The sequence below is a fragment of the Phytophthora cinnamomi genome (assembly GCF_018691715.1).
Source record: "Phytophthora cinnamomi strain GKB4 chromosome Unknown Contig2, whole genome shotgun sequence".
Taxonomy (NCBI): Eukaryota; Oomycota; class Peronosporomycetes; order Peronosporales; family Peronosporaceae; genus Phytophthora; species Phytophthora cinnamomi.
The window spans coordinates 733,828-801,746 of NW_027150935.1; the positions used below are offsets into that span (position 1 = coordinate 733,828).

At 56.5% G+C, this 67,919-nt stretch overlaps 14 protein-coding genes across 15 annotated transcripts; 3 read left to right on the forward strand and 11 right to left on the reverse strand.

Moving 5' to 3' along the window:
- Positions 1–21,951: 21,951 nt before the first annotated feature.
- IUM83_12271 (FACT complex subunit SSRP1) lies at positions 21,952–23,562 on the forward strand (the record flags this gene model as incomplete). The annotated part of the gene is made up of 1 exon (XM_067936888.1): positions 21,952–23,562. The coding sequence occupies one exon, from the start codon at positions 21,952–21,954 to the stop codon at positions 23,560–23,562; it is 1,611 nt and encodes a 536-aa protein (XP_067800091.1).
- A 166-nt stretch (positions 23,563–23,728) lies between these two features.
- On the forward strand, positions 23,729–24,217 carry IUM83_12272 (E3 ubiquitin-protein ligase CIP8; the record flags this gene model as incomplete). The annotated part of the gene is made up of 1 exon (XM_067936889.1): positions 23,729–24,217. The coding sequence occupies one exon, from the start codon at positions 23,729–23,731 to the stop codon at positions 24,215–24,217; it is 489 nt and encodes a 162-aa protein (XP_067800089.1).
- Positions 24,218–24,344: 127 nt separating this feature from the next.
- On the reverse strand, positions 24,345–25,119 carry IUM83_12273 (putative short chain dehydrogenase; the record flags this gene model as incomplete). Its single annotated transcript, XM_067936890.1, has 2 exons — positions 24,345–24,911; positions 24,988–25,119. 2 exons carry the CDS (start codon positions 25,117–25,119, stop codon positions 24,345–24,347), a joined length of 699 nt encoding a protein of 232 aa, XP_067800090.1.
- A 296-nt stretch (positions 25,120–25,415) lies between these two features.
- Positions 25,416–26,183, reverse strand: IUM83_12274 (Short chain dehydrogenase; the record flags this gene model as incomplete). The annotated part of the gene is made up of 2 exons (XM_067936891.1): positions 25,416–25,982; positions 26,055–26,183. The coding sequence occupies 2 exons, from the start codon at positions 26,181–26,183 to the stop codon at positions 25,416–25,418; spliced, it is 696 nt and encodes a 231-aa protein (XP_067800094.1).
- A 440-nt stretch (positions 26,184–26,623) lies between these two features.
- Positions 26,624–29,172, reverse strand: IUM83_12275 (Zinc ion binding protein; the record flags this gene model as incomplete). The annotated part of the gene is made up of 2 exons (XM_067936892.1): positions 26,624–29,050; positions 29,152–29,172. The coding sequence occupies 2 exons, from the start codon at positions 29,170–29,172 to the stop codon at positions 26,624–26,626; spliced, it is 2,448 nt and encodes an 815-aa protein (XP_067800095.1).
- Positions 29,173–31,582: 2,410 nt separating this feature from the next.
- IUM83_12276 (eh domain-containing protein 3) lies at positions 31,583–33,319 on the reverse strand (the record flags this gene model as incomplete). Its single annotated transcript, XM_067936893.1, has 1 exon — positions 31,583–33,319. The coding sequence occupies one exon, from the start codon at positions 33,317–33,319 to the stop codon at positions 31,583–31,585; it is 1,737 nt and encodes a 578-aa protein (XP_067800092.1).
- Positions 33,320–33,916: 597 nt separating this feature from the next.
- Positions 33,917–35,786, reverse strand: IUM83_12277 (Sepiapterin reductase; the record flags this gene model as incomplete). The annotated part of the gene is made up of 2 exons (XM_067936894.1): positions 33,917–34,055; positions 34,135–35,786. The coding sequence occupies 2 exons, from the start codon at positions 35,784–35,786 to the stop codon at positions 33,917–33,919; spliced, it is 1,791 nt and encodes a 596-aa protein (XP_067800093.1).
- A 278-nt stretch (positions 35,787–36,064) lies between these two features.
- IUM83_12278 (OTU ovarian tumor-like cysteine protease) lies at positions 36,065–37,864 on the reverse strand (the record flags this gene model as incomplete). Its single annotated transcript, XM_067936895.1, has 1 exon — positions 36,065–37,864. The coding sequence occupies one exon, from the start codon at positions 37,862–37,864 to the stop codon at positions 36,065–36,067; it is 1,800 nt and encodes a 599-aa protein (XP_067800096.1).
- A 2,362-nt stretch (positions 37,865–40,226) lies between these two features.
- IUM83_12279 (cleavage stimulation factor 64-kda subunit) lies at positions 40,227–41,745 on the forward strand (the record flags this gene model as incomplete). 2 transcript variants are annotated; one of them, XM_067936897.1, is made up of 4 exons in its annotated part: positions 40,227–40,275; positions 40,444–40,522; positions 40,626–41,186; positions 41,523–41,745. In XM_067936897.1, 4 exons carry the CDS (start codon positions 40,227–40,229, stop codon positions 41,743–41,745), a joined length of 912 nt encoding a protein of 303 aa, XP_067800190.1. The 2 variants fall into 2 exon arrangements, with proteins under 2 accessions (XP_067800190.1, XP_067800191.1); XM_067936896.1 differs by having other exon boundaries at positions 40,626–41,109; positions 41,629–41,745.
- Positions 41,746–42,071: 326 nt separating this feature from the next.
- Positions 42,072–43,076, reverse strand: IUM83_12280 (RRNA-processing protein EBP2; the record flags this gene model as incomplete). Its single annotated transcript, XM_067936898.1, has 1 exon — positions 42,072–43,076. The coding sequence occupies one exon, from the start codon at positions 43,074–43,076 to the stop codon at positions 42,072–42,074; it is 1,005 nt and encodes a 334-aa protein (XP_067800255.1).
- A 172-nt stretch (positions 43,077–43,248) lies between these two features.
- Positions 43,249–44,494, reverse strand: IUM83_12281 (uncharacterized protein; the record flags this gene model as incomplete). The annotated part of the gene is made up of 2 exons (XM_067936899.1): positions 43,249–44,269; positions 44,337–44,494. 2 exons carry the CDS (start codon positions 44,492–44,494, stop codon positions 43,249–43,251), a joined length of 1,179 nt encoding a protein of 392 aa, XP_067800254.1.
- Positions 44,495–48,066: 3,572 nt separating this feature from the next.
- On the reverse strand, positions 48,067–49,167 carry IUM83_12282 (uncharacterized protein; the record flags this gene model as incomplete). The annotated part of the gene is made up of 1 exon (XM_067936900.1): positions 48,067–49,167. One exon carries the CDS (start codon positions 49,165–49,167, stop codon positions 48,067–48,069), a length of 1,101 nt encoding a protein of 366 aa, XP_067800174.1.
- A 183-nt stretch (positions 49,168–49,350) lies between these two features.
- On the reverse strand, positions 49,351–50,235 carry IUM83_12283 (pectate lyase; the record flags this gene model as incomplete). Its single annotated transcript, XM_067936901.1, has 1 exon — positions 49,351–50,235. The coding sequence occupies one exon, from the start codon at positions 50,233–50,235 to the stop codon at positions 49,351–49,353; it is 885 nt and encodes a 294-aa protein (XP_067800173.1).
- A 3,207-nt stretch (positions 50,236–53,442) lies between these two features.
- On the reverse strand, positions 53,443–53,805 carry IUM83_12284 (uncharacterized protein; the record flags this gene model as incomplete). Its single annotated transcript, XM_067936902.1, has 1 exon — positions 53,443–53,805. One exon carries the CDS (start codon positions 53,803–53,805, stop codon positions 53,443–53,445), a length of 363 nt encoding a protein of 120 aa, XP_067800175.1.
- Between the last annotated feature and the right edge of the window lie 14,114 nt (positions 53,806–67,919).

The window sequence follows — 67,919 nt, forward strand, 5'->3', positions numbered from 1 at the left end:
TCATCCCATCGGAATAGCTTCGGGATGTCTTGGTACACCATGGTCTTTGCAATTGGTTCTCCGGAGCCCTGCTCTCGCACACAATTCGAAGAAGCGGGTCAACATCGAGTGGCGACCGCGAGTGAGAACTCGATCCGGGTTGTCGCTCGAACGGAAGGTCACGAATTGCTCGTTCTCCAGGTGGATCGTCAGCTGTACGATGGAATGCGTCTTGCCTTGAACGGAGAAGTCGAGAAGCCGCATACATGCCTCTATCGGAGATATATACCTTGCGTTCAGGTACCGAAGAATCTCGTTGGGATCCATCCTTGCACCGTTCGACTCCCCGCCCACCGTTTCCACAGTGATTACAGCCTTGTCGGACCCCTTGTAGACGTACTTGTACAGATATTTGACCGCCGTGAGGGCCGTACAAACCTCCACGTTGATATGGCAGTTGTACTTCTGCGAAAGGTAGGATTGTACGGGACCACCCATTGGTTAATGGTGGCGTTGTCGTACTCCCTTCCCTTGAACTTGAGTACTCCGGTGGCCGGCGGCGACGTCTGCAGACAGGAAACCCGTTCACGTTTCCTTGGGTAACCTCTACCAACGGCTTCGGGTATCCCTTCGTGCACTTTCCGTCCTTCATGCAGGGGCTGGAGGGGTTCGCCGCGCCACATGGACCATGCATCATGCAAGTGAGGATGGTCTCGTACAGCTGGGGTTGATCTCGGCGTCCGGGAGCTCCGAAGAGCACAACTTGTCGATGATTTGTCTTGTACGCGGCTTGTCTTCGTCTGCGAGAATAATCAGAATGTGTGCGTGTGGGAGGCCCTCTTCTGGAACTCCACCACGTAGATCCTCGCCAGAACACGTCCCAGTACGCCTTCATCCAAGTCTTTCAGCATCGCCGCCAATTTCTGCTGCCAAACGCGGGCTACAATGTCCGGGCGGTCTTGTGCGCTTTGGTTTGGCTCCGGTATCTTTCCTGGATCTCGTCCCACGTAGGGTTGCACGTCATAGTAACGAAGACGTCCGGTTTCCCGTACTCCCGCACGATAGCCATGGAATCTTGGTAAGACTTGTACATGGCCCGCGGACTCCCGAATGCGTAGCTGGTAGAACGATGCGCTTGCCGATTTGGTCCAGGAAGTGTCCCGAGCGACGCTGCGGTTCATCGTCTGGGTGCTGGAGCGCTCCCAGTTTCGCGGTTGTACTCCGTCAATAGGGCTTCGCCCTCGCGCAGAACCGCCGTGTTTTCACTTAGAAGCGCGTCTCGAACCCCGCTGTACTGATCGGCGCGAAGTTCAGCTTGATGGGATGCCACCCAACGCAGTTGCTCTTGCTCGCACTTGGCTCCGTTGATCTACGCAGTACTGCTGGAATAATCGCCCACCTTGGTGCAGTACCGACTCGTCACCGACTTTCTGGAATAACCGGTAGGCTACATGCTCGCGGAGGGACATTTCACGCTTCTTTCTGCGCACCACGTTGTTCGCATACACGTCTGTGTAGGTCCAACCCAGTTCTCCATGCGGAAGAAGTAGTGGGTACTGCAACGGGTCATACACAGAGTGCGTCTCGAAGAGCCGAAGCAGCGAGTGATCTTTAGTACGCAGAAGGATGTCGCGCGGGCTGTCCAAGTTGCCATCCTCGATAAGAGTCGCCCCAACTTCCGAGACCGTTGTAGGTTGCGGGTTTGACCTCTTCTCGTGCAGCCGGAACACCATATCAACCACCTCCTTTCCGCCGCCTGGTCGGCGCGCAGCTTCTCCGCGAAGTTGAGATATTGTTGCGCGAACGGATTGCACTCCTCCATCATCTGCTCCATCTCCAGCAGCGTCCCGGCGTGGAGGTCAGCGAAAATACCTCGGCGACGCTCCGCTCGCTGTTGCATGTCTGGATCGACGATGTAGATCTGGGCAAACTTGGGGGCATGGGCTCGTTTGTGAACGTATCGATACGCGGAAGTAGAGAGCCCAAGTAGTGCCCCATGGCTCCCTTGAATACGATACGTGTATACACCACGTTGTCCAGCAACGCTCGTCTTGGTTCACGTCCCTGAAGTTGGACCGGTTGCTACAGGAAGCCCCAATCGACGTGAAGGCAAAACTTGGTTGTAGGCACGAATGCGGCGCCGAAACTCGGCATCCGTGTACAACTGGTGCAGTCGCGGAGGCGCAGCTCGTAGTGAAGGTAGCTGCACCGCCCCTCCAAACAACAGCCTTTTTGGACTCTGCAGGCCATTTCCACGCGTTGCAATGAGGGCAGATCGTAGTTGAGGCAGTCTGTGGCGCCCATTAACGATGTTGTCGCCGCTGAGCATGGAGACTCTGAAATCCTCCTGGTTGCGAGTGCATGACCTCTGCGAAGAGTGCTGCGCCGTATACGCTCCTGTTGTCGTCGTTCCTCTCACCTCCTCCTCTTGAGCGTCTCGAACCGTGGCTTGATACTCCGAAGAGCCACTCGCTCTGCTTCCGCTTCTTCTTGCGTCAGATTAGCCCGACGTTCTTCCTGGCGAACGCGTTCGCGTTCCTGGCGTTCTTCACGTTCATCTGGCGTTTCTTGCTGGCGTTGTTGGGCGTGTTGTAGACGATCGGTCTCCTGCATGATCTCCCGTTGTTGCTCGGTTTGGTTAGCTCTTCTAGCGGCCTGTAGTAAACGGCTTTGCTCGCGCAGGCTCCGTTCGGCCTGTTAATAGAGCCCTACGTGTCCTTTGGCGTTCTGCATCTCTACGTCTTTGACGCTCGCGTTGGGATCCCGTCATGTTCGCCCTTCTAATTCGGGCTCTCTCTGTCTCGCGCGCGGCGTCGTTCTGTTTGAGACGCCGTCATTGCAGCGCGCCTCCTACGCGCTGCCTCCGCCGGGGTCGAGCCAGGAACTTGCTCCGTTGCGGCTGACATCAGTTGCTGCAACTGTAGAATCAACAGGCGCCGCTGCCTGGACCGGAGGTTCTTCGCGGATTGGTGGAGGCCCAACAGACGTGTTTCCGGCCGCAACATGACTCTCGACAGCCGTGACAGTAGCGGCCGTCTGTCACGATAAGCGATTGAAATTCCTTGTTTAAGTTGTATCGTTTAGCCCTCCGACGCGCTTGGCGGCGCTTTTAGCGGCAGGCTCTCTGGAGCAGCCGGGTTGCGTTGATACGCTCTGTTGTCCCGCAAGGCCTGCTCGATCTCCTCGCGCGTCCATTTCCTTTTCGTTCGAGCCATTCTGGGCTGCGTACACGCAACAGAGTCACATGACGCGTTAGACATAAAGTCTAAGAACACCGTCGCCATTTCCAGGGTCCTATACACGCGCCCTGCCGCGGACACAGAAGCGCAAATAGGTGCGCCCACCTAAAGCGCCGGTCCCATACACGACCACTGGCCCGGAGATGAGGCAGGTCACCCGGCTTCGCCGAGATCTGCCCCATTTACCCCGGATTGGTAAGATTTCCACGCCGCTGGCGGGCGGACGTGGGCACCTCAGGTCGCGGCTCCCAAGAGCGGTCGCTGCGGCAAGGGCACGCGCAATTCCTACGTCGGCGGCGGGTGCCAGCTGCAGTCTTTCTTATCATCTTAAAATGGGTATTGCTACCCACTTTAGAGAAAGTAACGGTCAGTATAGTGGAGAGCTGCAGTACCCAAATGCCATTCTCCAAGGTAATTAAATTCCCGATGCAAAGCAAGAGAGCAATGTTGCAGATTCGGGACGGCCTGCCTGGCATCTGTGCGCCAACGGGGAGTCTCGACTACATGGCCGTGTCGTGGAACCCACTGCAACTCCCCGTGGCCCCACCGGAGTAGGCACCAGGCCGCCCTTAATCCCACACTATAATACCTCGACTGCCCTGAAGGTACCAGTTATCCCAACAGGCGGAACTCCCGAAACCGACACTTCTATTACAGTTAGGAAACTATGTAGCTAAGCGTACCTTAGTCCCTGTGCGGCGCTCGCGTCCTGTGGGGTTTCTACCAACCAGAGAGCTGCAGCGCCCGACGTCCGAGCGCTTCCTCGCTCCGCGCGCGCGCGGAATTCAAAAAGGAAATGTGAGCGCTGAGGCAAAATCGGCCAATCACAGCGTTATAGTATCACGCGGCTATGTTGTAATATCGGGCAAACATAAGCCAGTCCGGAAGATGGTGAGATGCCATAGGGCAGGTTACTAATGCGCTAATGCAGGGCGGTAGGACAATGCGCTACGGCAGGCTGATGCCCCAAGGGCGGAACACGACGAACTTACAGACAACTTACAGGATACTCGTTATTGTGTAGACTGTTGAGCAGCTGCCGCTTCGCGGTGCGGTGTGGACAGTGACTGGGGCGCCTAGCCGCTCCGGCGGCTGGTTGGTTTGCTTATACAGCGCTTGACGTTGTCGTTGGGTATGCTTGCCTCCGCTTCTGCCCGGCGGGCGATGGTTTCGTCAAAGGGATACATTGCTAAAGCGAAACGCACTTCCAAAAAGACATGTATTTATGTAATTATGAAGTGTGTACTGCTGAATGCCTACTCCGCCTAAGCATCTTCGAATATCTGCCTGTACACAATGTTGTCAGTGTATGCACCGTCGTCTTCCTCCAGCTCCGGATACTCGATCAAAGCCTTGAACTTGGACCTGGATGTAACTCTCGACAGCGCCACGTAGAGCTGTCCGTGGAGAAGCAGGGTGTCGCCAGATACAAACCTAGGTTCTGGACGGTTTGGCCTTGGGCTTTGTTGATGGTCATGGCGAAAGCTGGTACAACTGGAAACTGCTTGCGTCGCAAGCGGAAGGGGAACTCGCGCGCGTCCCCATCGCTGACGAAGACGATCCTTGGAATTAGAACGTTTTGGCCTATGCGCTCGCCAGTCATGATGGTAGCATGAATAACGTGGGCTTGAGCTGGACAACCCGTAGTCGCGTTCCGTTGCAGAGGCCCAAGTCGGGGTTCAGGTTTCTCATCATCATAATTGGGGCGCCTTCCTTCAATGTAAGTTTGTGTGGAGGAATACCGTTGATAGTCACCGAATGCAACACCTCCGGCTCGAAGAAGTTTCCTTCGTTGTCGTCATCCACTGAATCCACCGATAGATACTCGCGGGCCTCCCCGGAGAGTCGTTCAGAGACAGCTTGGTTGATGCGGTGCACCACGGCGTTGGTAGTCGTCAAGATGGTCCTGTTGGCGAAGTACTCGTCCGTAGCAACCTCGGGATCGTTGATGTCGGCGTACATCTTATCAATAATGTTCTTCAAACCCCGTGGAACAGCTCCAGGTGTGATTTCTTCGTCTTCAATGTCGTCTCCTTCTTCGTAGATGTTGTCGATCAGCATATCGCGCGGAATCTTCACAAAGTCCCTGCCCAGGGACCTGTTGACCTCGTGTCTACCCTCTCCCACTTGTAGGAGAAACTCCGAGAAAGCTGCGAGCTCTGCGGCGGTGCTTTCGTTACTTGCCGATTGTACACGCATGTTTTCCGTGAGATGCAGCTGCTTGAAGTGTCGCCATAGCGTAGATGACTTCAGACACGCGTCGATGGTCTCCGCTGGTGTGCCGCGCACTACCACCGGCAAAATCTGTCGGAAGTCACCCGAAAGTACAAATATTTTTCCTCCAAAAGGCTCCTGGTCGTTACCCATGATGTCGCGCAAAGACCTGTCCACCGCTTCGAAGGCGTGCCTGTGAGTCATTGAGCTTCGTCCCAGATAACCAAACTGGCTCGCTCGATCAACATCTTGAGGCGCGATTGTTTGTAAATCGCACACGTCGACTTGTCGTTCAGCTTGAGAGGTATCTTGAACGTTGAATGCGCTGTGCGCCCACCCATGAGCAACAGCGAAGCAATTCCACTCGAAGCCACAGCAATCGCGATCTTCCCGGACAGTCGCACCTTCGCCAGGATATGCCGCAGCAGAGTTGACTTTCCTGTACCTCCCGGGCCGTCAATAAAGAACAGCTTGTTGCCTTGAACTGGTGCTTCGGCCGCCTGGATGATTTCGTCGTAAATAGCTCGTTGGCCGTCGTTCAGCTGGCTTTCTTGGTCCACAATGGCTTGAAGGGTAGAGTGCTGGTACCTCCAGTTCGCGTCGAATGAGGTTGTTCCGCAGCAGCGAATCCAGCACCAGCCGCGGGTAGTCATCCAGCTGAGGGAGGTCAAAGTCCGCCACTACGTAGCCATTGATTTGGAGCAGGTCGTTAAGGTCCTTGAGTGTGTGGAACCTGATCATGTCTTCCTTCTCCTGTCCTTCCAAGCCCCGGTATGTGTGCGCGAAGTCTTCAGAAAGAACGTCGTAGAATCGATTCCACAGAACGCGAACCTCCGAAACTTGAGAATAAACAATGATCGTCGCGAAGAGCTGGCGGAGTTGGTACGGCATCTTGAAGGCAGCGGCTTCTTCCATACACGCAATCCATTCTGCGTCGTCTTCAAGGTAGCCCAGTTTGAGTGCGGCTTGGCGGTACGACGCATACGTAACACCATCCACTGTCCGAAGCTTGGCAAAGGACTGAGGTCCCTTCCGGTGACACAGCAGTACACGCATGTAGAACCGCTCCATGTCCCGAGGGGTCACATGAACCATCCGCCCAAGCGCCGCTTGGTATTGTTTGCGACGAACCCATTTCTTTGCCTTGTCATCCCATCGGAATAGCTTCGGAATGTCTTGGTACACCATGGTCTTTGCAACTTGGTTCTCCGGGGCCTCGCTCGCACACAATTCGAAGAAGCGGGTCAACATCGAGTGGCGACCGCGAGTGAGAACTCGATCCGGGTTGTCGCTCGAACGGAAGGTCACGAATTGCTCGTTCTCCAGGTGGATCGTCAGCTGTACGATGGAATGCGTCTTGCCTTGAACGGAGAAGTCGAGAAGCCGCATACATGCCTCTATCGGAGATATATACCTTGCGTTCAGGTACCGAAGAATCTCGTTGGGATCCATCCTTGCACCGTTCGACTCCCCGCCCACCGTTTCCACAGTTATTACAGCCTTGTCGGACCCCTTGTAGACGTACTTGTACAGATATTTGACCGCCGTGAGGGCCGTACAAACCTCCACGTTGATATGGCAGTTGTACTTCTGCGAAAGGTAGGGATTGTACGGGACCACCCATTGGTTAATGGTGGCGTTGTCGTACTCCCTTCCCTTGAACTTGAGTACTCCCGGTGGCCGGCGGCGACGTCTGCAGACAGGAAACCCGTTCACGTTTCCTTGGGTAACCTCTACCAACGGCTTCGGGTATCCCTTCGTGCACTTTCCGTCCTTCATGCAGGGGCTGGAGGGGTTCGCCGCGCCACATGGACCATGCATCATGCAAGTGAGGATGGTCTCGTACAGCTGGGGTTGATCTCGGCGTCCGGGAGCTCCGAAGAGCACAACTTGTCGATGATTTGTCTTGTACGCGGCTTGTCTTCGTCTGCGAGAATAATCAGAATGTGTGCGTGGGAGGCCCTCTTCTGGAACTCCACCACGTAGATCCTCGCCAGAACACGTCCCAGTACGCCTTCATCCAAGTCTTTCAGCATCGCCGCCATTTCTGCTGCCAAACGCGGGCTACAATGTCCGGGCGGTCTTGTGCGCTTTGGTTTGGCTCCGGTATCTTTCCTGGATCTCGTCCCACGTAGGGTTGCACGTCATAGTAACGAAGACGTCCGGTTTCCCGTACTCCCGCACGATAGCCATGGAATCTTGGTAAGACTTGTACATGGCCCGCGGACTCCCCGAATGCGTAGCTGGTAGAACGATGCGCTTGCCGATTTGGTCCAGGAAGTGTCCCGAGCGACGCTGCGGTTCATCGGGGTGCTGGAGCGCCCCAGTTTCGCGGTTGTACTCCGTCAATAGGGCTTCGCCCTCGCGCAGAACCGCCGTGTTTTCACTTAGAAGCGCGTCTCGAACCCCGCTGTACTGATCGGCGCGAAGTTCAGCTTGATGGGATGCCACCCAACGCAGTTGCTCTTGCTCGCACTTGGCTCGTTGATCTACGCAGTACTGCTGGAATAATCGCCCACCTTGGTGCAGTACCGACTCGTCACCGACTTTCTGGAATAACCGGTAGGCTACATGCTCTCGGAGGGACATTTCACGCTTCTTTCTGCGCACCACGTTGTTCGCATACACGTCTGTGTAGGTCCAACCCAGTTCTCCATGCGGAAGAAGTAGTGGGTACTGCAACGGGTCATACACAGAGTGCGTCTCGAAGAGCCGAAGCAGCGAGTGATCTTTAGTACGCAGAAGGATGTCGCGCGGGCTGTCCAAGTTGCCATCCTCGATAAGAGTCGCCCCAACTTCCGAGACCGTTGGTAGGTTGTGGGTTCGTGGGTTTGACCTCTTCTCGTGCAGCCGGAACACCATATCAACCACCTCCTTTCCCGCCGCCTGGTCGGCGCGCAGCTTCTCCGCGAAGTTGAGATATTGTTGCGCGAACGGATTGCACTCCTCCATCATCTGCTCCATCTCCAGCAGCGTCCCGGCGTGGAGGTCAGCGAAAATACCTCGGCGACGCTCCGCTCGCTGTTGCATGTCTGGATCGACGATGTAGATCTGGGCAAACTTGGGGGGGGGCATTGGTTCATGTGTGAACGTATCGATACGCGGAAGCAGAGAGCCCAAGTAGTTCCCCATGGCTCCTTGAACACGATACGTGTATACACCACGTTGTCCAGCAACGCTCTCGTCTTGGTTCACGTCCCTGAAGTTGGAGCGGTTGATACAGGAAGCGCCTATGGACGTGAAGGCAAACACGTGATTGTAGGCACGGGTGCGGCGCCGAAACTCGGCATCCGTGTACAACTGGTGCAGTCGCGGAGGCGCAGCTCGTAGTGAAGGTAGCTGCACCGCTCCCTCCAAACAACAGCCTTTTTGGACTCTGCAGGCCATTTCCACGCGTTGCAATGAGGGCAGATCGTAGTTGGAGGCAGTCTGTGGCGCCCATTAACGATGTTGTCGCCGCTGAGCATGGAGACTCTGAAATCCTCCTGGTTTGCGAGTGCATGACCTCTGCGAAGAGTGCTGCGCCGTATACGCTCCTGTTGTCGTCGTTCTCTCTCACCTCCTCCTCTTGAGCGTCTCGAACCGTGGCTTGATACTCCCGAAGAGCCACTCGCTCTGCTTCCGCTTCTTCTTGCGTCAGATTAGCCCGACGTTCTTCCTGGCGAACGCGTTCGCGTTCCTGGCGTTCTTCACGTTCATCTGGCGTTTCTTGCTGGCGTTGTTGGGCATGTTGTAGACGATCGGTCTCCTGCATGATCTCCCGTTGTTGCTCGGTTTGGTTAGCTCTTCTACCGGCCTGTAGTAAACGGCTTTGCTCGCGCGCTGTGCTTCGTTCGGCCTCTGTTAGTAGAGCCCTACGTGTCCGTTGGCGTTCTGCATCTCTACGTCTTTGACGCTCGCGTTGGGATCCCGTCATGTTCGCCCTTCTAATTCGGGCTCTCTCTCTGTCTCGCGCGCGGCGTCGTTCTGTTTGAGACGCCGTCATTGCTGCGCGCCTCCTACGCGCTGCCTCCGCCGGGGTCGAGCCAGGAACTTGCTCCGTTGTGCTGACATCAGTTGCTACAACTGTAGAATCAACAGGCGCCGCTGCCTGGACCGGAGGTTCTTCTCTGCGGATTGGCGGAGGCTCAACAGACGTGTTTCCGGCCGCAACGTGACTCTCGACAGCCGTGACAGTAGCGACCGTGTCGGTCACGATAAGCAATTGAAATTCCTTGTTTAAGTTGTATCGTTTAGCCCTCCGACGCGCTTGGCGGCGCTTTTTAGCGGCAGGCTCCTCCGGGCCAGCGGGAGTTGCGTTGATACGCTCGTTGTCCCACAAGGCCTGCTCGATCTCCTCGCGCGTCCATTTCCTTTTCGTTCGAGCCATTTTGGCCTGCGTACACGCAACAGAGTCACATGACGCGTTAGACATAAAGTCTAAGAACACCGTCGCCATTTCCAGGGTCCTATACACGCGCCCCGCCGCGGACACAGAAGCGCAAATAGGTGCGTCCACCTAAAGCGCCAGTCCCATACACGACCACTGGCCCGGAGATGAGGCAGGTCACCCGGCTTCGCCGAGATCTGCCCCATTTACCCCGGATTGGTATGAGATTTCCCACGCCGCTGGCGGGCGGACGTGGGCACCTCAGGGTCGCGGCTCCCAAGAGCGGTCGCTGCGGCAAGGGCACGCGAATTCCTACGTCGGCGGCGAGTGCCAGCTGCAGTCTTTCTTATCATCTTAAAATGGGTATTGCTACCCACTTTAGAGAAGGTAACGGTCAGTATAGTGGAGAGCTGCAGTACCCAAATGCCATTCTCCAAGGTAATTAAACCCGGGATGCAAGCAAGAGAGCAATGTTGCAGATTCGGGACGGCCTGCCTGGCATCTGTGCGCCAACGGGGAGTCTCGACTACATGGCCGTGTCGTGGAACCCACTGAAACTCTCCCGTGGCCCCACCGAAGTAGGCACCAGGCCGCCCTTAATCCCACACTATAATACCTCGACTGCCCTGTAGGTACCAGTTATCCCAACAGGCGGAACTCCCAAAACCGACACTTCTATTACAGTTAGGAAACTATCTAGCTAAGCGTACCTTAGTCCCTGTACGGCGCTCGCGTCCTGTGGGTCTCGCAGCGGCGCCCGACGTCGGAGCGCTTCCTCGCTCCGCCGCGCGCGGAATTCAGAAAAGGAAATGTGAGCGCTGAGGCAAAATCGGCCAATCACAGCGCGTCATAATTATCACGCATGGCTATGTTGTAATATCGGGCAAACATAAGCCAGTCCGGAAGATGGTGAGATACCATAGGGCAGGTTACTAATGCGCTAATGCAGGGCGGTAGGACGATGCTCTACGGCAGGCTGATGCCCCAAGGGCGGAATACGACGGACTTACAGACAAACTTACAGGATACTCTGTTAGTTGTGGTAGACTAGTTGATCGCCGCCGCTTCGCGGCGGTATGTGTGTGGTTAGTCGCAGGCGGTTACGCTCGCTGTTCCAAGCTCGCTCCGCTATTTGGCATAGCCCCCTCCGCATCGCTGCGGCGGATGTACAGTTCGGCGCAACCCGTTACGCTACTTGGCAAACCTTTCGCCTCAACCCGTTACGCTCGCTGTGCCAGCTCGCTCCACTACTGAACATACCGTTGCTCGCAACCCGTTCCGCTCGCTGTGCCAGCTTGCTCCACTACTGAATATACCGTTCGTCCCAACCCGCTCCACTACTGAATATACCGTTCGTCACAACCCGTTACGCTCGCTGTGCCAGCTCGCGCCACTACAACGGATAGCGCTCGGTACTTGTAGGTCCTGCGGCCTTGCAGGTCCGAAGTGCTTGAAGGTCCGGCGTACTTCATCGACAATTTATCGCAACCCGTTACACTCGCTGTGCCAGTTCGCTAGGCCACTACTTACCATACCGTTCATTGCAACCCGTTGCGCTCGCTGTCCCAGCTCGCTCCACTACTTACCATACTGTTCGTCCCAACCCGTTACGCTCGCTGTGCCAGGTCGGTGCTTGAAGGTCCCGCAGGTCGCGCTTGAAGGACCATTCATCGTAACCCGTTACGCTCGCTGTGCCAGCTCGCTTCACTACTGGATATACCGTTTGTCCCAACCCGTTACGCTCGCTGTTCCAGCTCGCTCCACTACTACGCGATCGCGTTCGGTGCACGAATGTCCAACATGCTTGAAGATCCTGCGTGCTTGAAGGTCCTGTGGAAGGTGCTTGAAGGTCCGGGATCACCCCTGTCCAGCGCACGTCTTGTATTTCGCGCGCTGTATCGCGAAATGTGTGTGGCACCCCGAATAGCAATATATTCTAACAGAGAGGATTTCGGCCAATCACAGAGCAGTAATAATATATTATGTATTTAGCTCACGCCCAGAAGGTCGTCGTCTATTAACTTTATCGACTTTAGGGCGCATATACGGGTTGCTATATCGCGCACGCAGCGCACCGTCGTCGCTGTGCGGCGCTCGCGTCCTGTGGGGCTCGCAGCGGCGCCCGCCGTCCGCGCCCTGCGTCGCTCCGCCGCGCCCGAATTCGAATTCAAAACGGAAATTTTAGCGGGTGGCAATTTCAGCCTATCACAGCACGAATAAATATAACGCAAGGCTATTTTTGTAATATCGGGCATAGATTAGCCAGTCAAAAGGATGGTGGGATGCCATAGGGTAGGCTACTAATACACTGTCGCCAGGCGGGAAGGGCGCTCCCCCGACGATGCTCTACGGCAGGCTAAGCCCCCAAGATAGAGAACGGACGGACTTACAGACAAACATACAGGATACTCTGTTAGTTGTAGTAGACTAGTTGATCGCCGCGCTTCGCGGCGGTGTGTGTGTGGTTAGTCATAGGCGGTTACGCTCGCTGTTCCAGCTCGCTCCACTATTTGTCATAACCCCTCCGCATCGCTCCGGTGGGTTTACAGTTCGGCGCAACCCGTTACGCTACTTGGCAATCCTTTCGTCTCAACCCGTTACGCTCGCTGTGCCAGCTCGCTCCACTACTGAACATACCGTTGCTCGCAACCCGTTCCGCTCGCTGTGCCAGCTTGCTCCACTACTGAATATACCGTTCGTCCCAACCCGCTCCACTACTGAATATACCGTTCGTCACAACCCGTTACGCTCGCTGTGCCAGCTCGCGCCACTACAACGGATAGCGCTCGGTACTTGTAGGTCCTGCGGCCTTGCAGGTCCGAAGTGCTTGAAGGTCCGGCGTACTTCATCGACAATTTATCGCAACCCGTTACACTCGCTGTGCCAGTTCGCTAGGCCACTACTTACCATACCGTTCATTGCAACCCGTTGCGCTCGCTGTCCCAGCTCGCTCCACTACTTACCATACTGTTCGTCCCAACCCGTTACGCTCGCTGTGCCAGGTCGGTGCTTGAAGGTCCCGCAGGTCGCGCTTGAAGGACCATTCATCGTAACCCGTTACGCTCGCTGTGCCAGCTCGCTTCACTACTGGATATACCGTTTGTCCCAACCCGTTACGCTCGCTGTTCCAGCTCGCTCTACTACTACGCGATCGCGTTCGGTGCACGAATGTCCAACATGCTTGAAGATCCTGCGTGCTTGAAGGTCCTGTGGAAGGTGCTTGAAGGTCCGGGATCACCCCTGTCCAGCGCACGTCTTGTATTTCGCGCGCTGTATCGCGAAATGTGTGTGGCACCCCGAATAGCAATATATTCTAACAGAGAGGATTTCGGCCAATCACAGAGCAGTAATAATATATTATGTATTTAGCTCACGCCCAGAAGGTCGTCGTCTATTAACTTTATCGACTTTAGGGCGCATATACGGGTTGCTATATCGCGCACGCAGCGCACCGTCGTCGCTGTGCGGCGCTCGCGTCCTGTGGGGCTCGCAGCGGCGCCCGCCGTCCGCGCCCTGCGTCGCTCCGCCGCGCCCGAATTCGAATTCAAAAACGGAAATTTTAGCGGGGTGGCAATTTCAGCCTATCACAGCACGAATAAATATAACGCAAGGCTATTTTTGTAATATCGGGCATAGATTAGCCAGTCAAAAGGATGGTGGGATGCCATAGGGTAGGCTACTAATACACTGTCGCCAGGCGGGAAGGGCGCTCCCCCGACGATGCTCTACGGCAGGCTAAGCCCCCAAGATAGAGAACGGACGGACTTACAGACAAACATACAGGATACTCTGTTAGTTGTAGTAGACTAGCCGAGCGCCGCCGCTTCGCGGCGGTGGGTGTGGGTTTGGCCACAGTAGTGTGGGCCGCCTCCGCTTCGCTCCGGCGGGCTGGTTGGTTTGCTTATACAACGCTTGACGTTGGGTATGCCCGCCTCCGCTTCGCTCCGGCGGGCGATGGTTTCGTCAAAGGGATGCATTGCTAATGTGAAACGCACTTCCAAAAAAGACATGTATTTATGTAATTATGAAGTGTGTACTGCTGAATGCCTACTCCGCCTAAGCATCTTCGAATATCTGCCTGTACACAATGTTGTCAGTGTATGCACCGTCGTCTTCCTCCAGCTCCGGATACTCGATCAAAGCCTTGAACTTGGACCTGGATGTAACTCTCGACAGCGCCACGTAGAGCTGTCCGTGGGAGAAGCAGGGTGTCGCCAGATACAAACCTAGGTTCTGGACGGTTTGGCCTTGGGCTTTGTTGATGGTCATGGCGAAAGCTGGTACAACTGGAAACTGCTTGCGTCGCAAGCGGAAGGGGAACTCGCGCGCGTCCCCATCGCTGACGAAGACGATCCTTGGAATTAGAACGTTTTGGCCTATGCGCTCGCCAGTCATGATGGTAGCATGAATAACGTGGGGCTTGAGCTGGACAACCCGTAGTCGCGTTCCGTTGCAGAGGCCCAAGTCGGGGTTCAGGTTTCTCATCATCATAATTGGGGCGCCTTCCTTCAATGTAAGTTTGTGTGGAGGAATACCGTTGATAGTCACCGAATGCAACACCTCCGGCTCGAAGAAGTTTCCTTCGTTGTCGTCATCCACTGAATCCACCGATAGATACTCGCGGGCCTCCCCGGAGAGTCGTTCAGAGACAGCTTGGTTGATGCGGTGCACCACGGCGTTGGTAGTCGTCAAGATGGTCCTGTTGGCGAAGTACTCGTCCGTAGCAACCTCGGGATCGTTGATGTCGGCGTACATCTTATCAATAATGTTCTTCAAACCCCGTGGAACAGCTCCAGGTGTGATTTCTTCGTCTTCAATGTCGTCTCCTTCTTCGTAGATGTTGTCGATCAGCATATCGCGCGGAATCTTCACAAAGTCCCTGCCCAGGGACCTGTTGACCTCGTGTCTACCCTCTCCCACTTGTAGGAGAAACTCCGAGAAAGCTGCGAGCTCTGCGGCGGTGCTTTCGTTACTTGCCGATTGTACACGCATGTTTTCCGTGAGATGCAGCTGCTTGAAGTGTCGCCATAGCGTAGATGACTTCAGACACGCGCCGATGGTCTCCGCTGGTGTGCCGCGCACTACCACCGGCAAAATCTGGCGGAAGTCACCGGAAAGTACAAATACTTTCCCTCCAAAAGGCTCCTGGTCGTTACCCATGATGTCACGCAAAGACCTGTCCACCGCTTCGAAGGCGTGCCTGTGAGTCATTGGAGCTTCGTCCCAGATAACCAAACTGGCTCGCTCGATCAACATCTTGAGGCGCGATTGTTTGTAAATCGCACACGTCGACTTGTCGTTCAGCTTGAGAGGTATCTTGAACGTCGAATGCGCTGTGCGCCCACCCATGAGCAACAGCGAAGCAATTCCACTCGAAGCCACAGCAATCGCGATCTTCCCGGACAGTCGCACCTTCGCCAGGATATGCCGCAGCAGAGTTGACTTTCCTGTACCTCCCGGGCCGTCAATAAAGAACAGCTTGTTGCCTTGAACTGGTGCTTCGGCCGCCTGGATGATTTCGTCGTAAATAGCTCGTTGGCCGTCGTTCAGCTGGCTTTCTTGGTCCACAATGGCTTGAAGGGTAGAGTGCTGGTACCCCTCCAGTTCGCGTCGAATGAGGTTGTTCCGCAGCAGCGAATCCAGCACCAGCCGCGGGTAGTCATCCAGCTGAGGGAGGTCAAAGTCCGCCACTACGTAGCCATTGATTTGGAGCAGGTCGTTAAGGTCCTTGAGTGTGTGGAACCTGATCATGTCTTCCTTCTCCTGTCCTTCCAAGCCCCGGTATGTGTGCGCGAAGTCTTCAGAAAGAACGTCGTAGAATCGATTCCACAGAACGCGAACCTCCGAAACTTGAGAATAAACAATGATCGTCGCGAAGAGCTGGCGGAGTTGGTACGGCATCTTGAAGGCAGCGGCTTCTTCCATACACGCAATCCATTCTGCGTCGTCTTCAAGGTAGCCCAGTTTGAGTGCGGCTTGGCGGTACGACGCATACGTAACACCATCCACTGTCCGAAGCTTGGCAAAGGACTGAGGTCCCTTCCGGTGACACAGCAGTACACGCATGTAGAACCGCTCCATGTCCCGAGGGGTCACATGAACCATCCGCCCAAGCGCCGCTTGGTATTGTTTGCGACGAACCCATTTCTTTGCCTTGTCATCCCATCGGAATAGCTTCGGGATGTCTTGGTACACCATGGTCTTTGCAACTTGGTTCTCCGGAGCCTCGCTCGCACACAATTCGAAGAAGCGGGTCAACATCGAGTGGCGACCGCGAGTGAGAACTCGATCCGGGTTGTCGCTCGAACGGAAGGTCACGAATTGCTCGTTCTCCAGGTGGATCGTCAGCTGTACGATGGAATGCGTCTTGCCTTGAACGGAGAAGTCGAGAAGCCGCATACATGCCTCTATCGGAGATATATACCTTGCGTTCAGGTACCGAAGAATCTCGTTGGGATCCATCCTTGCACCGTTCGACTCCCCGCCCACCGTTTCCACAGTGATTACAGCCTTGTCGGACCCCTTGTAGACGTACTTGTACAGATATTTGACCGCCGTGAGGGCCGTACAAACCTCCACGTTGATATGGCAGTTGTACTTCTGCGAAAGGTAGGGATTGTACGGGACCACCCATTGGTTAATGGTGGCGTTGTCGTACTCCCTTCCCTTGAACTTGAGTACTCCCGGTGGCCGGCGGCGACGTCTGCAGACAGGAAACCCGTTCACGTTTCCTTGGGTAACCTCTACCAACGGCTTCGGGTATCCCTTCGTGCACTTTCCGTCCTTCATGCAGGGGCTGGAGGGGTTCGCCGCGCCACATGGACCATGCATCATGCAAGTGAGGATGGTCTCGTACAGCTGGGGTTGATCTCGGCGTCCGGGAGCTCCGAAGAGCACAACTTGTCGATGATTTGTCTTGTACGCGGCTTGTCTTCGTCTGCGAGAATAATCAGAATGTGTGCGTGTGGGAGGCCCCTCTTCTGGAACTCCACCACGTAGATCCTCGCCAGAACACGTCCCAGTACGCCTTCATCCAAGTCTTTCAGCATCGCCGCCAATTTCTGCTGCCAAACGCGGGCTACAATGTCCGGGCGGTCTTGTGCGCTTTGGTTTGGCTCCGGTATCTTTTCCTGGATCTCGTCCCACGTAGGGTTGCACGTCATAGTAACGAAGACGTCCGGTTTCCCGTACTCCCGCACGATAGCCATGGAATCTTGGTAAGACTTGTACATGGCCCGCGGACTCCCCGAATGCGTAGCTGGTAGAACGATGCGCTTGCCGATTTGGTCCAGGAAGTGTCCCGAGCGACGCTGCGGTTCATCGGGGTGCTGGAGCGCCCCAGTTTCGCGGTTGTACTCCGTCAATAGGGCTTCGCCCTCGCGCAGAACCGCCGTGTTTTCACTTAGAAGCGCGTCTCGAACCCCGCTGTACTGATCGGCGCGAAGTTCAGCTTGATGGGATGCCACCCAACGCAGTTGCTCTTGCTCGCACTTGGCTCGTTGATCTACGCAGTACTGCTGGAATAATCGCCCACCTTGGTGCAGTACCGACTCGTCACCGACTTTCTGGAATAACCGGTAGGCTACATGCTCTCGGAGGGACATTTCACGCTTCTTTCTGCGCACCACGTTGTTCGCATACACGTCTGTGTAGGTCCAACCCAGTTCTCCATGCGGAAGAAGTAGTGGGTACTGCAACGGGTCATACACAGAGTGCGTCTCGAAGAGCCGAAGCAGCGAGTGATCTTTAGTACGCAGAAGGATGTCGCGCGGGCTGTCCAAGTTGCCATCCTCGATAAGAGTCGCCCCAACTTCCGAGACCGTTGGTAGGTTGTGGGTTCGTGGGTTTGACCTCTTCTCGTGCAGCCGGAACACCATATCAACCACCTCCTTTCCCGCCGCCTGGTCGGCGCGCAGCTTCTCCGCGAAGTTGAGATATTGTTGCGCGAACGGATTGCACTCCTCCATCATCTGCTCCATCTCCAGCAGCGTCCCGGCGTGGAGGTCAGCGAAAATACCTCGGCGACGCTCCGCTCGCTGTTGCATGTCTGGATCGACGATGTAGATCTGGGCAAACTTGGGGGGCATGGGCTCGTTTGTGAACGTATCGATACGCGGAAGTAGAGAGCCCAAGTAGTGCCCCATGGCTCCTTGAATACGATACGTGTATACACCACGTTGTCCAGCAACGCTCTCGTCTTGGTTCACGTCCCTGAAGTTGGACCGGTTGCTACAGGAAGCCCCAATCGACGTGAAGGCAAAACTTGGTTGTAGGCACGAATGCGGCGCCGAAACTCGGCATCCGTGTACAACTGGTGCAGTCGCGGAGGCGCAGCTCGTAGTGAAGGTAGCTGCACCGCTCCTCCAAACAACAGCCTTTTTGGACTCTGCAGGCCATTTCCACGCGTTGCAATGAGGGCAGATCGTAGTTGGAGGCAGTCTGTGGCGCCCATTAACGATGTTGTCGCCGCTGAGCATGGAGACTCTGAAATCCTCCTGGTTTGCGAGTGCATGACCTCTGCGAAGAGTGCTGCGCCGTATACGCTCCTGTTGTCGTCGTTCCTCTCTCACCTCCTCCTCTTGAGCGTCTCGAACCGTGGCTTGATACTCCCGAAGAGCCACTCGCTCTGCTTCCGCTTCTTCTTGCGTCAGATTAGCCCGACGTTCTTCCTGGCGAACGCGTTCGCGTTCCTGGCGTTCTTCACGTTCATCTGGCGTTTCTTGCTGGCGTTGTTGGGCGTGTTGTAGACGATCGGTCTCCTGCATGATCTCCCGTTGTTGCTCGGTTTGGTTAGCTCTTCTAGCGGCCTGTAGTAAACGGCTTTGCTCGCGCGCTGTGCTTCGTTCGGCCTCTGTTAATAGAGCCCTACGTGTCCTTTGGCGTTCTGCATCTCTACGTCTTTGACGCTCGCGTTGGGATCCCGTCATGTTCGCCCTTCTAATTCGGGCTCTCTCTCTGTCTCGCGCGCGGCGTCGTTCTGTTTGAGACGCCGTCATTGCAGCGCGCCTCCTACGCGCTGCCTCCGCCGGGGTCGAGCCAGGAACTTGCTCCGTTGTGCTGACATCAGTTGCTACAACTGTAGAATCAACAGGCGCCGCTGCCTGGACCGGAGGTTCTTCTCTGCGGATTGGTGGAGGCCCAACAGACGTGTTTCCGGCCGCAACATGACTCTCGACAGCCGTGACAGTAGCGGCCGTGTCTGTCACGATAAGCGATTGAAATTCCTTGTTTAAGTTGTATCGTTTAGCCCTCCGACGCGCTTGGCGGCGCCTTTTAGCGGCAGGCTCCTCTGGAGCAGCCGGGGTTGCGTTGATACGCTCGTTGTCCCGCAAGGCCTGCTCGATCTCCTCGCGCGTCCATTTCCTTTTCGTTCGAGCCATTCTGGGCTGCGTACACGCAACAGAGTCACATGACGCGTTAGACATAAAGTCTAAGAACACCGTCGCCATTTCCAGGGTCCTATACACGCGCCCCGCCGCGGACACAGAAGCGCAAATAGGTGCGTCCACCTAAAGCGCCGGTCCCATACACGACCACTGGCCCGGAGATGAGGCAGGTCACCCCGGCTTCGCCGAGATCTGCCCCATTTACCCCGGATTGGTATGAGATTTCCCACGCCGCTGGCGGGCGGACGTGGGCACCTCAGGGTCGCGGCTCCCAAGAGCGGTCGCTGCGGCAAGGGCACGCGCAATCCTACGTCGGCGGCGGGTGCCAGCTGCAGTCTTTCTTATCATCTTAAAATGGGTATTGCTACCCACTTTAGAGAAAGTAACGGTCAGTATAGTGGAGAGCTGCAGTACCCAAATGCCATTCTCCAAGGTAATTAAACCCGGGATGCAAGCAAGAGAGCAATGTTGCAGATTCGGGACGGCCTGCCTGGCATCTGTGCGCCAACGGGGAGTCTCGACTACATGGCCGTGTCGTGGAACCCACTGCAACTCCCCGTGGCCCCACCGGAGTAGGCACCAGGCCGCCCTTAATCCCACACTATAATACCTCGACTGCCCTGAAGGTACCAGTTATCCCAACAGGCGGAACTCCCGAAACCGACACTTCTATTACAGTTAGGAAACTATGTAGCTAAGCGTACCTTAGTCCCTGTGCGGCGCTCGCGTCCTGTGGGGCTCGCTGCAGCGCCCGACGTCCGAGCGCTTCCTCGCTCCGCCGCGCGCGGAATTCAAAAGGAAATGTGAGCGCTGAGGCAAAATCGGCCAATCACAGCGCGTTATAATTATCACGCATGGCTATGTTGTAATATCGGGCAAACATAAGCCAGTCCGGAAGATGGTGAGATGCCATAGGGCAGGTTACTAATGCGCTAATGCAGGGCGGTAGGACAATGCGCTACGGCAGGCTGATGCCCCAAGGGCGGAACACGACGAACTTACAGACAAACTTACAGGATACTCGGTTAGTTGTGGTAGACTAGCCGATCGCCGCCGCTTCGCGGCGGTGTGTGTGGTTAGTCATAGGCGGTTACGCTCGCGGTTCCAGCTCGCTCCACTATTTGTCATAGCCCCCTCCGCATCGCTCCGGTGGGTTTACAGTTCGGCGCAACCCGTTACGCTACTTGGCAATCCTTTCGTCTCAACCCGTTACGCTCGCTGTGCCAGCTCGCTCCACTACTGAACATACCGTTGCTCGCAACCCGTTCCGCTCGCTGTGCCAGCTTGCTCCACTACTGAATATACCGTTCGTCCCAACCCGCTCCACTACTGAATATACCGTTCGTCACAACCCGTTACGCTCGCTGTGCCAGCTCGCGCCACTACAACGGATAGCGCTCGGTACTTGTAGGTCCTGCGGCCTTGCAGGTCCGAAGTGCTTGAAGGTCCGGCGTACTTCATCGACAATTTATCGCAACCCGTTACACTCGCTGTGCCAGTTCGCTAGGCCACTACTTACCATACCGTTCATTGCAGCCCGTTGCGCTCGCTGTCCCAGCTCGCTCCACTACTTACCATACTGTTCGTCCCAACCCGTTACGCTCGCTGTGCCAGGTCGGTGCTTGAAGGTCCCGCAGGTCGCGCTTGAAGGACCATTCATCGTAACCCGTTACGCTCGCTGTGCCAGCTCGCTTCACTACTGGATATACCGTTTGTCCCAACCCGTTACGCTCGCTGTTCCAGCTCGCTCTACTACTACGCGATCGCGTTCGGTGCACGAATGTCCAACATGCTTGAAGATCCTGCGTGCTTGAAGGTCCTGTGGAAGGTGCTTGAAGGTCCGGGATCACCCCTGTCCAGCGCACGTCTTGTATTTCGCGCGCTGTATCGCGAAATGTGTGTGGCACCCCGAATAGCAATATATTCTAACAGAGAGGATTTCGGCCAATCACAGAGCAGTAATAATATATTATGTATTTAGCTCACGCCCAGAAGGTCGTCGTCTATTAACTTTATCGACTTTAGGGCGCATATACGGGTTGCTATATCGCGCACGCAGCGCACCGTCGTCGCTGTGCGGCGCTCGCGTCCTGTGGGGCTCGCAGCGGCGCCCGCCGTCCGCGCCCTGCGTCGCTCCGCCGCGCCCGAATTCGAATTCAAAAACGGAAATTTTAGCGGGGTGGCAATTTCAGCCTATCACAGCACGAATAAATATAACGCAAGGCTATTTTTGTAATATCGGGCATAGATTAGCCAGTCAAAAGGATGGTGGGATGCCATAGGGTAGGCTACTAATACACTGTCGCCAGGCGGGAAGGGCGCTCCCCCGACGATGCTCTACGGCAGGCTAAGCCCCCAAGATAGAGAACGGACGGACTTACAGACAAACATACAGGATACTCTGTTAGTTGTAGTAGATGTGCAATAGCGGATACTACGTCGTCCTTGCTCGAAAACTTGTCAGACGCAAAATCCAAAAAAAAAGCCGATATTTTTGACCAGGTAGTGTCTTCCTTCATACACTCTTGTGCACGAGGACCAAGTGCGCGCATTTGGCTCTCAGCAAGACAATTTATTTGCTTTATTGCGGTAACCTGCTGGTATTGTCCATATTTCGTTAAGTAATCCTATTAAGTGGTGTTAGCGTGTTCCTCATGTATTCTGATTGGTTGATATCTGTGTATTTTTAATAAGTAGCCCCGCGAAGTAGCTGTCTCACTAAAAACCGCGGGAACGGCAGTCCACCTATTCCTCCCTCTGCAGCATGGCGGACACGACGCTGAGCAACGTGTTCTGGGGCCACAGCGCCGGCGTGCTGGTGCTGTCGGCCTCGGGCCTGCTGTGGCGCAGCCGCACGACGGAGAGCCAGAAGAAGCTGCTGAAGGACGACATCGTGACGCTGCTCTGGACGCCCGTGGGGCCCAAGTCGCACCACCTCAAGGTCTACCAGAAGGGCGGCAAGTACGTGCGCTTCACGGGGCTCAAGGCGCAGGACGTGCAGCAGCTCAAGAGCCACGTGGAGAGCCACTTCGACCGCGAGCTGGAGCAGGAGAAGGTGGCGGCGGGCGGCGGCAACTGGGGCGACATGAAGTTCGAGGGCCCGAACCTCAACTTCCGCGCGGCCAACGCCAGCGTCATGGAGCTGCCGCTGGAGCAGATCTCGCAGTGCGCGCTGCCCGGCAAGAACGAGGTGGAGCTGCAGTTCCACGAGGACGACACGGTGGCCGGCGACGAGGAGACGCTGGTCGAGATGCGCCTGTACCTGCCGCCCGGCGACGGCGAGGACGAGCTGGTGACGGCCGAGGAGTTCCGCCAGGAGGTGCTGGAGAAGGCCAACATCCGCAGCGTCATGGGCAAGAGCATCGTGGACCTGGACGAGACCATCGGCACCTTCCTCACGCCGCGCGGCCGCTACGGCGTCGAGATCTACGGCTCCTTCCTGCGCATGCACGGCAAGACGTTCGACTACAAGATCATGTACTCCAACATCAACCGCTGCTTCCTGCTGGAGCTGCCCAACGGGCTCAACACGGCCTTCGTCATCAGCCTGGAGGAGCCCATCCGCCAGGGCAAGCAGGGCTACCCGCACCTGGTGCTGCAACTCAGCAAGAACGACGTGCACATCGACGTCAACATGTCCGCCGAGGAGATCAAGAAGTACAACGGCAACATCCACGAGCGCATGTCTGGCGCGCTGCCGCAGATCGTCGCCACACTGTTCAAGTTCATCATCGGCAAGAAGGTGTACACGTCGGGCAAGTTCAAGACGCACAGTGGCGACCGCGCCGTCAAGTGCGCCGTCAAGGCGCAGAGTGGCGTGCTGTTCCCGCTCGAGAAGTCGTTCATGTTCATCCACAAGCCCACCACCTTCATCCGCTACGAGGAGATCGACTACATCGAGTTCCAGCGCTACGCCGGCCAGAGCGGGTCCTCTGCGAGTCGCAACTTCGACCTGCTGGTGAGCTGCAAGTCCGTGGGCGGCGAGGCTGCGCGCGAGTACATCTTCTCGGCCATCGACCGGCGCGAGTTCCCGGAGCTGAGCCAGTTCTTGACGTCCAAGAAGCTTCGCATCCGCAACCTAAAGGAGTCGCACGGCGCCGGCGCCCCCGCAGGCTCGAAGAAGCGCGACTTCAACGAGTATTTAGAGGAGTTAGGCCCGGAGGAGGGCGAGATCGAGGACGACGAGGACGAAGAGGACTCGGACTTTGGCCCCGGCGAGTCCGGTAGCGAGTCGAGCGACTTCAGCGACGAGGAGCTCAGCGGCAAGGAGTCGGACGAGGAGGACGCCGAGGAGGGTGAGTCCTCGTCCAAGAAGGACAAGAAGAAGAAGAAGAAGAAATCGCACAAGAAGCGCAAGTCCAATGATGAAGAGTAAGCTGCAGCAGCAGCAGCCAAAGAGCCTCGCAATACACTTCTCTCTTGTTGCATTATGAGTGTCCTGCGAACGTCCACCTCGAATGTAGCCATGTGGTTTTGTCCGTTACGTCCCCTCTGGTCTTTTGTATCAGAGTTGAAGGGTCCACCACGAGGGCCAGTCCGGAATGGCGACGGAGCTCAGCAGGACGCGCCGACGGCCGCGCCGGCAGCTCGGCCTGGAGGCCCCGGCGAAGCAGCATCTGGCCGAGCGCATTGCGAGTGTCGTGGCGCTGTCGTTGCAGCGAAATGGGCGAGAAACGGACTACGGGGTGCTGGCAGCAGGGAAGCAGGGGCTGTTGGCGTCGGCGCTGCGCTTGGCAGAGCAGAACGTGGCCGACATGACGGCGTTTCTGCGGCGGCGAGAGGCGGAGGCTGCAGAGGTCACGGCGAGCCAAGAGCAGAGGGTGGAGGAGTCCGCGTCCTGCTGCTGCGAGGGTGAAGAGTTAAATGTGTGCGTCATTTGTCTGGACGGGAACATGTCCACAGGGGAGAACGCGCTGGGCGACGAGAGCGCGGTGTCCTTGCCTTGTGGCCATGTTTTCCACGCTCGGTGCATTGCTCAGTGGCTGCGCTATCGACGGGTGTGTCCTGTGGACCGACGGCCGGTAGACTGACGTCGACATAGCGAAAGTGATGTACCAACAGCTCCAGAAACAACAGTATTTGAAGGTAATGAACGTGCTTCCTGAGGGCGCTAGCATCAACTTAGCCATTGCCTTTCAGCTGCTGCTCTTCTTGCGGTTACCATGGCAGGGAGTTGCCAAGGAAGTCGAGGTATTTGCCGCTGTCCACTGGCTTGGCGTTGGTGATGACCTTCGTAAGCCCCGCGACACTCTCATCGGGCGTCACTTCGCCCTTGTGGCCGGTCATGCGTGTGACGACGTAGCCAGGATGCAGCGCCAACGTGGTGATCTTGTCGCTCCGGAGGTCGATAGCGAGACTCGTGTTCAGCATGTTCAGCGCCGCCTTCGAAGTGCGGTAGCCATACTTGCCGCCCGTGTCGTTCTGGGCAATGCTGCCGCGCTGCGACGAGATCTGCGCCACTGTTGCCGAACCGCGCTTTGCCACTGCCAGCTTCAGATTGGGCAGGAATGCTTTGGTCACGAGGAACGGGCCCACCGCGTTGACCTCGAAGAGTTTCATCAGATCAGCCTTGGCGACGCCGAGAAGGTCAGCGCCGTGGCTCATGCCGGCATTGTTAACGAGCAAGTCAATCGGCTCGCCCTCCAGCTGCTCCGCCGCCTTGGCGATCGAGTTCTCGTCGGCCACGTCCAGCGAGACGACTCTGGACACCGCCAGCTCCTTCAACTGTGCAATGCAAGACACGATACTAGAGTCAGGCAACCATGCACGATAACGAGCAAAACAATGTCAACTCACGTACGTCGGTGGCGCCGTCGACGTCACGAGCAGCAGCGATGACCTTCCACCCGTTGGCCACATAGTGCCGAGCGAAGGCCAGGCCGATGCCGCGGTTGCTACCAGTGATCAGGACCGTCTTCGTGTCGACAGTCATCCTTCAAAATGATCGCTCTGCTCAATGAGACCGTGCAAAATGTGAAGCGACGGGCTCTCGAAAGACAGCAAAGCAGTGGCGCAGCGGCTGCGCTGGATAGCGCACGGTTGGATTATGGACGCAAGGTTCGAAGACGCTAGTGCGAGATAATCTTGGTATTGTTGCAACCAGTCAGTCAACCAACAAACAAACCTTGTTGCTCATTTTGCCATCGAAGGCCTTACACTACATGACACGATGTCGAGCCATTCATGGCGATGGTTTTACTTACCACACCGCTCAGCGCGTTTGGAAGCTTACCACAGCAGGATGTCGCCGCGGAAGTGGAAGTACTTGCCGCTGTCCTCAGGCTTGGCGTCAGCGATGATCTTGGTGAGGCCCGCGACGCTCTCCTCCGTCGTGACTTCCCCCGTGTGGCCTGTCATGCGCGTGACGACGTAGCCCGGGTGCAGTGCCAGCGCGATGATCTTGTCGTCCTTGAGGTCGACTGACAGGCTCTTATTGAGCATGTTGAGCGCCGACTTGGAGGCTCGGTAGCTGTATCTGCCGCCGGACCCGTTGTCGGCGATGCTCCCCATGCGAGACGTGACCTGCCCCACCGTCGCCGAGCCGTTCTTGGCCACGGCCAGCTTAAGGTTGGGCAGCAACGCGCGCGTCATGAGGAAGGGGCCCACGGCGTTCACCTCGAAGAGCTTCATCATCTCGGCCTTGGTGACGTCCGGGATGCCGCCGCCGCCGCCCATGCCGGCGTTGTTGATCAGCAGGTCGATCGGTTCGCCCTTGAGCGTCTCGGCCGCCTTGGCGATGGACGCCTCGTCGCTGATGTCCAGCGGGACGATCTTGGCCACCGCCAGCTCCTTCAGCTGGTGAGTGCAACGCAGGACAGCACAGTCAATCGGAAGGTAGGGAGACCAAAACCAGCTGCATCAACGTACGTCGGTGGCACCCTCGACATCACGAGCTGCAGCGATGACCTTCCAGCCGTTGGCCACGTAGTGGCGCGTGAAGGCCAGCCCGATGCCGCGGTTGCTGCCGGTGATAAGCACGGTCTTGGCGACACTCATGGTGATTCAGGTGCCGAACTGATCGATTCAGAAGTGAGAAGATCCCCCGCGATGGGACAAGAAGGCAGGCTGATCAGCCAACACCAACACCAGCGCGCATGGAGATGTAAGTAGATATCCTGTATCGTATTGCACGCTCTTACATTAACTACAACTAATAGCTCGCCACGAGCACCAGCGGCAAAAAGGAAAAAGGAATGGCTCGTGCGAGGGAGGCGGACGCACCGCTAGTAGTATAATAGCCTCTCCTTGAGTCCTGGTAATCCATCACTGCGGCTGCTGGCCAGGAAGGAACAACACCAGGGGCCTCCGTTCATTTGATCGCGTGCAGGTGTACCTCTCCGCTCGACCAGCTCGGCCCCGCCATGGTCGACAACTTCTAAAACAGCCATGTCGCTCCTCCGCTGAAAAGGGTGCTCGTCTTGGTCGGGACCTCAACTTCACGCGGACAACTTGCTCTTTTTATCGGAAGTCAGCGGCGCGTCCTGCTGCGAGTTCTCCAACCGGCGTTTCCGCTCGTTTGCTAGATGCGAGGACTCCTCGCCAGCAACTGCGGCCAGGGCGCTCAGCTGCAGTGTCGAACCATTTGACGGAAGACCCGTAGACTCGGACGACGCCACCAGCGACAAAATGTCCTCGATTGAAGAGTTGCGCGGGAAACCCGACTTGAAGCCGCCCAGCGAGCTCAGCTTGTCATACGAGGCGCTTGTGGACAGTGAGCTCAGATTCGAGAACGACGGGAAGCTGCTAAGGTGGTCGCTGGAGCCGAAGCGAGACAGCATGTCCGAGCTCGGCACGCGTGCCATCTTGTCGGATGACGGAACCCTTGGAATTCGTTGCTCACCACCGCCCATGGTGTGGAGCTTATCCATCGATGGGATGCGCGGCAGTTTGTCGAGCGACGCAACGCGAGGAAGCTTGTCCATGGACGGCACACGGGGCATCTTGTCCATGGACGGCACGCGTGGGAAGATACCCGACGAGCTGCGCGGCATCTTGTTCAGCGGCTTGGGAATCTGAATCTGGTTGCCTGAACCAGAAGAAGCTGGAGTATTGTGACTGGGGCTGAGACGCTTGGTAACGCCAGTGCTAGTAGAGCTAGTCGTCACGTTCGTTGCAGTGGAAACGGCACTGCTGCTGTCGTTGCTGCTGCTGCTAGATTCTGTTTGGGGGTTGACGTCTGCTTCCCGCTGCTGCTCTTCCTTAATGCTAGTCTCGCCCAACCTCCTTCGCATGCTTGGTGTAGAATTGTCCTTGTTCTGCTGCTTGTTGTTGTCATTTGCATTTTCCATATCCCGAGCGTTCTGAGCTGAAGGAGCTGTTGCTCCTCCACGCGGACTGTTCGGTCCGTGGTCCTGCAACAAGTTCGAGAGCTGCTCCAGCGACTGGATGCGCGGGAAATAGGCGTTTAGACCTTCGCCAATAGACAAGGGTTTCGGCAGTCCAGCAGTCTGCGTGTCGAATCCGCTGCTCGTCATCGTGTTCTGGGTATCCGTCGACGCGTACGAACCGCTGGGGTTCATTCCGCCGAAGCCGGAAGACGTCGCATGCTGGAAGTTCTCGATGCTGGCCACGCGCGGGAACAGGCACGAGAAGCTGTCGATGGACGACACGCGCGGGAACGCGTCGCCGGAGTTGCCGTCCATGCCGGAGCTGCTAGGCGGCTTGTTGTCCTGGCCCTGGTTCGGAGGTGGGCCTTGGCCTTGGCCCTGTGTCTGCGCGCCAGCAATGCCGAGCATCGACACGTTGCTGTGGTCGCCATTAAATAGGTGGGAGGAGATGTTATTGCTCTGCTGCGGAGGGTGCAGAGGCGGCTGCACGGGCATGCCGCCCGGTCGGCCTGGGGCTCCGTAGTTGGGCTGCTGCACCTGCGGACCTGGAACAGGTCGCGGCTCCTGCTTCGTCATTGGCTGCACTGCTGCGGGCGGGTACCCTCCCTGCTGAGGCTGCGGCGGCTGCTGCTGCTGCGGGTGGGGCGGGCGCATCGCCGCCGGGTTTCCCGCTGCAGCTGCGTATCCGATGGACCTGGCAGCGGCGAAGCGGTTCTTGTCCCTCGACAACTCGGACTCGAGCCGCTTCTCGCGCCGCCGCTGGTTGTACTGCTCCCTCTCGAGGTACGTCTTCTCGAGCTCGGCCAGGTCCTTGCGGATGCTCTCCATGTCCTCCTTGGACACCTCGTCCTCTCGGCGGCGGAAGATGATCTTGCCGATGCACTGGTCGCCCGTGTACTTCTTGGAGATGCGCATGGGGTCGCAGTTCAGCAGCTTGCTCAGGAACGTGCGCAGCGTGGTGCCCTCGGCCAGCGGCAGGTTGCCCTTCTTGAACTCCTCGATGAGGCGGTCGCAGTACGCGCTCTCCTCGGCCGTCCACTTGCCCTTGCGCATGGCCGCGGGCGGGTTGCTCTGCTGGGCGGCAGCGTCTCCGTTGGCGGCGGCCGGGGGCGTGCCCGCCGCCGCGTTGCCGTCGAGCACGTGCGTCTTGCTGTCGACGGGGTATCCGCCGTTGTCCTGCTGCTGTTGCTGCTGTTGCTGTTGTTGCTGCATCTGCGCCGCGTACTGTTGCTGCTGCTGCTGCTGCGTGAGGAGCCGGCGCGGCGCCTGGATGGGCGTCCAGCACGTGGGGCAGACCTTGTCCTTGCTGAGCCAGCGCTCGATGCACGCGGCGTGAAACTGGTGGTGGCACGGCTCCAGTAGCAGGTCCACGTTGGGGCTGTAGCACACCAGGCACGAGCCGGGCGGCGGCGGCATGTAGGCGCCCGGGGGCGCGTCGGGGCGGCCGTTGTAGGGCTGCGGGGGCAGGTACGCGCCCATGGCGCTGGGGTCGGCGCGGGGGATGTGCAGCGCTTCTCCCGTTCCCATGGCGCTGCGCTGGCGGGGGGAGGCAGGGGGCGGGGGGCACAAGCGCGGAAGGATTAGTGCGGCGGCGCAGGAGCTGGAGCTGCAGGCGGCGGCTCTGCTTGGCTGCTTACCTTGACGGCCGATACTTCCAGAGAGAAAATAATGGGAAGAGACGAGCGAGAAGCGCGGTTCCCGCCGTCTGGTGGCCGCCCGCTCGAAATAGCCTCGACTGCCGCCCCGTGGACGAAACAAGGGTGCGCTTTGCAGCAATTCGGGGCGTTTAGCGGACAAATCGGCGCGGCTGATGGGACGCTTCTTTTCGGCCCGGCTATGCAGGTCCAAGTCTCGCTCGGCGCCAGCTCTCCCGCGTCACTCGGTTCTGGTGCAGCGAAACAAGCTGAAGCTGCTGACCTGCTTCAGCCCTCCCTCAGGGACAGGGCCTGCTGGCGCGACAGCAACGGCAGCAACAGCTCCGGCTCGCTCGCTCACTGGCGGCGGCAACAGCTCGCTCCTGCTGGCGGAGCGTTGGCAACGCGTCCGAGAGCTTTGCGGACCCGCTGGCCAGCGTTGGTGATCCTTTGGCCGCGGCCGTCATCCCTCGCTCCGAACAGCTCTGAAACGACGCGGCTGGCTGGATATCGGAGCCCGCACCACTACTGCTACCAGCAGGGCAATTTGCGAGCAAGCGCTGCTGCTCGCTTAATACACGTACCGGTACGCACGGCCGAGCCCGAGATCTGCTGCGGCCAGCGACGAACCCGGTTGAAGGCGTCAACGCGCTCGCCTCGTTTCGCGCCGGTTGAACTTGGGCGCCTCGGTGGCGAAGAGCGGCCACGCTGTTAACGAAGGCAAGCACAGCCCAGCTCATTCAGCATGGCAGGGCTCCCGCAGGCCCTGCCCTCCACTCAACAACTCTGGCGTGGAGGGACCTGCCCTAGCGGATCCCTTTCATTCCTGATACCGGCCATATCGGATGCATTCATCAAGTCCTTCCTTATGCATGGGTAGCTTTTCTCACAGCTTGTTTTCTTCGCGAAGTTCTGCTGGTTCGCTTGTCGTTCTTAAACGAAAGAATCGACATGAGCATGTAACGGGTGGTTGCCAACAAATTGTTCAACTTGTTGGTGCGCCATCAGAACAGGCAGGGATAAACAACGACAAACTCAGCACGCTGAATGAAAGCACAGTAATGCTGTAAGCAAGCAAACGAAATGCTGTAAGCATAAAGAGCAGGAAAAAAATAGCCTAAGAGAATCACCAAAATTCTCCACACAACAACAGGAAAATTCCAGCATCGCTGTAGAATACTTGCGCGGAAATGAGATTTACTCGATGTTGTCCCTAGCTTTTTTATTGTGCCACCAGCACATGAATTATTGTGCAGAATCCATCTTCCTCATGACATTACAGCTATCGTCAACAAAGCAAGACCGTCCCAGGATTCCGGCTTCCTTGCAATGGCTGTCATCATATCGGGTACCAAATCCTGGCGCACTCGATGTTACTAGTAAGTTGGAGCTCGTTATCGGCATCTAGCTCTATCGCCAGCTACTCCAGAATCGCCCGGGTGCGATCTGCGTGTAGAACTGATGTTACTGCTATAGCTGATACCCTCCTGGCAACCGCTATCAGCTACGACAGGGTGATCTGTGGCGCGTAGAGTGGGACCGCTTCCTAGATTCAACCAGCGAGAAAAGGGCCATTGTGCGACTTCTTTGCTGGCACTAAAACTGCGCTTTCGCGGAGCAAATCGCTGTCCACCCCAATATTTCGTAGCATAAAACCAGGCTGGGGATGCCTTGATAGGAGTGCCCCACCACCAAAAATTTTCGCGCCTCGACTGGCATTCGTCCACGGGCCGGCAATTCCAACCGCGCTATCTCGCTCGGCCCAGCGCGCTCGTCGAGGAATGGGTGGCGGTCGTGAGTCACCAGCACGCGGTAGCCAAACGGATGTGGGCGTGGGGGATCCGCAGCACGCAGTGCAGAACGCACCACCAAAAAGCTGCTGTTGCCGCCACCTCGAGTGCCTGCCCGCCGGACTCAATGAAACTCAATTCACCACGCGTCACGCGTGACAGCTTCAACTTCAGGATCCGTTTACGTACTTGCAGTTCAAATTCGATGTTCGTGGACGCAGCGTCCACCCAGTCAGGACGCACAGTTTCTGCTTGGTCGACAGCGGACACGCTGTAGCCATCTCTGCTTCAACTGGTGCAACTTCAACCCATGCAAGGCCGTGCGCGCATTGACGAGCTTGAACGCCAGTCGACGCTGAAGCGCACCGACATCGCCCATGTGCTCCTTGCTTGCATCTTGAGGCTCGTCCTGTGACGAGGCGGTCGATCATGTGTTCCCACTTGATCTTTTCTCTTGGGGCTTTGCTCTCTTGTTGGTCCGCCCAACGGGCTCTGGCCGAGGGCCGTTCACAATTCAAACGGCGGTACGGACAGTCAAGACGGACATCCAAGACGAGAATGGAAGAGGAATACATGGATTAAAAAGTTGCTGCTCATAGGATGCCGCCACCCTTCGCATCGGAGACGGCGGTGCCCCTCTACGCCTAGACAATGGTGGGCCTGCGAATGGCACTGGGCTGCGGCGAGCTGCCCATGCCGTGGGGCTGCTCCTTCCCACTCGACGGCGGCACCAGCGACGCCGGCAGCTCTGTAGGAACGGGCTCGCCCGCTTTGGCCCTGGCGCAGAGATGCATGGCCACTGCGAACTGGTCGGCGTCCAGGCTGCCGGCGTCCGACTGGTCGGCGAGGTCCCAAATGGCGCGCAGCGTCTCGTGCGAGACGGAGGCCGACGCCTGCTTCTGCAGCGGAGCCATACAGCTCGCCCCAGTAGCGCGGCCAGCGGAGTCCACCGCCAGCGTGGCGAAGACGGCGTCGTACTCGGCCTTGCAGCCCAGCAGCGCCTCCTCCCACTGAATTCGCCCGCTAGGCGCGACGCTAGCGAATGGGTTGGTGCTGGGGGCGCTGGCTGTGTCGGAGCTCTCTACGCCGGCGATCCCGACGCGCGTGTGCTTGGGCAGGGACGCCATCAGAGCGGGGATGTCCTTCGTGAGCATGTCGTCGATGTCCTGCAGCTCGCGCGACTTGAGGGACGGAAACTTGGTGAACTTGCGGTCGGCGCACTGGCGGACAAAGGCGTCGATGGACGGGAAGTCTCCTGGAGGCAGGTGATACTTGCGCTGCACCTCGCGGAAGTTCTCCGCCATGTTCTCGAGCAGCTCGCGCTGCTTTTTCTCCATCCCAAACACGGACGGCATCTTGTCTCGCAAATGGCCCAGAAGACACGCGTGCACCTTGGCGAGTCGAGCTCGCTTTACCAGTTCGTTTACTTTCCGAACGGCTGCATGCTGCGGCAGCGCACGCAGTTCATCCAACAAGTCTCGTTCTTCGGCGTCGAAAAGCGCTTCGGGCGTGCTGTTAGCGCCGTCTTCCCCGTGCTTTTGGCGCGGCTGCGACCAGAAGGAGCCCAGATATACGCGCATGACCTCGGGGGTCTTCAGCACCTTGCCCAGAGACCACATCAGGGCGCCATAGACTCGAAGCAGGCGCTGCTGGTCGACTTGATCGGCCTTGTTCAGCACACAGCGCACCTTGTCGCTATGTCCCTGCAGCACTTCGATGACGCGCTGGAACTCATCCGAGATGTCGAGCTTGTGCGCGTCAAAGAGCAGCAAGATGAGATCCGAGCGCTCAGCGAACCAGCGAGCGACCTGCGTGAAGTCGTAGCCGCGTGCAATGCGTTGCTTCTCGCCGCTCAGAATGCCAGGAGTGTCTACGATCGTTAGCTGCTCAAGCACTGGAGCAGGAAGCTGAGCCGCCTCGAATTTGTTGAGGAAAGCGGTGCCAAACATGGACAGCCCGCCGTAGGGCAGATCAGGCGACACGCACGCGGCGTTGCCTGGGACTGTGCGCTCCTCCTCTCCGTGCATGACAGCAACGAAACGGTCCGTCGTGGGCTCCGGTCCGACACGTTGACCAGGGAATGGTCTACCCAGCAGGTACTCGATGAAAGAGGTCTTGCCCACCGAGTACTGCCCGATCATGAGCACCTGGGGCTTGGCTTCAAAGTCGGCGTCGCTCAGCAGCGGCGAGTGGAATTCACCGAAGTCATAGCGTTTTTCCAGCGGCTTGAGCTTGTTGGCGTACAACTTCTTGAGTCCGTCGATCACCTCGCGGCTCTTGGCTGCAATTTCGGCCCCTTCGCCGCCTGCGTGGAGCTCGGCGCCACCCTTGCCGGGCACGGAAGCAGAGCGCTGGGCTCGAGGGCTCAACACCTTGGACATGGCGGGGATCTGGCAGCTAGCTTTAAGGAGAGCAAATGCTGGTATGATCACAGTGATCCTGCTGCGCGTCTATTGGGCCTTGAAACCCCCGCTGGAACAACGGCTGCAGAGTGTTTGTCAAATAGTTGCCGACGTTGAAGTGGACATGGCTACATTTACGCTGAATCATTCACCTTAAATGTCGGACTCAATGATGCGCTTTCGACGGAGTATTACCTCCTCGCCGCTTGCTTTTCGTGCTCTTCGCTGCAAAGCGCTTGAGTTCGTCGTAGGTGAGCGCGCGTTCGTCTTCCTCTTCTTCCCCCAATTCCTCCCCGCCGGCACCTCCGCTAGCGTCGTTATGATGGGGGCCCCGCTTGTCGTTGCCAGTTCTCCTAGAATTTGCTGCCATTTCCTCGCAGTTTGACGGACGTCCAGCGCTTGCTGCCGCAAGTGCACCAGTAAACTGACGTTGAGACAGTGAATTCCGGAAGGATAAGCGGCGGGACTGTTGCTGCTGCAGCTTATTCACTGATCGCTTGGGATTCGGCGTCGACGGGTTGCTACTCACTTCGGGAATCGAAGACGAATACGGGAGGGTTTGAGCTGGTAGCTCAATTACTCCATCGACACCTCCAAAGGACGGTACGTGCACATGCAGTTTTTGACGTGGATCTGATGGCAGTGTCGGAGGACCGTGTCCGACTGGAAGCGGCGAACCATCGGTGCTTGTTTGTGCTTGAGGTTGACTCTGACCCTGGGATTGCCGTGCCTTGGCAGGTGAAATCTCGCTTGATTCGCCGTTGGCTTTACTCTGCAATAGCTCTGTCGTATACATCTCAATGGCTTGTAGGTACTCGATGACGTTGGTGTCTGTAATGCCTTGCCCAAGAGCTGTAGCGTTTCCGGTCGCGGCGCCACCTGAAGCAGCTCCAGAAGCTGCATGTGCTAGCGTATTGTGCACGGAGTGTACCGACGCCTTTATTCTTCCCAGCACGGCATCACGTTCTTCAATTTCAGCGTCCAGCTCGTCACAAGCTTGTTGATTCACGCGTAAAGCTGCTTCTACTCGACGGCACTGCTGCTTTTGTGAGGCACGACTTGCTATGCCCTCGCGAGCCTTGAAGGCCTCGATTTGTGCGGTGAGTGCTGCCACTTGTGTTTGAAGCGCCACCTCCTCACGACTCAACTCCTCAACACGCTTGAAACGCTGGAAATTTGCTGCGTCGCGAGCGAGCAAGTCACGAGCAAGAGCTGATGCATCCTGCAGCCCCGTTCTCTCGCGAATAGCGGCGAAGGCTTGATCATATTTGGCAACCAGGCTGTCAGGCACCGACGTCAACGCTCGATCCACTCCAATTTTCCAAGACGACAACGCCGTGACTCGTGAGAGTGCCCCAGCACCACCCTTCGCTTTGCTTTGCTCTGAGCTCGCATCAAGTAGCTCCGATACCCCGAAGCCCGCACCCGAGCTCTGCAGCTCGCTTGCGGCGATGCGCACTCCCGTTTCGTGACGCCAATGCGCGATGCTGTGCTTCAGTTCTTGAAACTGGTGCTCGTACTCGAACTGCTCGCGCTCGGCAGCTTCCTGCAGTTGTGCGACTTCGCGGGCGAGTGCGTCACGAGCTTGGGTTGCTCGAGCCAAGTCCGCTTTCGCTTGTCCATGCCGTGCCTTCGAAACACTAGCTTCGCGCTCAAGTTTCTTGTAAATACCGTCGAAAATCGTGCGGTCTCGTCGGGCAGCGTCCACCCGAGCAAGTAGATGTTTGTTTGCGGAGTCCACCTCGTTCTTGCGAACGAGTGCGAGCTCCAGTCGGTTTTCCGCCATGCGAAGCTTTCCTGCCGCCGCAGCGGCGGCTGCAGCGGCGGCTAAGGGTTTTCCCGGCGTTCCAGCCTCACCGTCGCCAGCAATTGCAGCGGCCGCCTCGTGAGCTGGAATAGGCTGCAGCGCAAGTCTCAACGCTGCCAGTTCTTGAGTCTTTCGGACCATGATCTGCTCCGTTCGTTCCACTTGGCGCTGGGTCTTGGCCAGCTTCCGCGCGAACATGGCGAGGGTGGATCGGAGTTGTTCGACGCGACTCCGCTTCTCCTGGCCGAGCAGTTCTCGAGCAGCTCTTGCTTCAATGGAGAGCTCTTGCTTGAGCAGCTTGTTCTGGTTCTGCAGTCGTTGGATGGTCTCGCGAGGCGCTTGCACGGAAAACACGGCCGGGTGCGATCCCAGCGGCTTCTTGGCTGGACTGGAGGCGGCAAACGCGATGGTTCCTGCTCCAAGCACGCCGACCACACTCTTTCGCCGCGATCGTCCTGCAGTCTCGACTACAGGCGTCGTCAGGGCATCAGGAGTGTCGGCTTCATCGCCGCCCGGGTGGTGGTGGCTCGCCAACGTCAGTCCTGCGATGATACCCAGCGTCGTGTTGGTACCCAGGAGGCGAGTCACAGCGTCAGAGCTCGCGTCGCCATTGGTCTCTGGACGAAGGTCTCCGCTCATTATCTCTGTGCAAGTACGACTAGAAGGCGGGGAGTTTCAGGTGGTGCAAGTGCACTTGTCAGCAGTCTATTGTTTGACATTATAGGTCCCGAGACATGGGGTGCTCGTCCTCTTCGATCGAAGACAAAGCGGAGACTTTGTGTCTCTCCTTCGCTCCGGCGCCAACTTCTCCTAGCCGGATGCATCTCTATATCTTACAAGCTTCCTCACTGTCGCGAGTCTTCACCTCGACACGCGGAAGGCACGACTCCGATCGCTACGGCTGAGGTTCAATTCTCTCAGCACGCAGCCGACACGGGGCGACCCTGGTGGAACACCTTCTTGCTCGACTTCTTGATTGCCACGGAACGCGTGGCCGGCGGGGCCGGAGGGCTCGGCACAGGAGCAGGAGCAGGAGGAGCCACAACTACGGGCTCAGGAGCGTTCAGGCTGGCAGAAACCTCCTGCATCAACGCCAACGCGGCTGCGCTGGATCGACGACGCCGTCCGCCGTTGAAGACCGCACGGCGCGGCAGGTGGACACCGGCGTTCCTGGGCTTAACCGAAACAGCCTCGGGCTCCTCCACTTCAACGTCCAGCACCGTGGCCGACGTGGGCTTTGCAGGCGTGGCAGTGTTCACGGTTGCCTTCTTGGAGACCGGAGACGAAGTCGGCTTTGACACGGGGGTCTTCTCGGGCTCGAACAGCACCACCAGCGGGGCCTTGGGCTTCACAACAGGCTTCAACGACTCTGGCTGGAAAAGCACTACGCCGGGGCTCTTCGGCGTCTCCGGGGGAGTGGGGATCTGCGCCCTCGGCTTCGTTCGAGGAGAAGCTGCCTTGGGTTTCACGGTCTGCACAACCGGAGCAGGTGCCTGGACCTTCTTGACCGGTGGAGATGGCGTTGGAGTTGGTGCTGGTGCCGTTGGTCGAGACTTGGCGGGCGGAGCTGGGGCTGGGGACTTCGGCTTGCTAGGCGGAGCAGGTGCTGGGGATTTCGGCTTGCTGGGTGGAGCAGGCGCTGCTGTCTTCGGCTTGGCCGGCGGTGCAGGCGCAGGAGCATTTGGCCTGCTCGGTGCAGCGGGGGCTGGTGTTCTCGGTTTGGCAGGTGCAGCTTGCGCCGGCGGGGCGGGAGCTGGAGCCTTAGGCTTCTCGGGCGCTCGGGCCTTGACCTTGAGCGGGGCCCTCTGGTGTTTCTTGCGCCCAGAACTTCTCTCAGCGCTGTTGCTGGCATCGGGCACGGGCTTGCGTCCATACGCCCCCTTCAGGCTTCGCGGACGCTTATCGGGTCCCAGCGTGATATCTACAGGGCGCGCGCCGAGAGAGCTGCGCCGCCCCACGTCCACAAAGCTCAAGCTCAGGTCTGACGGACGCGCGCCCAGCGACGCGCGGGAGTCGAGCGAGGCTCGCGAGGGAGTCACCACTCGCCGGCACAGACACATGTCGGAGCATCCGTGCTGCTGCTCGAGAGGCTTCTCCCTCTTGCGGAGACTGCTGTAGTGGTCGTGCTTCAGCAGCAGGTTGATGGTCTTGCCTTTACCTTCCTTGGTGAGCGCGTACTTGTCCGTGTCGATACGCAGCCGCTTGACAGGGCCTGTGTGCACTATGATGTTGACGCCCAGCAGTCTCGAGGCCGCTACGAGCTCCGGGTGGCCGCCCCACGCGCCGGCTTCCCGCAGCCTCTCGCAGTACTCGACGACGCCCTCGCCGGCGACGAAAGGCTCGAAGAAGGCGCGCTCGAGGTCGATGAAGTCCACGAGCCGGCGGCGTAGCTCCAGGTGGCGCCGCTCGTGGCCGTAGAGCTGGTCGCTGAGCGCGCGGAACAGGCAATTGCCGTCCTTGCGGATCGGCGCCACCTCCCAGCCGAGCCGCAGATACTGGCGCTTGTACTGTTCGTCCGTGAGCCAGTTGGCATCTCGGGACGTGACGCTGCTGTCCACCACAAACGAGTTGTCGTACGTCACGCGGGGCGCGTACGCCTCGGCGCCGGCGAACTGGCGGTGCGCGCGCTGCGCGGCGAGGCGCTGGCTGTTGGATCGGCTCCGCGAGTTGCCGCGGTCGCGATTGCGGGCGTGGCTGCGGAGCCACGCGAGCGACATCGCGCTGCTAGTGCAGGTAAGTGCCGGGCGCAACAGCTTGCACGCTCTGACAAGTAGTGTCGGTCGCCACTCGACGCAGCAACGCGGTTGCAGGCGAGCGTGACAGTCCGAGAATGAGCCGAGGACGCGTCGGCCTGTCCGAGACCGAGAGAGCGAGCGCTGGGGGAGTGGCGCCGCCGCTTTTTTTGCGGCGAGGAAAGCCCGGGCGACGGTGGACCAACTGCAAAAAGGCAGCAACGAGGATGCAAGAGACGCATGGTCGGCCTCCAGCGCGGACGATGGAGCTCGAGCGGACGCGCGAGGACAACTTGCACTCGCGCAAAACGCCAATCAAAGCAGCACGAGTTGACAACCGCGATGGGCAAGAGTTCAGCACACAGTCTCAGTACAGTATATAACCAATACCATGACATGAAACCATTTTACAACTTGTATTTCGGGTAAAAAATCTTGATGTACTTAGTTTGATTATATTGAACTGGCTACCTGCGAGGAGATACGTTGCAGGGATGCTACCCGAGATCTGCTTTTGTCCGCCGATGCTGCCGGTCAACCACATCAAACCAGAGCCCTCCTCCGGCGGCAGGAGTGCACGCAGCATTCAGCCACCACCTCTCCTTTGTTGTCCTCGTTCTCCTTGCCTGCTGCACTTCACGGGGCTATCCCGATTGCAGGCGTCATGCGATCCCTTCCGCGCTTTGCTTTCACACCCAAAGCACGATTGGTGTAACCAGCACCACAGTATGATAATGCTCCGAGTAGCGCTGTCTCCGGTTCAAGGATCGACCGGCTGCAGGCGTCCGGCTCGGGTGAGGAACACCGTGAAGTAACGTTCCTGCTGGGGGAGGGGGGCACCGGCCGAGGTGCTTGACGCCTCGAGCAGGCAGGCGAATTACTCACGCAGACTTCGCAACACAAAGCGCGAAGCCTTCGCGTGTGGGCTCGCCACAATTCTGACCTGCCGACGGTCGACCATCGTGTGTGGGTCACTCTGGATTCACCAGTAGAGGATAGATGTGCATGTACCCTAGCTGAAAGACGACGTTGCTTCTTGTCGCACCAGCCTTGGCGTGCGAGCTCGACATCCTGATGCCAGCCCAACTTCACGCCGTGGTCGAGGGACAATCTCTTGCTTGGATCGGCTGACCCGGCGATGATCAATTCAACCGACGACGTACAGTACACGTTAAAACCGGCTGTGGTCTAACCATGACTCCCCGCCAACGCCAAATCGAAAAATACTGCCGGCGCCAAGACCATGCTCGTCTGACGTGGTTGAGATCGAGGACGTGTTGATGCATAGCTCGCGTCGATAAGAGAATCCAGACTGCCGGAAGCGTCCCTGGCACACTGTGGTTGCCGGAGCCATCCGTGGGCAGATCCATGAGTGAAAGAGAGGAACGGGACAAAGCAAGCCTCCGTACATGCCCCGCCCTCTATTTTTGCTTACGTCTCGCTGGTACACCCGAGACGCATGAACATAGCTCGCCTCTTCTGAGCAGCGTTAGATTATCGGGACGTCGATCAACGAAAGCGAGCCGTGCGGTGCTGGACCCGGTCCAACAATCGGCGACCAAATCCAGACTGTCGTTAGATACGGAGGAGCTGGTACAGTACAGCCTCATCCTTCAGGTCGTTTGCTTCTAGTCTCGCCTGGACTGCATCAACAAATTCGCTGTGTGCAAGGGTGCACAACTATTGCAGAAGAACCCGAGTGTAGAAGCGATTTGGAAGAGACATCATGCAGAACTAGAGAAACATGGTTTCACACCGCTTGATATGTGCAATGCCTAGCCGAAGCGCCTCGCCAGGTACACTATTAGCGCTGGTATCTCTTGTAGATCATCGAGCTCGACGGGCTCTACGATAGAGTGCACAGCCGCTGGAGGGGAAACGGATAAGAGCGGCGGTACCTCTTGAGAGTCGGGACTGCAAAAGAGCCATCGCCATCGGAGACTGCGCCCACGAAAACCAAGACGGGAAGCGGGGACACTAACAAATGCTTACACGGCCTGTGGATCCGACTTGTCAGCGTGGCAGTGTCAGTTTCGCAGTCGGCTGGTCGTCCGTGCGCTGCTAATGACGCCGGTGGTCTACAGCCAAGCTCTGTGACTCCAAGCTCTGTGCCTACATGTAGTACATGTACCAAGCGGTTAAACTGTCGAACAGAAGTCGGTTTATATCAACGAGATGCGTGTGCCAACTTCAACTCGCATACTCAAATCATGCTTGTATGATCCGAATAGATAGTAGCTATCTCGTGTAGTACACCTAATAATGATAGTAAGCCAAAACTATGATATAAGAGCAGCACCTTGGATTCAAGAGCGCGTGATCCCAGTGCCTCAAAACTCGCGCCATAATGAGCAATAAGTCGCGCGCGAGCTCCGCCAAGGAGCGCAGCGTCTTCGGTACGTCCCTGGGCGCCGCCAACCCCACGCCATCTTCTTCCTCTGTGTCCCAGCTACGCGCTGGTCGTTTTCCCGGGCCGCAATTTGCCTCCCTTCGCCACTAATGCCACTTTTGCTGTCCTGTACACTGCTTTCTGCGACTTTGTGCTGTGATTCAAACTTTCTCAGTCGGAAACATCCCGTACGATGTGACGGAGGACATGCTCAAGGAGATCTTCTCGGAGGCTGGCTCCGTCGTGAACTTCCGGTGCGTTGGGGCCTCCTAACGCCCTCGGAATGGCTGCCGATGGGGTGGAGGAGACCGTTCCACTGACTTTGCTGGTGTTTTTACTGTATTGCGTCGCTCGCAGCCTCGTGACCGACCGAGAGACCGGCAAGCCCAAGGGCTACGGCTTCTGTGAGTATGCGGACGGAGCCACGGCGCTGAGCGCCATGCGCAACCTCAACGGGTACGAGATCAACGGCCGCAACCTGCGCGTGGACTTCGCGGACGGCGGTGACAAGTCTGGGGGAGCGGACAGAAAACGTCACGACAATGGCGGCCACACCCGCCACGGAGGAACCAGCAGTAGCAACTTCAGGAACGGCGGGGCAGATGGAGGCCCCCCGACGATGGTGACGGGCGAGATGGCGATCCACGCCATCGAGTCGGCCATTGCACGGCTGGGCCCAGTCAAGCTCTACGACATGCTGGTGCAGCTCAAGGAGCACGCGAGACAGAAGCCGGAGGTCACCAAGAGCATCCTCATGGCCAATCCGGCCCTCACGCACGCGATAGTCCAGAGCTTCAAGACGCTGCAGATCCCCATTCCGTCGTCGACAGAGGCGCAACCGGTGCTGCTGGCTCCCCCTCCAATGATGCACCAGCCGCCACCGATGGCCGGTAGGATGATGCCACCTCCGCCTCGCCCGCCGATGATGGGTTCTGGACCTGGCATCCTCGGGGTGGCGCCCCCCGGCGTCCAGCCGGCTATGATGGCTCCTGTGCCGTCACCAGCTTCGGCGAAATCTGGCGGTACGCGCTGGAGTGCACGACCTGGGCCTCTGGCCGCCCAAGCCTCAAGCTCTGTTATGGCCGGCAGACCCGGAGCCGTTCCTACCTCCAGCCCAATGCACGCTCAGCCCCAACCGGGCTTGATGCCAACTCCGACTGGCCCGCCGCAAAGTAGCGGTCCTCCGAGCAGTAACCTGGCGCATGCTAGCCGTGACCCTCGACGTGCAGGTAGAGACCCTCGATTGGCGAAGAGGCCGTATCCTGGTGAGCAAGGCCAGGTGCCGCCGTCTGGAGATAATGACCCGTCAAAGCGGTCCAAGCCGAGCGGTTTTGGCGATAACGCTGCGCCTGCCGGACAGTTCGACGCCATCGCCGAGCTTGCGCGCGACATGACCCCGCAGAAGCTGGACATGTTGCCGCCTAACGAGCGACAAATGCTGCTGGCCTTCATGCAGCAGAACAACATCCCGTTTTAAGCGAGTGGGAGTTAGGTGAGAGGTGTCCATCGATAGTATCCTAGCGCCCAAGTAATCTACGGCAGTGTCTGCTTCATAATGAAGTCCACGAAACCAAATTGTGATCAGACCTGTTTGCCTGAGCTGACTGCAGTGAACAGTACAACTAACAACGACAGAAGGCTAAGCGAACACCAGGCACCAAAAGAATGAAACAAAAAAATATAAAGCTCTTTATCATCTAAAGCGGAGCAGCAAGCCACAGCCCGACGCGCACCGTGAGGGTCTCTACTGCCTAACTAAGCTGATACGCTTCGGCGTCGCCTGCGCCCCGCCCATCCAGCTATTTACCGCCGACTCTTGTTGCGCTGGCTGGCGCGCGCGGCCTTGCCGGCGCGCTTGCCGCCCTTGGGTGTGGCCTGCGCCTTGGCTTTGGCCTTGCGCGCGCCGGGGAAGCTCGACATGTCGTTGGTGCTCTCCTTGGTGTTGCTCTTGGCGTGGCGGCGCTTGCCGCCGAAGCCGAACTTGGCGTTCTTGGCCTCGCGCGCCTTGTTGACGCGCGGTTTCTTGTTGGCCGCGTCGCGGTCGGCGCCGGCGTGCTTGCGCTTGCCGCCGATGATCGAGTCGAGCTCTCCGTCGTCGTCGTCCTTGAGCTTGCCGCCCTTGTCGGCGCCCTTCCGCTTCTTCCACTGCTTGACGGCCTCGAGCGTGTCCTTCTTCTGCTGGTTGCGCTCCTTGACCTTCTCGGCCTGGATCTCCTTGGCCACCTTGCGGTGCGCCTGCGACTTCTTGCGCTCCTCTACGGCCGAGATCTTCTTCTGCTCGTAGATGAGCTTGTCCTTGACCTTGGCCATGTGCGCGTCGCTCTTGAGCATCTCGGCGAAGTAGTCGTCGGGCCGCTTGTAGGCCACGCCCTGCGCCTTGAGCCGGTCCTTGGCCAGGCGCACAGCCGCCAGCGTGTTGTTGTAGAAGGCCACCTCGCGCTTCAGGTCGTCGTGCACGCTCTCGAGCTCCAGCGGCACGGCGCACGTGTCCAGCGTCTCGACCCACGGCAGCGGCTGGGCGTCCCACTCGGCCACGAGCGCCAGCAGCGCCTCGCGGTGGTACACGCCCTTGCTCTCGCGCTTGGCGGCGTCCGCTTCGGCCTGCGCCTCGGCCACCAGGCGGCGCTCGATCTCGGCCTCCGCCTCGGCCTCCGCGTCCTGCTCGTCGTCGCTCTCGGCGTCGCTGGCGTCGGCGGCCGCCGAGCTCAGCGCCGGCGTCTCCAGGATCTCCTCCTCCGCTGCGTCCTCGGCGCGCACCAGCGCGCTCACGGCGCGGCCCTTGCGCGCTCCGCTGCTCTTACGGGCCATGGCTCTGACTGCTGCTTGCGTAGTGAAGAGCTACACGTATGGAGCACTGGCCGCGAATTGGTTGGCCTCGACATTTTGGCGCTTTTTGGTGTGACGTACGTGGAATACCGCGTTGGAGTGACGCAGAAGAGTGACTGACTGTAGCCATCTGACCACTTCAACTTGCCCTCGGTCACGAAGGCAGCTGCCAGGCCGTCTCGTTCGTGACGCGGTTCACGTAGTACGTCTGCTGCGTGGCCGGGTCGAACACTTCTTCCCATTGCGCTGCGACGGCGGGTTGCGGGGCTGTATAGTCACCGCTGGATGCGTCGGGGTTGTAGTAGTACCCGTCCGTCTTCGTTGCTGCCCCTGACGGCAGGTCGGCTGCATTAGCGTAGCTATCATAGCCTTGATACTGGTCTTGCGCATAGCCTTCTTGTCCCCATTGCTCTGCACCGTTGTACGCGTAGTTGTAGTCTCCGTCATTTGCGTTCCAAGCAGCGTTGGGGTCGACTGACGCCTGTGTCTCGTCGTAGTAGGTGCTGCCGTCGTATCCCGGGTTGGCTACCCATCCACCGTTGCTCGCAGCACCGGCACTGTTCCCATAGTCTGTGGCTGCTGAGCTGTAGCCTGACATGTCGTACGCGCTGTACTCGGTCCCGTACCAGTTCGAGGCGCCGGATTCGTTGCTGCCACCACCGCCAGCGTAGCCTCCATTTCCGTAGTAGCTACTGCTGTCTACGAGGCCAGCTGTCCCTCCAGCCATAGTAGGGGAAATTTCTAGCGCAGTAGCGCTATTGTATCCGTAGTCGTAGCCTGTTGAATAGCTCGCCGAATACCCTTCGTACCCCGTCCAAGTCTCGGTAGCGTTAGCCGGAGCCGAGGGGTAGTAGCTGTAGTTGTAGTATGGATCTGTAGCTGCTTCGTTCGCTGGCCATGTTGAGTTCGGCGCAGGCCATGGCTGCTCTGAAGCAGTGGTGGTAGCATTTAGTGTTAGATCAGTAGTGGCGGGGATTTCAGTAACAGCAGGAGGATCTTGAGTATTGACTGCGGGGGTAGCATTTTCTTGGCGATGTAGCTCTTCCTCCTCCTTCTTTCTCTTCTCTTCGAGCTCTCTCCGGTGCTTGATGTAGTCCTTCGCCCGCTGGCGTTGTGCTGCTCGCTCGGTCCGGGCCAACATCTTCAGCCGTTTCCACTCCCAGAATCGTTCGGCCCTGTTCACATCATACAAACATCGTCAAAACTCTCTTCGCCAGGCTAACGCTGTTCAACACAACGTACAGGGAGTGGTTGATCAACACAGTTCGACTCGAATCCAGCGAAAATTCTACGAGGAACATCGCAACTGGAATATCCTCCACGACATCCTCCTCTTCGCCTGCAGCTTTGCGCCTCCTTTTGGGCAAGGGTGGGTCATACGGTTGTGCCAGGGGAACCATGCTTTCAGTGACCAATTGCTTCGGGTGCACGTCCGCCAGCCATGTTGTATCCGACGAGGGTTCTGGCGGAGTTTCAGAATTCTGCCCTTGGTTGTCTGGTACAGGTGCTCCAACTTCAGTTTTGCCCCAATGCTCAAGCTGTCGCCACGCACACAGCGCTCGTTCAGCAGGCTGAGCTTCTCGCGGGCTCAACTTCTTGAAACGTATTGTTTGTCGGTTGCGAACCCACCCGCGTAGGTCTTCGCTCGTCCAGATCTCATTTGATTTAGGTTGGAGCAAACCGAGACCCGGTAGCGGAATCCCCACTCTTACGTACTCGTCGATAAGCAGCCCAAAAAATCTGGCACGAATGGATAATTGTCGACGCGCTAAGGCATGCAAGCTTCGGAGTCTTCTCTGTACAGATGAGTCCGTGCTTAGTGGTGGTGCCATTCCCAATGCATTCTTTGCTCTGTACGCCATTCGCTTCGCTTGACGAGCATCTTCTTGACGTCGCAGCCACTGGTCACTCTTTTCTTTACGACGAGCGTCAACTACGCGTTTTGCCCGAAGAATTGGTGCCTGGGACCGCCAGAATGTCTGGATTTTTCGGGCACAGCGCTCCTGACGGGCTCGCAGAGTCCTAGCACGCATTTTATCCAGGTCTCTGCGGTCTCGAGCTTCCTGCTCTTCTTGTAGGCGCTGGGTGCGCTGGCGTCTGCCCAACGTTTGAAGAGGAACGGGGCGTAGTTCCCCGCAACTTTCCTTTGGGTGAACTTGAAGAGCACAGCGCCCACAAACTCGACGAGGTGGGTCACCACAAGCTTCACATTCCCATTGAACGGCGTCGGCTGCTCCAGCGATTGAGAAGTTCGTGGATGGCTGCTGGTGCGAGGTCTCACTTTTATCCTCCTTGTCCCGGGGAATACACGACGTACAGAGTTCCAGCAAAGGCTCCGTGCGGTGGGTTTTCAGGCCGCCGCGGCGATGTAAGAAGCCAAAGCATACATCGCAGAAGAGCGACTCACTGGTGTTGCCTTCGTCCTCACCGCTGGCGGATTTCTCAGCAGGGTTCTTCTTGTTCTGCTTTCTCATCTTGGCTGAACTTGCTTTGGGTGAAGGAGGCAGCTTCGGTTTTGGCTTGGTGCCAGGTTTTGGGATACAATCAAGGCAGCGACGCGATGCGAGCTGGAATTTGCATAACCCACATAGCATGAGTCGCTCAAGCTCGTGCTCTCGTTTAACAGAAGGCTGGGTTTCATCATCTTCTTCGTTAGTGTCCGTTTCAGGCTCTCCAGTGCTATGAGGTGACCCAAGATGTTCCTCATTGCCTTTTTCATTGGCCTCACGAATGGGCTTGGATTTGTGGTACTCCTCAAAGCATTGAACGCAGAAAAACTCGTCGCAGTCGTAGCACACCCACACTGCACAGCGATCGCAGTCCTTCCGTCCATTGCATGCGGCTTTCAGTGTTCGCTCTGGGGGAGGGAATGGCACGGGCTCGCCTTGAACGTCTTCAGCTCCTAACCTTCGTGGCTTATGCCATGTCGAGTAACCCGACCGTGGGTTCATCCAGTACGGCAGACCCCACGTTGGGTCCAGGAACTTCTCGTACGTCGCTTGCATTCGGCGTCGTAGCTCCCAACGTGCGAGCAATCTTCGAGCTTGTGTTTGCACCACTACTGCAGCGCGAGAAAGCTTCTGAGTCCTCAGCTTAAGTCGTATTTCAACCAGAGCTGCTGCGCCTTGCAACTTGTTGTGCCGCCGTGTAAAAATCTTTTGAAGACGCGTAGCATGGCGAGATAGCTCGTCTGAAACGTACACTTCGAATTGGCTCGACAAAGGCTGCATTGTCGGGTGGTAAAGCAGCGAAAACCACAGCAACGCCAATACACGTGCTTCGGTACCACCATAACGACCCCAGTACGGAGAGGCGCTCTGAGAGTGCTGAGTTAGCGAGATCTCGCCCAGTAGCCCGAGCACGCGCACAAATGCTGCGAAGTCGAGGGCTCCCTTTGCTCCACCTGTGGCTCTAGCTACTGCCACATCCACATCTACCGACGAAAATGTTTCGACAGCAGTCATTGCTTTAGCTCCCTTCGGAGGGGGTTTCAGGTTTCTGCGAGTTGGAGATGATGAGGTTGGTCCTGTTTCAACGGTAGGGGCTTGCTGAATTTGATGGGCAACTGGTTTCCCTCGCTTAGCGAGTGATCGAAAGAACGCCACGGCCTTAGCGCGCTCCAGTTTGGTTTGGAGAAGAGTCTTACCATCCAGTTCACGCCATACAAACGGCATTTTCCAACCACTGGCGATCAAAAACGCCATTTGGAGAATCGGGAACGACACGACAGTAGCGTGATACTTGCTACTGTTGGCAGCGGCAGCCTTTTGCTTTGTCGGTGATGGTCTAGCTTTCAAAGAAGACCGTGACGGTGCAGGTAGGTCAGATAGAAACGGCTGCAACGCATCTTCAAGACTTGCACCGAACGACTGCACTACGAATCCATCAGCCATGTGCTGTCTGCAAAGCAACAAGCTCTGGTCGCAAAAGGTAGAAGTCTCTTCACGCTTCCAGACAATCCGCAGGACTTTCGCCATTCGCGACGGCAACAAACAACGAATACGATACCACTGCTGCACTCGCATAGAAGCTGTTAACCGCTTGTGTTTTTCCACACCCCAAACCTTGGCAAGCTCTTGTATCCTCTTTTGTTTAAACCATCGAGCAATTTGTCGGGCAGCGTGTTGACGCTTTTGAGCACGTTTCCATTTCCACCGGAGAACGAAGCGCAATAAAAGACGCTCAGCACGGCGAAGTCGAGCCAATTGTCTGCCTTGAATGCCTCGAACACGTCGCTGAATCTCCGTCGCTGCTTTACGTCTTCGTACTGCGCGAACTTCCACTTTCTGCGCCGCAGCCTTCCAAGCTCCAATCTGGACTCGTTGTCTTTCACGGTAACGTCGGTAACACCGTTGCAAAAGCGTTGCTGCTTCGACTTGAGGGATTTGAGACCTTCGGTTGTTGATACCCTTCCCTTGTATGGGTTTCAGTAGTGCCATTAGTCGGGCTGGTGGAGGGTTTACCCCGAGGTTTGGTGTGAAGTGATACGCTTTACCAGTACGGCGAACGGGTGAAGTCACTGCAGCTGGCAACCCACCGGCACCGTTGAACGACTGAGCAGAATTAATTCGACGAGCTTTATCTGCCAGGCGAGTCCGCCTCGCGAGTTTCTTGCGTCTTGCTTCAGCCGTAAGAAACTTGCGCTGCTGGACCCACCGCCGTAAGTGCTTTTGAATTAGTACAGCGACAGCCTGTGAGCGCTTGTGCTCGCGTTGTACCAATGCAAGCCATTGAGTGACGTGTTTCGCCCTAGCGACCTCACGTCGAGCCTCCACACCGAACCAACTGCAGACAGCCCGAGCAATACACTTCGCTGCGCGCTGACGTCGTAGCTGGTTGTGTAGGCGGTGCCATCGCCTCCGCATCGCGTAGGGAAATATCGCTTGATGGGCGATCAAGTAGCCTGCACCGCGTCTTTCGATCATCCAGACAGCGCGTGTTCGTTTGGACATACTGCGAAGCAGTGCGAGAGCTACACGCGTTCTTCTTGGCGTTGACGTTGTCGAGTTTCTAGCAATTTGCGTCGAGTCCGATGCCCTCGATACAACTTCTGTAAGCTCACGGCAGCGAACAGCTTCCGTGCGTTTGCGAGCGCCGTCACCAGCGACTGACTGCGCCATTGACGTGTTCGAAATGCTTGTTGAAGAAGGCTAGCAGCAGCCTGCCGCGTCTCGCGATACTTAATAGTACGATTGCGGAGAAAGTGGCGCCATGCCATCTGCAGTTTTACAGCCTGACTCGAGCGATACTTGATGCGGAACGCCAAAAGTTGACGCTTCTGAGTTTGCAGAGCGTCGAGTTCTCTCCGCAGACGTCGTGCTTCTAGGCGCCCTCGATGTCCGCGGTAAACACGCACAATTTGTGCCATAGCTCGACGCTGGGCTTGCAGCCGTAGTTCCAGCGTGAGCACCCACCAGCGACGAAAGTAGAGTTTATAGAAGCGATGCTGAAAGCGGACCAACACGTTCCGCGCAGCTTCCAGTGCCCGATCGCTAGCGAGGTTTCGCTCAAATAGGAACTTGGACGGCAGGATTTTCTCGGCGCGACTTATCTCCTCGCGAAGCTCTGCATCCGCACGTGCCACTGCCTTCTCGGACCGTCGCAATTCCTTCCCTCTGGCTGCCAGAGCTGTCTGCATCAGCACATTAGTCTCCGCTATGTTTGCAGCGAATTCCTCTGCAATATTCTTGCCGTTGTTATTGACAACGATGCCAGCGCGCTCAGATGACGACGGAGCAGCAGGTTCCAATCGCGTATCCACCACCGACACAGTTTGCCTTGTACTCGCTGCTTGCTTTTGCGACAGCGACCTCGTAGCACCTTCGTCACCATCTTTCTTCTCGTCGTCGGCGCTCTGATCGGATTTTTGCTTCGCATTAGCTTTCGCCCTGGCCTTCCGAAGCGCCAGAATCTCTCGATAGAGCTCCTTCACGTCCGATTCTGGAGACACCTGCTGTGGCTGAGCTCGAGGCTGCGGCAGGACCTGTCGGACAAGCACACCGTCTACTGACTCGAGACGCTGGCCAGTCTCGATGGTCCGCAGTGCCGCTTGCAACTGCACCAACTTGTCCATCGTGGCAAACGTTGGCGGTTGTGTCCTTTCAAGATACATGTAGTCATATCGATTTAGACTCAAGTTGAAGTGATTTCTGAATTTGAAATGTTACCACTACAATTCACGTACAGGCGGCTACTTGCCTCTGCTTCTAGTTGCCTAGTCATTTCTTCTTCCCTGGGAGAAGCTTATTTGACCCCTTCACGGGCGTACCGTGCCCGGCATTTGCTCTTGTTGTTGTTGTTGTTGCTGCTGCTGCTGTAGACCGCCCTTGCCCTTGCCGTTGACGAGGTGAATGTCGTTCATCGAATACTGGCACACGGGATACTTCGGTCCGTTGCCCAAGTAGAGAGGATGGTCACCCTTCTGCACACCGCGCGACCAGCCGCACTCGGTGTAGTTTTCCGCGCCGGGTTTGACGTAGATGTTGCGCAAGACAGCCTCGTCCTTGAAGTTTTCGTTCATCATCACGATACTCACGTTCGGCTCCACGCGCTGCGCCTTGATGACCTCGAGGTCGGCATACACGTTGCGGATGTTCACGAAGCGCTGAACGGGGTTGTTCTTGCACGACCCGCACGCGCGATACAACTTGCCGAAATCTTGGGCGAAGAACCCGTCGATGATGACCGTACCGAATCCGTTGTGTTGGATCACCTTGTCGTCCGCGTAGCGAGCACCACCGCCAAGAACTCTCGATACGCTGGAAGCATTGCCACCCTTGATGCTCAGGGCGTCTTCGCACACATCATCCCACCACACATTCTCGATCGTGCAATCATTGTAGTCGCAGTGGACGCCCTCCATTTGGTTCACACCAATAATAGCGTTTTTCAACGTAGCACCTGCTTCGAGCAGGAACACGGCTGTGGTGTTGCCACTCTCCTCCTGGCCGTGACACGTGAGGTTGGAGCGGTCGAACGTCTGCATTTTTCCGTCGAACACTTCGCCAGCCTTGATGATGTAGGCCTCGTCAAAGGAAACACTGCCTTGGCTTACAGGCCAAGTTCCATCGGGCACAGGGAGACTAAGCACCATTGTGGCCGAGAGAAGTAGCGTCGCCACGGAAGACAGTGCTTGAAGCATCGGGAGCTGTACTTGGTTGGGAGACGGCAAAATGGAAAATGAACCGGTAGTAGGGAGGTGCCGAAAGCGAGGACATGTCGTTAACCCCTCATTGAACGATCGACTGTGTTGATGGGATGGCCGCCCTGTGCCTCGTCATATCGGACACCATCCAAAGTACACAACTGTCTCTTTTTGAGTTTGGTTACTTCATTACCTACGGATTCGATAGATTTACGCAAAGTACCTAATCCACAACGTCTCTTGACTTTGGTTACTTCATTACCTACGGAATCGATAAATAGGCTCCAAACTTCTCTTGTACAAAGCTCAACTAAGGGGGTCAAGTGGAAGCAGCCAAGAGAGGGAAATATGGTAAATCCCTGGATAGCTCTGAATAGGAAGAGCCCCTTGGATAGTCTATTCAATGTTCGTGCACGTGGACGCCACGCTCCCCGCAACTCGATTGTTGCCAATAATACATTGCTGCAGCAGCTGCACAGGAACCGATACATCGTTGACATGCGGTAGCAGCCATCGGATCGCTGCGTTAGCGGCTGCTATTCGGGTGGGTGCAATTCCAGCGGCTGGTGCAACATTACTAGTTGATTAAACTTAGTCAATCCGGATTAAAATGATCCCGTATACATCATGTATTTGACTTCTTACGAACGGGCGGTCTGCACGCCAACACAGGCTATCATGGATGCCTGCCTGGTCATGACAATTTCACCGTACGGCTCCCAATTTTTTTATGTGAGGTGTATTGATTTCTATCCACTCCAACCCTAGTGAAAACTTGAAATATTGCTCGACTCGCGAAACTATATGTATTTTATTTTAGACATACTAGTACAGCGTTGTGAAAAGGGAAACATAAAAGCAAGAAAGTAGTGAAGCATTGAACATCTTAACTACTACTTGAGCAATGAGAGGATTTTTCAACAGTGCTGTTGAAGTATCTATAGCTGCACTTGAAGTAGTTGCTGTTGCTGGTGTGAGTCCGTTGGTCGCTTTGGACAACGTGGACGTCGTCGTACGAGTACTGGCACACGGGGTTCTTTGGACCGTTGCGCAGAATCACTGGCCTCTCACCACTTTTACCGAAAGGAGGACGCATTCCGTGTAGTTTTCCTTACCGGGCTTCACGTAGAAGTTGCGCAGGACGGCCTGGTCACCGAAGTTTTCGTTCATCATGATAATGTTCACATCCGGGTCCACAATGTTGATAAGCCCCACCTAGGCGAACGAACGAGATAAAAATGTGATTGTTCTAACGAGTGGACGCAATCCTTGCCGTTGTGACGCTTTGTCAAGGACACGCGGAATGTGTAAGCCACGATTTATCGCCACCTGTCGGTCATTTGTGGGCTCGCACGGCGAGGCCAGATCGACAAGCTCAATCTCGGATGTGTCGGTGGCACAGATACGGGTACATTTAGCCTGCAATGCTCGACTACAATACCGTATTTGTCGGATCGAGTGAGACATATTATGCTTTGCAATGCGTTTGTCGTTTTCACCTAGTGTTTTGCCCGAGTTATAATATCTGGCGCCCGATATAAAAACAGATGGCCACTAACTCGACCAAGTTATTTTCACCAGCCTCGATATCGATCTCGATTTACGCTATCTGTGGTCGAATTGCCGATCCAAAAACGCAATTCGGGCCGATTTATTTTAAATCGCGATGGCTGTGTACGGATTATAATGCCGTGCTTTATATATATATAATATGCAATTGGACACTTACATCTGGATACTTGACGAGTGGTCGGCAGATCGCGCTGCCGATCTGTCGAAGCACCGCAGTTTCCGAAAACCTTCATCGTGCACAAGTGCAGCATGCACTCTCCCAACTACCGTTGACGAGCTGTTTTTCTTATGCATGTGTAGGAATCTGTATGCAGTATGTTAGCGATATATTTTGGCCTAACGTGCGAACACTGCAACGTTGGTACAAGTTGCTTTGACCGATGGTGTGGTTGATGAAGGAGATCGAACTAACCGCTCGTCGCGTTAGCCGAGTGCCGTGGTTACCCGTGTTCGAAAGTACGTGAAAGCCCACCCTACATTTTATTTAGAGGAGCTACAGCGGTTCATACGAAACGCTTTTCCTAAAGTAAAATGGTAGCGTAGTATCAACATGTGGTCTTACATGGCGGGGAGCTGCTCGCACCACAGAGAAGCGGAAAGCCCAGTGTTGCAGGAGCCGCTCGTGCACTCACAGACGAAGCTAACGAGCCGTTAAACACGTCCAACAGAGCCGTACCGGAGTAGCAGTAGCCGGCGACGTTACCTCGGTGTCCTGAGAACCAACGATGCGCCCGTTATGTTAAGTAGGAAGAGGTGGTGCGACTTACCTACGCCTGGACTCGATTTAGTACCGTCTCGCATTTTTATGTCTTCGAATTATTTTATCTCAGAGATCGATTTAAGCCCTAAATCCGAGCGACAAAATATCTGCAAACCACAACAAGCCTCGTGTGATACATCAGTAGGAATTTCCATAAATCAGAGATTTTCACTGATACTCGTCAAACGATTGTGAAAAACCAAGCTACCCAGTGATTAGGGAGGTAGTACTACAGTAGTACTGTAACTGTACTATCATATTCCTGATCATGAAATGTGGATCGCTGATGTACATCATCACTCTGCTCCATGCAGGGGTAATAGTGTAGCTGGCGCCTAGCACCCAGCCTAGTCCCCACGTCCTAATCAACGTAATGATGCACTGTACGTAACGTACCACGCTGACAAGTTTGTGACTTTAATATACGCGTTTATAAACGTGTTTGCCTGTTTACCATCCTGTTGACAAATTCGTTACTCAGACTGCTTATTAGCCCTCAAGTTGGTACTGACGATAAATGACCCACGTTGGGCTGCCTGCACCAAAGATAACCACGTCAGCGAGACCAGTAGTGTTAATCGTGAAGTACAGCCCAGTCTGTCAAGCATTGCGAGGGCTTCACGATGGTTCTATTCGAACACCCATATACCACAAAGCATATTCTACACGAGTAAACAGTTTGCAAACGCTCGTATCTACTGCACACCCTTAACTAAAACTAAGTGTCTACAGATCTTCAAACGGTTGTGCGAATACTAGCTACAATCCGGTTATCGATATTTTGCTTGTGCTAAGCTTGGAGAAAAACACGCCTCAACGCGCTCTTTGCATTATCAATGGATTAGTGTGTACGTAAACCTTTTGTGGTCGACTTAGAACAGGGCAGCAACCATGGTGGCAACGACAGCAGACGCGACAGATAGAAGCGTGATCGACTGGCTGCTGATAGCGGCGCTGCTTCCCGATGCCGTGGTCGTGCCCGCGGAAGACTTGGAGGTGTCGCCCACGTTGGTGGTGGTGGTGTCCGTACTCGATCTGCTAGACACGCCTGAACCGGTAGTAGAATCGGCGGTGCTGGTCTCGGTAGTCTCGTCGGTGGTGTCGGAGTCACTGGTGCTATCTGCCTCATCCGAGGTTTCATCCGAACCGGTCGAATCATCGGTAACCCCAATCGTATCGGTCTCGTCCGTTGTACTCGAGTTAGTTGCAGTGGGGGTATCCACGGTGGATTCCATCGGAGCAGTCGTAGTTGTGGCGGTCGTAGCCGTTGCTGGCGCCGTCGTCACTGTAGGTGCCGTCGTAGCTGTGGCAGTGACCAACTGCACCAATTGATAGTTCTTGTCCGATTTCTCTTTATGAGTCGGTACCCCTTGTGCCCCCCCCCCCTATGTATCGGTGCTTCTAAAGCCACAGCAGCTACCATTCTCTAGTAAAGAGCTTGCTGCGATGTAGCTGGGTTCCCACAATCGGACTATCGTCCCAGAAGCCTATCTTCTCGTCCTGTTAACCGACAGCATCGAACATTCTGGCGAGCTCTAGGCACACCTAAGGCAAGGACGGAAGCGTATGATGACGAGTTTTAGGCGCTCGTCAAGGGATTGAGTAAGTCGAATTTAGGTACCGTCAAGGGGGGGGGGGGGGGCTTTATTGATAAGTCACATACGAACACGGAATTTGCTACAAGTCTTACTGATTCCAGCACAAAACCCATGTGGTCCAGGTTTCACTAGATGTTTTTTCAAACCAAGTGTGCATCATGCCACCACTACAGTAGTATAATTTGCAAAACAAACACCTACTTACTATTTTTGGCGTTCTATGCTACTCATATGTTGAATGAGGAGGCGCGCAGCGCGTGCCCCGCTCGTAGAGTGGCACCTGTCTGCCAGTCGAGTAATTGAATAATGAATAAAAACCTCGTTAAGTTGTTAATGTTTATATTAGCAAGTACGAGAGGAAAATGTTCAGATCGCCAGCTGCGATCTGGAGTACAGGCAGAGAGCTGCCTGCCATCCATAGTGTGATGACGACAAGAGGCCTAAGAGTGAGCTGTCGAGGACGCAGTCCGAAGACGAGCTCACTTCCTCTTTTGCCTCCAGGTACCGAGCACGGACCTAGAGTAGTAGGATAGGAATAACAGGTTAAGAGTAATATATTGTTGTGAGTTACCTACAGTATTCTGTTCATTTTAACATTTCAAGTAACATGAGCAAGCCCCAAGTCGACAAGAGTTCGGTCGACTCGCTGCGGTTCATCGGAAAGCCTCTGCGCTTCGCATCATGGAAGAGCAAGCTGGTTATCTACCTCAATGCGCTAAGCGAACAACCTGCGCTGGAGGAGCTGCAGCACAAGCGTGCAATGCCGCTGACTCGGTTCGAGGATTTGCTTGAGAGCCAGCCGGTAATGCCGCCGCATCCTCCTGCAGAGGATAAAGACGCGGCATGGCAGCACGATTTGCACGAGACGCTGCTAAGTCAGCAGTCGTCGTACATCAAGCGGCTGCTGTGCCGGGCGATTTCAAGGGAATCGCGACCAAGCGCATGGACGAGCCCGTCCATGTAATTTGGCGGCTCGTTGAAAAACAGTACAGCCTCAGCAACGCGGCAGGCGTCGTCGGGCTGGTTGGGCAGTCCATGGATATGGTGAACACCGACTTCAAGAGCGTGGGACAGCTCTTTCAAGATCTCAACAGTGTCCGTAGCCAAGTCAACGTGAATGCGCACGAGGCTCAGCACAGCCACATGTTTACCTCCCAGCTTATGCTGGTGATGGTGCTTGGAGTGCTTCCGAGGCACATGTGGGGCTCTTCGGCTGAGCTGACCCAGGGTGGGTTTACGCTCGAGAAGGTGAGCGACAAGCTCAATGCCATCTTCGGCACCAAGAGCAAGAGCGAGATCTGGGCTCTGGCCAGCGGAAAGGCGGTCAATCATGTCAACGCGGCTCCTGAAAATCCAAAGGGGCCTGTGCTTGGCAAGCGCAAGGCCGTAGACTGGCCTGTGCGCGATTGGCACTACAACATTGGTGCAATGAAGTGCCACTACTGTGGTGGTGAGCACAACAAAATGAACAATGTTGGGCCACACAAGATGATCAACTGCCCCAAGCGTGCACTTGACAAGGCAGCTGGCGTGCACCGCCAGAACATCTGGTCAAGGCCAAGCCGCTAGGCGTCCACGAGTCAACGCCCAAGATGAGGGGCAACGGCAAGGGAAGGGCCAAGGCCAAGGTGAGACGTGAAGTCCCACTGGATGAGTGCCTGTGTCGTGTAGGAACTCGAGCTAAATTATATATTGGCACACTTTCCCCACCACCAACACCCACCGAGTCACCGAAGACTCAATGGGCTTGTTAGGGTTAGAACCTGAAGGCCCAGGAACTTTCCCTTGCACCGGGTTGATGTTTCCCCTGTGTACCGAATTTCCGCTAGTCGACCGACGGAAGACTCAGCGTCACTAGCCGCGAGCAAAGGCTAGCACGCTCTCACACACAAAATATACCTCGCAGGCCCTCAGAAGGAAGGGTCCCAGCCTGTTACGGCGTGATACGAGGGTGCCGGAGCTATACTCCGGCGGGAAGAAATAAATGGAGTGCGCTCTCGCTCCTCCAGTTCCTGGCGACGACTCGTCGCTACCAATACACCGGCCACTAACTCTTGGCCCTGCCAGGGATGAACACACGCTACACTAGCAGATGTGCCCACCGACAGTCATAATCCTACCTACCAGGTTTACCTTGAGCTGCAGGTCGTTCACCGCAGGCACCGGTGTCGCCCTTGCGTGGGAGGAAAAGCTGTTCTGTTATTGTTGCCCGAAGGCTTATCTTATCTTCCCTATCGATCAATACAAATATCAAGTATAAACGCGTCCGTTTTTGGACCGCCAGTTGTAACTCACGACTCTTCGGCGCTTTCCCTGCGACGTGGCGGCGTTACCGACGACTCAAACGGCCGCTGAAACGCCACCGACGACTCGGGACAGGCGCCGATGACTCATAAGTTCGGATCTTGCCAGTAGGTTCGCCCCGCACTTAGCGAGCTGCAACCGCCCGCTCTTGACTTGGGACCGTCAACGAGTCATCGTCACCGACCATTTTAGGCCAATCAGGGACCAGGGCGTTTGGTCCAATGACTGGCGATGGGTTGTGACTTGCCAGTTGGTGACGGCGCCTCGAGTCTTCTTCGCCCCTCGTCTTGCCTGTGGGTTTTGGCTTCGGCTTCATTTCCCGATACCACAACTGCCCCCGCCGCGACTCGAGCCGCGTGGTGGTGAGCGTCGGGGTGCTCCTGTGCCATGGTTGGTTCTTCGCGCGCTGCCCAGTCCGCCGTGAACTCGGCCCTCAGTGTAGTGGGTCTAACTTGACTCACTACTTTAGCTTACACGTTGCGCAACGTGTATGAGGAAGCGTAAGTACTTAGTAATTACTTAGGTTAATTATATTTGAATACACAAATATAAGTTAAGTAAGAAAGGATTCCAAGTGACTTAGATTAGGTAAAATGAGAACTGTTTTGTGTGTAAATTGATCTTCCTCCTAAATCTGCTAAACACTGTTTATCATCTATGAAAGGGTTGACAGCGGCTGGCTGTCAGAGCCCCGCTAATATGCATGTCTCTGATTGGTAGAAAGATGCTGCTTTCTACCAATAGGATCTTTGGGTATGTGTGGCCCACTCACTGTGGTGGCCCACTTCAATGTATCCATTGGTGTGTCTTACACCAAGGTGAGGAAGTATCTAAAACTTTTAACAGATAACCTATCTGTTAAATTCACAAGTGGCTTGTAGCCACTTGTGCGTGTAACCCCGTTACACCATCCCCCCCTTAAGGTTAGACGCGCGGGGTCTCCGCACGTCAATCTTTTGGAATTGACCATTCGTCAATTCTCCGCGTTTGGAGAAGAAATCCGCGCTCATTCAACGATGAGCGCGTCTCAGAAGAAGTCTTCTAAGTCGGTGGGGAGTCATCTCTCCATCGACGACTACTTCGAACGCCAGAAGGCGAAGTACGGCGACGTCGTCGACTTCGACGACGACGATGAAGATATAGAGGGCGAGGAGAACTCGCCCTCAAAGCGCAAAGACTCAGTGTCGAGCGAATCGCTCGACCCTCATGCCAAGAACATTCGCCCGCGCGAAGGGGACGAATCGGACGCTTCGAGTTCGAAGCGTTCGCGTACTGAGAGCGATACCCCACTCGCTTCCGCTGGGGCTCTCAGTACTCCGCGCGCTACTGCTGCAGCGCGTGATGTTAAAGCTCAAGGCTCTCCGCGCGCTGCGCCTGCAGCACGCGATCCGTGGATGCCGTCCGCGTCCGAGATTACGGACCGGTATGGGAACTCGGTACCTCCGAATGAGGTACCACTGTACGTATGCAGCGCCATCAAAGATGACGCTGTGGCTGCCGAGCTGCACTTTGATGCGGAAACGCATCAAAGGCGCGATTACTACATCGGACTCTTTCATGAGTTCCGATGGTTTCAAAGCAAGAAGACGTCTTCTCGCAGCAAAGTGCCCGAGTGGCAGGCACTTTGTCAAAGTTGGAACGCCTTTGTTGAAAACTTCAACAAGAGGCCGAGTGCTTACCGTGATCGGATTAAGCAAGCGCGTGATCGCTTCGAGACCTACTCGAAGCGTGGAAAGTTGGAGCAACTTCATGTTGCTGCTGAGGAGGCAAATGTGCCGTGCGCTGTGCCCGAGGGCTTTCAGTGCGCGAAGTGCTTCCCAGGCGCGGTCCGCTTGAGCAACCGCGACCTGAACGGGTACACGTCGTTCCGTGTGCCCGAGAGTCTCAAAGAGCTCCGTGCTAAGTTCTTAGTACGTGAGGGTTCGGGCGCTGGCGATGATCACAGCGCTCGTATTACTTCCGCTGCACTGCTCCTCGTACGCCCTCACCATTTCCGGAACGTCCTCCAGCAAGACGTTCCGCGGCTCCCATGTATCTCGATGGGGAGGAAATCCTCTCCAACGAATACATAAACGAGCCCCTTGAGGGTTCGTTTTCGGGATATTATGGTCAACAATCCGCTCAACAATCCAGCGGGTTGAGCCGCGGGCGTCACGGATCGGCGGTGGCGGGGGTGGGAACACGCCCCGGGTATGATCAGCCCCGGGCTGATCAGTATGCGCCTCTCCACGATCGGGTGACCGCCGTGGAGCGTCTGCAGGGCGCTGAGTTCGCCGCCCTGAAACAGGAGCTGGCGAACCAGACGGCCCAAGTCGCGGCACCGCCTCGAACATCCAGGTCGAGCTGGGGACCCAGATGAAGGAGTTGCTCCAGCGCGCGGACGCGCTGGAGGAGAGGCTGCTCGTCGCCGAGGCCAAGTCCTCCGCTTCTGCCTCGGCTCCTGCCGAGGCTTCGGGTCAGCCGAGCTAGATGGCTCGTGCTGCAGGTATGGCTTCAGCCGTCCGACGTAAAAGGTCGGATGGAGGCGCATGCTAGACGGTATGTCTAGCGTGTATACGTTGCCGTGCCGTGCCAACACAGTGAACGGCCCGATGAAGCGCGGAGCAAGCTTGCTTGCTCCGAAATCCGAAACTGCATGTTTAGGCAGGTTTTGTGTAGCTAGCAAAACTAATGAACCAATTTTAAATTCATTTGTGTTGCCTCTGCCCGCATTGTCTGCGTTCAGCTTCTGTTGATCAACAGAAGCTGCTATTGTGTCTTGGACAAACCGAATTACGGCTTGTCTTTTGGTGATGAAACTGATTGCATCCGAGCTGAAGTCATTCAGCTCGCTCTCCGCTAGAGGCCCGGCCTCTGCGTGGTTCTTTGTGGTGTCTGCGCCCTGCGCAGACCCGTGGTCGTTGGCCTTGTTGTTGGGGGAGTCTGCGCCCTGCGCAGACTCATGTGGTTTGTTCATTGCTGCAGCTGACACTGTGCAAGCGTCAGCGGTTTTCTGCGGCTGCTGTATTGCAGTCGTAGATCCTCCCCCACTTAAAGTGGGAGCCATCACTCCGAGTAAACTCGGTAGACGTGGATGCCGCATGGCATTCACGTAGAACGGTGTATGCCCGGTCGAGGCATGCACGGAATTATTGATGGCAAACTCTGCCATCGATAAGCACTCGCTCCAGTATTGTAACGAGTGAGCGTAGCTCTTCAGAATGTCGACGAGCACGCGATTCACGCGCTCGGTTTGACCGTCCGTCTGCGGATGATCCGCAGTCGACACTGAAAGTTGGCTCCCAAGAAGTGTAAACACTTCTTGCCACAGGTGCGCTGTGAAGCGCGGGTCTCTGTCCGACACGATGTCGGTCGGCATGCCATGGTGTTTGAACACCATGTCGACGAGCAGACGGGCCGTCTGCTTCGCGGTCACCTCTGCCGGCACCGCAGCAATATGTACCACCTTGCTGAAGCGGTCTACGAAGACCACAACACCGGTGTTCCCTCCGCTATCCGGGGGAAGACCAAAGATGAAGTCCAAAGACATGGACTTCCAACACTCCGACGGAGTCGGTAGTGATTGTAACGGAGCCTGCGCGAACGGCGCAGGCTTTACGCGTTGGCATACCTCGCAAGCACGGATGTACTTGCGCACCCACTTGTACTAGTGGTACCAGTAGAAGTCGCGCGTGAGAAGGACGTAAGTCTTCTCACGTCCGAGATGTCCCGCAGTCGGGGCATCATGATACTCGTACATGATCCTGAGTCGCAGGTCATGGTCATTTGGCACGACAACGCGATCCGCGTTGTCGTCGACTGCATTGTAAAGCAGTAGTCCGTCGTGCACACGAAAGCGGTGTGCACGCGCTCGAAGGTGCTTGGGCAGCTTCTGACGGGACTTGTCAGAAGGCGCTGTGCCATAGGCCAGCAAGAGCTTCGCGTCCGCGTCGTGCGCGTACGCGGCCTTCACATCATCCAACAGAGATGATGTGGGTTTGCTCGATCGCATGGCGTCAATGGCATTGACGTCAACAGCTTCTGCATAGTCCGGCCGACGTGATAACGCGTCGGCCACCACGTTCAATCTTCCGGGTTTCTATTCGACCCTGAAGTTATACTCCGCAAAGAATGAGAGCCATCTCGCCATTCTTTGTGATATGTGTGGCGACTTCACTGCGGTGCGCAGTGATGCATGATCGGTGTAGACCACAAATGGTCTACTTCCAAGTAGATACACTCGGAACTTTGCGAGTGCATATTTCATGGCAAGGAGTTCCTTGTCATGCACCGGATAGTTGCGCTCAGCTGGCTTCAGCTGACGCGATTGGTAGTAGACGACACGATCATGGCCCTCGTGATCGTGCTGCATCAACGCGCATCCGATCGCGAAATCGGATGCGTCACACACTACGTGAAATGGGCGATCTTGGTCAGCCACTGCCAAGATCGGCGCCTCAGTCAAGCCCCGCTTGACTGCATCGAATGCCTTTTGGCAATCGGGTGTCCAATTCCACACAGCTTCCTTCTTAAGAAGCTGTGACAGCGGGCGGATTTTGCCCGCGTAATCCTCCACGTACTTGCGCAAGTACGTGGCCAAGCCGAGGAACTGCCTCAGTTCCTTGACACTTGAAGGCGTTGGCCATTCATTGATCACTCTGACCTTTTCCGGGTCAGGGCGAACACCATTCTTTCCGACGAGACACCCGAGGACGGGTATCTCGCTCGCCCCGAAGATACACTTCTTCAGGTTCGCGTAGAGCTTATGCTTTCGCATAAGCTCAAGTAGCTTCCGGAGATGCACCCTGTGCATCTCTACGTCGGCCTTCCCGTACACAACCCGTCTGTGGATGAACACATCATCGAAGTAGCTCGGCGCGAAGTCGCGCACCGAGCGCAACAAGTGCGTCACGCACCTGTTGAAAGTCGCAGGGGCATTCTTAAGCCCCTGTGGCATTACTAGCCATTCCCAGAGCATGCCGCTTGGCGTGCTCACTGCCGTGAGAGGGATATCGCTCTTACGCATTAGGATTTGATAAAATCCATCTCGCTAGTCGAGAGCACTGTAAACGGTGCTCCCGGCCATCGAATCGATGATAACATCTTTTCGCGGTATCGGTGTCTGCGCCGGTACCGTCGCATCGTTCAGCTTGTTGTAGGCATGAACGATGCGCCATCCGCCCTGTGGCTTTTTGACACAGAACGTTGGAGCACTGTGCGGGGACTTTGATTCCCGCACTTGTCCTGCTTTGCGACGACTTTCAAAGAAGTCGTCGATTGCTTTTACTTGCTCTCGCGGCAGTGGCCACTGCCGCGTGACACAGTACTTCGTGCCCGGCACGAATTCAATCTCGTGCTGAATGCCCTTATCCTGCGGAAGCTCCGCAGGAATCTCTTCCGGGAGTACGTCTTTGTACTCCCTCAACAATTCGTAATAGGGACTCGATTTCAGCGAGTCCCAAGCTTGTTCCTCGAAGCGCTTTCGCTTCGTCTTCGCACTGAGAGTGTCTTCACTCTCAGTGGTACTTCCCATGAAGAGCTGCCCCAGCTCTTCGTTCTCGCTCTCCGTTCTTTCGCTGTCCGAAAGAACGCAGACTTGCTCGATGCGTCCATCGTGCAAGTCGCGTGTGAAGCGCTTCCAGCTCATGGCTGGAAGCGAAGTCAACTCCGACGCCATCGTCGGAGGACTAGCGAGTTCCATCTCACGATACTGGAATCCAGTATCGGTGCGCGTCAAGACGCTTAGCGTCTTGACATTCGGCGTCACCGCCGCAGTCTGCCCGGCAGACGGTTCTCGTGGCGTCTCGGTCTCGGACGAGACTTGCGCAGCGTTCTTCGTATGCGCCGTCTTCTTGTTGTGCGGAGCCCGGCTCCGCACAGTTGTTCTTCTGGTCCAGGCCCGGTCGTGGATAGTTGTTCGCCGGCGGACCCTGTCCGCGGGCGCGCGGTATCAAGCCCTGCTTGACCGCATTTTCCTTCGTGCAGCCCGGCTGCACGGTAATGTGTCCCTTCGCCGGCAGACCCTGTCTGCGGGCGCGCGATATCAAGCCCGGCTTGATCGCATGGCGCTTCGTCGTGCAGCCCGGCTGCACGACAGCATGCAAATTGCGTCAGTGCGGTACGTTTGCAACCGTCCGCACTGTTTGCAGCGTCAACTCCCTGAGTTGACACGCCTTCGTCACCTCGACGCCATTCATTGGCGGAGCCCCTCATGACCGAGGGTGCGTCGGCTCCCGGAGCCGACGCGTCGTTGTCGACCTGACCTCTTCGGGTCAGGGACTGTCCCATGCGTACTTGAACGCGAGTGTTGGTTCCCGGAACCGACACATCTTTTTCTTCCGACGTCGGCAGCATTGCCGACGTGGGTCTCACTTGTGCGCGCCCTCGCGCACTCCTTGGGCACTCCGGGACAGCGGCATAAAGCGCTGTCTTGACTGGTGAGCCGCGCGCACCTGCTGGTGCGTGCGCTGCGGTAACAGGGCCATCGCTCTCTGTTCCGCTGTCGCGGCCGAAGCGCACGAGCGTGCGCTTCTTCCAGTCTATCACCGGATCATGCCGTGCAAGCCACGGCATGCCCATTACTACGTCGAACTTATCGTCCAGGTCCAGGACGATAAAGTGTTCGACAAACACGCGTTGTTTATACGAGAAGCGCACGTTCACGACGTGCTTCTCGGTCTTCACGATGGCACCTGTTGCCAGTCGTACCTCCAGAAGACTTCGAGGTGTATCTACCTCCTCGAAGTCAAGTCTCGACAGGCTTCGTAGTCGAACAAAGTTGTTCGACGCGCCTGAGTCTACCAAGGCTCGAAGAGAGTCACTCGCTCTCTTCGAGATAACCTTCAAGATGACTAGGTTCGGCCTGTCATCTTGTTTCTTGCAGTGAGAGCTGGTCTCACTGGGGGCTGCAGTCCTCAGTGTTGCGTGCCCGATGTCGGCACGCGCGACTGCATTACCAGTAGGGCGCCCCGCGCCTACTGGATGTTCGCGTTTTTTGTTGGTCCGCGGCGATGCCTAGCATCGCCACGACGGCCACCTCCAGGGGGCATGGGAGCTGTGCACTCCCGTGCAAAGTGACCGATCCTTCCGCAACGGAAGCATCGCACGTTGCCTCCCTGCTGCTGGTAACCAGCAGTTGTTGCGTTCGAGAGGTCCATTGGCTCCGGACCTCCCGTCCTCGCTACCGGGCGCGGTTGCGGCCTCGGTACGTTTACATGGAGTTTAGCCTGCCGCAGGCTAAACTCTTCTTGCATGGTAAGAGTAATCGCAGCTTCGAGAGTACTTGGGTACTCTCGGAAGAGATAGGTCTTCACGGGCCCATCTCTAAGCCCTTTCATGAACGTGATGACCTTGGTCGCCTCGTCAATCGGGTTAGTCACGATATTTGATACCAAATATCGTGCGCGCTGCGCGTAAGCATGGACGTCATGCTTACCCTGCTGAAGGTCGAGGAACTCCGCCCTCGACCGGAACTCGTTTTGCGGGGGCTCAAACGCTTGTTTGAGCTCCTCTTTGAACACTTCGTACGTGCTGAAGCACGTAGGATCGGAGAGTCGGCGTCCATACGCCCAACTCCTTGCGCGTCCGCCAAGGCAGGACATGGCGAACGCGACCTTCGACAGCGGGTCGACGATGCGTCGAGCCGCTATGGCTGTGTCGAGCTCGACAAGCTATCGGAGGAGAGGCTCGCCCTCTCTTCCTACATAATTGCTCACGCTCCATTTTAATGATTGAGCACGCGGTGTCGTCCCTGACGACGCCGTCACTGAGGAAGCAGCATCACGCTGCTCCTTCATGATGAATCCCAGAGCAACACCATGTTGCTCCGTCGGCGATAGCGTACGCAGCATCGTGGCTATCGCCGCTTCTCCAATGACTGTTGACAGTCGTTGGAGGGCCTCCCACTCTGGGTCAGACAGGTGGGGGCAGTCAGCGCGTGCAACATGCGTTGCAGGCGTATTGGAGCTCTCCATGGGCACCTCCGTGCTCATGTGGTTCTCGGCTCCGCGTTCGTACACCGCGTACGAACGGCAAGCGGTCGGTCGTTGGACGGACTACCAAGTGCTACCAGGTGTAGTGGGTCTAACTTGGCTCACTACGTTAGCTTACACGTTGCGCAACGTGTATGAGGAAGCGTAAGTACTTAGTAATTACTTAGGTTAATTATATTTGAATACACAAATATAAGTTAAATAAGAAGGGATTCCAAGTGACTTAGATTAGGCAAAATGAGAACTGTATTGTTTGTGAATTGATCTTCCTCCTAAATCTGCTAAACACTGTTTATCGTCTATGAAAGGGTTGACAGCGGCTGGCTGTCAGAGCCCCGCTAATATGCATGACTCTGATTGGTAGAAAGATGCTGCTTTCTACCAATAGGATCTTTGGGTATGTGTGGACCACTCATTGTGGTGGTCCACTTCAATGTATTCATTGGTGTGTCTTACACCAAGGTGAGGAAGTATCCAAAACGTTTAACAGATAACCTATCTGTTAAATTCACAAGTGGCTTGTAGCCACTTGTGCGTGTAACCCCGTTACACTCAGGGCTCTCGGTGTGTCTCGGTCTTCGCTCCAGGTAAGCCGTCTTCTTCTTGTTCGCTCGCCGTCTTCACTGCTAACCAGGATCTTGGTATCTTGGACTTCTGTGGCGAGGCCGGTGAAACCTGAATCGCCCAGGTGTACGGTGGCCAGCCCGGAGAAGTGGGTAAATCACTTCTCGGGAAGGTAAACTCTTGAATGCAGCCCCTTATGCCTTAAACGCAGGTTACGGGGGCCGCGGACGAAGGAGGCGTGTCACCTTGTGAGTTCCCTGTCGGTGTCGTTTATCTTCGGGGAGCCTGGATAGGTCCCCGGGTGAGTTGTTCGATGGTTTGAAGGCCTTGACCAGTCAGGCGTAACGTTCACTGACTTGAACGCACTATCCAAATGGCCGGGAGGTCGAAGCAGTGCGGGATCCAGGGTTGCTACCACGAGTTAGAACCCCAGAATATACACGCTTCCAGATAACCAATACAAATACAGAGTCATACACAAACAAATAGCCGCCACTTATTCTTAGACCCTCGGGAGGTGAGTCGTACACCAGTCAACTATCAACTTTCAAGGCACTGGTCAGCCTAGAACGCTCCTTCCTTCACGCGCACCACTCTCCGAAGAGAGATATGCACAAACCAAATACAATCGCTCCTTGTACGCAGTCGATCAACTATTCCCGGGGGTGACTGCTAACTAACCACCCGAGATAACATTGTCAACATGAAATGGGTAACCACTCTTACCTACACGCAGTGGGTCCAACTGGGATATGGAATACGCGGATCACTTCAGCACCGGAGCACCTGATCCCAACGTAATTGGACTTGAGTATGTGGGGAGCTCCGCGCTGACCTTGTCCTTGGTGATCAGTGGACCCGATTCCTGGCTGGCACTTGCTTCCATTTGCGCAGTAGGGGGTCAGACGAACTCTCTGTTTGTTATTTGGTAGACTATCGGTAGGGGTATGTAAAGGTATCCTTCTTCGGTGTTCTTCTATGTTCATCGTCGTGCGTCTGGCGAAAAGCTTGATTTGGCTATACTTGGGGTAGCTCGTCTTGACTTGAATATACCAGCCGTTTTTGCCTTGACTTGATTATATCGTTCTTGGCTTGATTATATGGTCAGGTGTTGACGTCGATACTTCCGTGCTGGATCTTGCACAGCTTCAAGGTACGTATCTTTGTCTGCGACTGGCTTCTCGGGGGCTTCGTACACCACTGTGGGCAAGGTTCCACGAGTCCGCGCATACTTGATACTGAGCTTCATAGTCAGTCATCCTTCAACGCAAGTGTATCCGAGATCTTCGTTCAGGGGTAACCTCCACTCAGGGGCTTTGCCTCGCCTGAGGCTCTGCGGTCAAAGGTAGGATGACTCCACTCGGTAGCGTAACGCTTGTCTGGGCTTGTCTCGGGTGTCCAGCGGTCTGGGCACTGTGCACTTGTCTTCACGGGAATCTCTGGGCTCCGGGTGCACGAAATCTGTGTGCGTTCAAAACCTAGGCGAGGCGAGACACCATACACGATACGTTCGTGCAGGCGTTTTCGACGTTCCTCTTTGTGTCAACCCGCTTAAGGAAGGGGGCGGCTTGGACGGAGATCCGTGCTCAGGGTTTCTCATCTCAACGCGGTCTTCCAAACCTAAAGGGCCCATCCTAGGTTTCTTCGCACTTCGTTCCGCGGAACACAATCGAATTCCGGCTCAGAGCTTGTCGCACGGTGTACAGCCGGGTCCTGGGACAATCCCACCCAATAAGAATGGCGGATTTAGCCACGTCACCGACCGGGTCAGTAAGCAATTGGTGGCATTCGGGAAAAAAATCCTTTTCAGCCTCGTGTCACTTCACCTGGTCGAGAAAGCGCGCCTGGTGCTAGCAGTTCGCCTGCTGCTCCTGCTACCTCACAGTCGGCGGTGTCCGAGGATGAGAGCGTTGCTGAGTCGACGGCCAGTTCGGCCACGGTGAGTTTCCTGTCGTCTTCTTGCCTTTTGTCAGCTTCACGCGAGGTGCTGATGCTTGGTGGCTTTGCGCATCTGCCCCCCAGGTAGTCCTGTCATCTCCGGGGTTGAGTTCACTCGCTGGCGGCGATACGCCGAGCCAAGCTTCGCTGGAAGCTCCCGCTGAGTCGTCCGCGTCACTGGTCACCTCTCCTGCTGCTCCTTCGGTACGTCTCGTTGACTTGCACCTTGATCTTGAGCTGCTCTCGCTTACCTTCGAGGTTATTACCTTCGTCTCTTGTCTTGCAGGACACTTCTCTGGTTGATGTGCCCGGTGGTAATGCTGCCGGCGACTCGGTTACGATCCAGTCGTCGCAGCTAGTTGCTCGGCGTTCTACTTCGAGTACTGAAGCTGGCTGTTCCACCACCGACGACTCGCTGATCACGGTGTCGCGTGAAGCTCTCGAACAGATCGTCATGGAAGCCAGTGCTGAGGCGTCGGAGCGCGTGATCGGGGTGTTGGGCCCTCGGCTGGATCTCATCGGCCGTCTTAATGTCACCCTGCACCAGGGTCCCAACATTCGTGGAGACCGCCACGTGGGCTCTCGCTTGGCTGCTGCTCGCTCGCTGGAAGACGTAGTGGCGGCGGCTCAGCCCAACATGGGAGTCCATGATGACATCAACTTGGACTTGGCTGTGATGCGAGGCCAGTTGCATTCCGCTGAAGCTGCGCGTGCTGCCGCCGAAAACTCGGCGATGAAGGAATCGTTCAAGCACGAGAACACCATGGTGTTCCTCAAGCAAGCGCGCGCGGAGCTCGAGCACTCCAAGAGGGAGGTCAAGCGTTTGCGAGCCTTGGAGGCTCACTACCTCCAGGAGATGAAGGGTCTTCGTGGAGCCGTGGATGCGCACACCGAGACGGCCGCCCGCTTGGAGAACCGCGTTAGAGCTGACGACGAGTGCAAGCGTCTGGCTCTCCAGCTCACTCGCGACCAGAC